At 40.5% G+C, this 72,089-nt stretch overlaps 2 protein-coding genes and 2 long non-coding RNA genes across 4 annotated transcripts; 2 read left to right on the forward strand and 2 right to left on the reverse strand.

Moving 5' to 3' along the window:
- The first annotated feature begins 8,888 nt into the window (after positions 1–8,888).
- Positions 8,889–10,025, forward strand: LOC124290836 (THAP domain-containing protein 1-like). Its single transcript, XM_046727664.1, has 3 exons — positions 8,889–9,035; positions 9,428–9,618; positions 9,857–10,025. The coding sequence occupies exons 1-3, from the start codon at positions 8,889–8,891 to the stop codon at positions 10,023–10,025; spliced, it is 507 nt and encodes a 168-aa protein (XP_046583620.1).
- A 6,177-nt stretch (positions 10,026–16,202) lies between these two features.
- Positions 16,203–20,634, forward strand: LOC124290853. The gene is made up of 4 exons (XR_006902058.1): positions 16,203–16,254; positions 17,602–17,652; positions 18,698–18,816; positions 20,575–20,634. It is a non-coding gene; the product is annotated as an uncharacterized LOC124290853 (long non-coding RNA).
- A 6,407-nt stretch (positions 20,635–27,041) lies between these two features.
- On the reverse strand, positions 27,042–27,580 carry LOC124290856. Its single transcript, XR_006902060.1, has 2 exons — positions 27,459–27,580; positions 27,042–27,281 (listed from the first exon to the last, which is right to left on the reverse strand). It is a non-coding gene; the product is annotated as an uncharacterized LOC124290856 (long non-coding RNA).
- A 5,863-nt stretch (positions 27,581–33,443) lies between these two features.
- LOC124290850 lies at positions 33,444–36,866 on the reverse strand. The gene is made up of 6 exons (XM_046727695.1): positions 36,848–36,866; positions 36,499–36,568; positions 35,947–36,047; positions 35,426–35,578; positions 34,837–34,883; positions 33,444–33,523 (listed from the first exon to the last, which is right to left on the reverse strand). The coding sequence occupies exons 2-6, from the start codon at positions 36,558–36,560 to the stop codon at positions 33,479–33,481; spliced, it is 408 nt and encodes a 135-aa protein (XP_046583651.1). The 5' UTR covers positions 36,561–36,568; positions 36,848–36,866; the 3' UTR covers positions 33,444–33,478.
- Between the last annotated feature and the right edge of the window lie 35,223 nt (positions 36,867–72,089).

Raw genomic sequence — 72,089 nt, forward strand, 5'->3', positions numbered from 1 at the left:
ATAATCCAGTGACTAACAGTATAAGCACCGATCCACGCAAATGGGACACGATGACATGTGTCAACCAAGTCAGCGAGCCTGATTAACCGCTCCGGTTAGTCAGCTCTTACGATAAATACGGGCGGCTGAATATCAATTCAAACCCGATTCTTCACGGGTACTGATTTAATGTCATTGCCTCCCGACGGCATACATCCTGACTTATTCAGCCTTGTCTAGACTTTATAACATATCGGTCTCTTTGGTACACCCGGAATGTGGCTTACAATGGCGTTAAACAAATTGAAACAAACACGATACTATGGAATCCGAGAAGGGACATTGTCGCGTTGTCGCATTGTCGCCCTTTGGAGGAATAGAAAATATTATTCAAAACGCGACATGCGACATCGCGACAATGCGACAAATGGCCGAAATGTCGCGTTGTTGCATTAATCGCGCTTTGGTTAATTTTGTATTTGAGAGGACGAGAACGCGACAATACGACAACGCGACAATGTCCTTCCAGGATTCCATACGATACCTACCATGAACATTTCATATATCTACAATAGACTACATCTTCGATATAATCTCCAGGGTATACGTTACCATCACTCCACTATACCCTGGATGCATCCACGGTTTGGCCCGATGATTTTATTATCTCCTTTGCTGGCTCCGCATTCTCACAGTAGCCAATCAGCTAAGCCGCCGTTACATCCGAGCTTGCCAGTGTCAACAAAGATAGCGGTCGCAGTCGCGAAGGTTTGTTCGCAGTGCCACTCAGATTTGTGAGGAAATAATACAAATTGACAGATCTGAACCTTTCAAAAAATATATAAAAGAACTGCTTCTATCTCTGCATCAATTGTGTTGCCAAGTTTAAACGGTTAGATAATTTAAGAAGCGAAAATTGAGTTGTGATTGGTTCGCTCAACTTCCCAGCGTAGACACCTGATTGGATAAAAAGCCAGCAAAGGGAGGTAATAAAATCATCGGACCAAGCCGTGGATGCATCCAGGGGTATGGCGGAGATTGATCGTAACGTATACCCTGGAGATTATCGAGGATGAATAGACTAGTACTGTGTGTTTCTCACCTAACACCCCGGTCGCGCCTGGCTGTCAAAAACATTCGCAAAAGTTGTGCGACCGAAGACAGTCGCAAAGAAGTCTCAAATGTGGTCGCAATGAGATCGCATAGGTCGCAATGCACTCTCAATTCGCTCGCATTGATCGTAACAGACTCCCCATTCGGTTGCATCAATGATCACAAGCACATTCACAGCGATCGCCGATGATCATAACGATCGCCACAGGACTCCCACAACTAACACTCTCAAGGTGGTCGGAAGTTGTGAGGGGTCGCAACTGGTCGTAGCACACTCGCATATGAACTCGTAAACTAGAAGCGACATAATTGAGACCCGGTTGAGATCTATGAGACCAATGAGAGCGGTCTCATAATCAGGTCGCAATAAAACTGTGGGAATTTCCTGTTATCAGTCGCAAATGATTTTGGTGTAACCGCAAGTGGCGATCAAAGGAACGACTCACCGCGACCCTCTGCATGTTCACGATCGCGATGGTCGTAACACAATCGTAGCGGGATCGCGGTTCGTTGTAAACACCACACTAAGTGGAGTACATGCTGAATTATTGCTCTTGTACGGTTATTACACCTGTACAGTTATTACCTGTACGGTTATTACACCTGTACGGTTATTACACCCTGTACAGTTATTACTTGTACAGTTATTACTTGTACAGTTATTACACATGTACGGTTATTACACCTGTACAGTTATTACACCTGTACAGGTTATTACTTGTACAGTTATTACACCTGTACGGTTATTACACCTGTACAGATTATTACACCCTGTACAGTTATTACTTGTACAGTTATTACACCTGTACGGTTATTACACCTGTACAGTTTATTACACCTGTACAGTTATTACTTGTACAGTTATTACACATGTACGGTTATTACACCTGTACGTACAGAACAAACAACAACGTACTACACCAGCCTTTGGGGTCTGTCAAATTTTAAAAAATTGGAACAACTAAACTCGCTCACTATAACGTTCAGAATTCTTTATTAACGTTATCAAAAAGTTCTTTGAGGATTAGACTCCATGTTGTGGACTGATGACAATCTAAGTATATCGATGAGTTTACACGGTGCCCAACACTCCATATTTCGGAAGAGATTTTCTGATATTTTAATATTTGAACAGGGGAATTATGTGACGAAAGAGGCTTTAGCAAGGAGGCGTGTGCAAATAAGAACATTATGCGGAAAATGTATTTTCGGGTCCGGGTTAGAATATTGGCCTTCAGTAACCCATGCTTGTCGTAAGAGGCGACTAACGGGATCGGGTGGTCAGGCTTGCTGACTTGGTTGACACATGTCATCGGTTCCCAATTGTGCACATCGATGCTCATGCTGTCGATCACTGTATTGTCTGGTCCAGACTTGATTATTTACAGACCGCCGCCATATAGCTGGAATGTTGCTCTGTGTGCTGCTCTATGTAAAGTTATTTCATCCTTGTGTTTAGCCGGTTCACATCTGGATATACACAGAGGGACAAAAGGACAATTTATCTTATATATTTATATTTATTTCCATCACATCGACATTATTCTCCATTGTTCGTCTACTTGCCAACAGGGCGCCGCCTGTACCAACCAGGAGCTGCAATAAGAAAACATATATGTGATGTACGACATTATATGCATATCATTCTTTCATGTTTAGCTACCCGTGAGTATCCGGTTGGAACCGATCTTCAGTAACCCATGCTTGTCGTAAGAGGCGACTAACGGGATCGGGTGGTCAGACTCGTTGACTTGCATGACACATGACATCGTATCCCAATTCCGTAGATCGATGCTCATGATGTTTAACCCGGATCTTCATGAAGGGGAACAACCATGGGGTACTGAAGACCAATTTGAACCCGGATCTTCATGAGGGGAGACAACCATGGGGTACGGAAGACCAATTTGAACCTGGATCTTCATGACGGGAGACAATCGTGGGGTACGGAAGACCAATTCGAACCCGGATCTTCATGAGAGGGAGACAACCGTGGGGTACGGAAGACCAATTCGAACCCGCATCTTCACGGGTCTCAAGTGACAGGGGTACAAGTCAGGTCAGTGTTCTTACCTTGGCGTACTTCGCTTTGAATTCGGCCAGTGTTATTTTACTCATCACCTGAAATTGAATCCAAACACATTGTAATCGAACATCCTAGATTGTCAAGGGCATTATATATCCATCCATTTACGAGCATCCTGCATCCATTCCCTACCACAAACATCGCAACTGCGTTAATTTGCATATCCCATCAATAAGCAAACTCATGTTCGGGGCAGAGATCTCGAGACGCAAAACATGTATAAAAATAAATAAGTAACAACTAGAGAAATAGGACCAAATTTTTAATTTCAATCACTAGTGACAATAATCGCAACGTTAATCTCGACTTGTGGTTACCGTGTATCAAGCCTTCATGACGACGAGTTCATGACGGCAAAAAGAAACAGCGAGTCAGTTTAACGTGGGAGGAAATCTGTATCTATCTATCTATCTATCCTATCTATCTATCTATCTATCTATCTATCTATCTATTAAATAACATGGCTTCTAGTATACTCACCATCTGTGTCAAACTTGCCCACAATTATTTTGACATCCTTCAAGGTGAGTGCCCCGTCTTTATCAACATCATACAGAGCAAACCGCTTTTCAGCGTGGGCGTGGTTGGTGTCTAGTTTAAAGTAGTCCTGCTTGGTGATTGAACCATCGCCTTCAACACGAATAGGTGAGTGAGGATATTGTTTTAGCAGAATTTGAGGCATTAACGCAAGAGTCACGAAGACAACACGCTATGTACATGAACGATTGGGGTTTTATCTTGGTTTCAGTTATTATTGTTTCCTGGTTAATATTCCCAGCAATATTCCATCTCAGTGGCGGAGTTCATGAGCAGACAATCCAGTGATTGATATTATGAACTAGGATTCACGTCTAGGATGCTTGGGACAAACAAGGGGACCCTGTAATGGTAGGACGTGCGTACTTGTTTCTTTGACCCGTGAAGATCCGGGTTTGGATTGGCCTTCAGTAACCCATGCTTTTGGGAAGAGGCGACTAACGGGATCGGGTGGTCAGGCTCGCTGACTTGTCATCGTATTAACACAAGTTGTTTAAGCTCTCAGCAATATCTTAGCTATATACGGCAAAGGACAGATGAAATTGGGACAGAAAGACACATGCACACCTATACACACAGACACGCGACCACTTTCACACAGACCCACGGACAGCGACACACAGACAGACGCATACCTAGAAGCACAGACACAGGTACACCTGGACACACGCACACCCGATCACACATACACACACGCACACCTTGACACATACATACACATCTAAGCACACAGACACGCACACCCAGACATACGCACACCCAAACACATGCACACCTTCACACATACACTTGCACACCCAAACACACAGACACACGCACACCTTCACATACACTTGCACACCCAAACAGACATGCACACGCACACCTTCACACACAGACACACGCACACCTTCACACACAGACACACGATAACCTTCACACACACACATACACTTGCACACCTAAACGCACAGACACACGCACACCTTCACACACATACACACGCACACCTGAACACACAGACACGCACACCTTGACACACAGACACACAAAGACAGACAGACAGACTGTTTGAACAACGTAGCACACATGTGAGACTATCACAGTTAGATGTTGTGAATGTGTGTGTACCCACCATCAAGGTCGAACTGATTGTAGTAAGCATTAAAGTTGGCCAGTGTCAAAAAGTTATTTTTGCCAGCATCGAGTTGGTGAAAGACGGTTGTAGCAATGTCGGTCTGGGAGAAGGCAACGCTGCAAGAGAATGAGTGAGTGAGTGAGTGAGTTTACTTTACGCCCCATTCAGTAGTATTCCAGCTATATGGCGGCGGTCTGTAAATAATCGAATCTGGACCAGACCATCCAGTCATCAACAGCATGAGCATCGATCTACGCAATTATGATACGATGACATGTGTCAACCAAGTCTGCGAGCCTGACCACCCGATCCCGTTAGTCGCCTCTTACGACAAGCATGGGTTATTGAAGACCAGTTCTAGCAAGATAAGGAGATATTTCAGATGATTCCAGTTAACTCGGAATCCTGATTAATATAAATCGGAATGGTACTAATGTGAAAGTTTGGCAAAATGTCAAAAGCAATGCTTATTAGTAAGAAATATCTCATACAATATCTGTGCTGGAATATTGCTACAGCGGTGAATATTACATGACTAATAGATAAATCAATCAACAACGAATCCGTCATTAACAGACATACTGTAACTACGAAGAGAAACACTTTTTAGGGATAGACAACTTCTTTATCGCAGTGGAGCTGACGTTTCGGTGTAGATCCTAACACCGATATCAAGCCAAATGACACACAACATTATGCACAAGGAGAAACATATACATGACGGCTATTTGAGTTTATACAATTGAAGAGGTTGATGTACAGTGTGCTGACAAACGAGGTTGCTGTGATAAGAAATGATTGAAGTAAGTGCCACGCATCGAACTTCGAGCCAAGTGCGTTACTTCATGTTTTTATGGTTACTTTTCTAACTTTTCAAATAACTTTATTTTATGCATTTTTATTCACAGTTACTTTTTCGTTAGTATATTTCATTTCTGTACAAACTACATTTCTTTATTCGTTAAATATGAGCATTCTAGTTTATCGTACATGACAAAACCAAGAACGTTTAAAGGGCACCGATAAATGTTCTGAAAAAACACGAAAACATTTAAACAATAGTTGAATATACGCATTTTGCAAATTATGTATATTCTTATGTAAAATTACAAGCATAGTGCTAATTATTACTAAGTTGAGAACTGAACTTTGCCATACCCCAACATAACAGCAACTGCACAGAACGACAAGCGGACCCATTGTTGATTATCTGGAATTCAGAACCAATATATACATAAACATATGGTGAGACCTCGTCAATCCAGACGGTACTGGAAGTGGAATTGTCCGGATTAACAAAGGTGCTGATTAACCCATCCTTAGTAGGTGGGGTAGTTTAATGGTTAAAGCGTTGGCCTCGTCACGCCGAAGACTCAGGTTCCTGAATCCCCACATGGGCACAATGTGTGAAGCCCATTTCTGGTGTCTCCTGCCGTGATGTTGCTGGAATATTGCTAAAAGCGGCGTAAAACCAAAACTCAGTCAGTCAGTCAGTCAGTCCTTAGTACTGTGCTATTTATCTGTGTGTTCATCAGCGTTTGTAACAGTAATCGCCCGGAAACGTGAGTGAGTGACTATGGTTTTCAGCCGCTTTTAGCAATATTCCAGCAATATCACGGCGGAGACACCATACACACATTGTACCCATGTGGGGAATCGAAAACGGACCTTCGGCGTGATGAGCAAACGCTTTAACCACTAGGCTACCCCCATCGCCCCCGCCCGGAAAAGAGGGTTTAGAATATGACGGAGTCTGACTAGAAGGGTTTTCTGTATTTGTTGCGCACAATCGACATGAACGAATTTCTCTCGATAAAAAGCTCTGTCCCTTCTGGAAGTTCATATTCCAGCAACTCCCTTTAACCTATGAAAATAAGAAATGTGATGAATTAAAATCGTTAAACGACGCATCAGCAATTTTGCAGCTTTTCGCTGCTATTATGAAAACACAAACATTTGTCGTTTTGGTTATTTTAACAAACGCCTTAACCCCCAGTACGTGTAGTATTTAAGTAAATACGAGTCAATTTGATTTGGTTGGTTGGTCTGTTGCTTAAAGCCGTCCTCAGCAATATTCCAGCTACATGGCGGCGGTCTGTAAATAATCGAGTCTTGACCAGACAATCCAGTGATCAACAGCATGTGCATCGATCTATGCAATTGGGATACGATGACACGTGTCAACCAAGTCAGCGAGACTGATCACCCGATCCCGTTCGTCGCCTTTTCCGAGAAGCGTGGGTTACTGAAGATCAATTCTAACCCGGATCTTTACGAGAAGAAACAATTTGAATTGGGCATACGAGGACAATTGTCATAGACGCAATTATTATGCGAATATAATATACCTTGTGAGAGGACAGATACTCCTGCAATGCATTCACATGAAGATATCAATAAGTCAGTTTACTTGCTGTGCAAATAGTCACATAAATAAGGCGAATGTTTGTCAACGTGAGCAAACAGATGTCGTTTTGAGTCTGAAATCATTTCGCAGGGATGACATTCGAACATTATGAAAAAATTCCATTTAAAAACAAAACAAAAACAGTCTCGATATCCTAATGAGATCTCTTATATGTAAATGACATATTCCATCCCATTGGAAATAAGGTATCATATATATATATTCGTTTAAGGAAATTATTTTATCCATGACGAGACGAGCGGGCGCTTTAACCACAAGGATACCCCATCGCCCCTTTAATACTCGAGGTAATATGAACATGCATGATAAGACATACTAATAATAAAGACGATCTTTCCCCATGGGTGTATAAGATGCATAGTCCATATGGATCCCACATACCACGTGGCTCCCTGCAATACCATGGAGACCTACCTGTTTCCCGAGTCAGATTAAATAGGACGATAACCTAGTCTCATTGTCTTTATACTGGATTACCAGGGTAGATAAGATAAAAAGACAGACCATGGTTTCATTTATTCTGCGGTTCTTTACAAAACCGTAAGCATTCGAATATGGCGGCGGTCTGTAAATAATTGTGCCTGGTCTAGATAATCCGGTGATTGACATCATGACCATCGATCTACGCAATGGACATATGAGGACAATTGTCAATCAAGTCAGAGAGTCTGACCACCCGATCCCGTTAGTGAGTGAGTGAGTATGGTTAGTCCAGCAATATTCCAGCAATATCACGGCGGGAGACATCAGAAATGGTCTTCACACATTGTACCAAGCGCATACAAAGTGGGTACCCAGTTCATCCAGACGATATGTTACTGTTCAAATCGTTCGGAACGAAAAATCTTTCGCATTTGAGATTTTCCCCATTTTGCTTGTATGAAAATAGTACGTACGAGTAACAACATGAGATTTAATTTCGGACAAAGAATGGGAGTTTTATTCTCATAGTAGAACTGTGCGAGGTAGGACAAACATTTTATACAGCGTCCGATAGAGACTACCGCTGTTACAGGTCATTGGCTCTCCCTCCCTCTGCAAGTCGTCTGCGTTCTGCTGTTTATTTTGTTGACAGTTACATAGACAGATTCTTTAATACAAATGCATAAAAATCGGTGATTTACAATGTGATTAGGTTGTCTGACAAAACATCCACTTGCACAGTTTGAGATCGATTGGGTCATAGGATGAAGAGATATTTACAAAAAAACGGGTCCACATGCATTTCATGCCAAACTATAGTACGTGTGTACAAAATGGATGACCCCCTAGCTCCCCAGAACAAAATGGATGACCCCCTAGCTCCCCAGAACAAAATGGATGACCCCCTAGCTCCCCAGAACAAAATGACCCCCCTTAAAATCATCATTCATCAAACTTCAGCATGCTGAAAGACAAAATGGGTTGGTTTCCACTCCACAGCCTTCGTGAAGTGTAACAAACTCACGAAACAGCACGGAATCACAGAAAGTAATTCATTCGAGGATATGTTTTCAGAAAGCATTGCTCAACTTCCACACGCCAAACTATCAACTCCCGATATTTGTTCATTCATCACGAATAGCGGATTCTTAATATTTATGCATGTGACCTTTGACCGATTCCAAAACGAGGTCATACCCGCAAATATGGCAGCTGATCACTGCTCTTTACCTCAGTGTACATCTGATGCGAGATACAACAATTCACTTTCGTTTCACACATTTCTGAAGGCTGAAGATGTGCGAAGGAGATGGATAATTGCCATACGTCGGGACGAAGGACCCTTCTTTACGGTAGGTTAAAATTTTCATTCAGGATTTTCAAAATTAATCTCGAGAATTTGAGTCGTCCAAACAGCAACGAATATATTACCGGAGCTGCAGTTGTCAAACAGATTATAAGACAAAAAAAATATTTTGTCTCAAACAACTACATGATAGCATTTTGCATGTCAAATTTGTTTTCAACTATAATTTCGTGTTACTAATTTACCAGGACGATTGCATACATTAGCCTTACGTTGTCCTATTTGAAACAATGGCAGATGGACCCAGGAAGAATTATTATAGAATCACTTATATACACAGCTATGTATTGTAACCATTCGAAAAAAGAGATATTTTTTAATCTAAGTGCTCAAAATCTATAATGACAGTAGACTTATTTTAATTTCACTTGTATTTAGATCACCAGGAAGAGTGTTGTTTGCTCGAAGCATTTCCGGCCTGAGGACTACAAGTACACACCGGTAAGGAGGACCCTCAAGCAAGGATTTGTGCCATCCATATTTCCTTGGAACTTGGAAAATATGAAGTCCAGAAAAGCACCAGCCATCCGTCATCCACTGATGCCAAAACAAGTAATTTCATGGGAAAGGTCAGTTTAAGAGTTAGAAACAAATTGGTAGATGTGTAAGCACTACTTCAGTTCAAAATGCTCTTTAACTAAAGATGTCTTTTTTTTTGTGGTATCCATTAATTTAAAGTATTTCCATCTAATTAAATTTCATAATCACTGATGACCCTCATACCTCATCATAATATTTAGAAATGAATAAATGTTGAAGTATACAAACATTTGATTTCCACTGAAAGTAAATTCTTTATTTTTTCAGTCCTGAAAATGCAGACTCCATGTCATATTGTGACCCTCATGCAGAAGGCGAGCACCAGTTGTCAGCTCAGACCCAGACAGATATCAGTCTGTTTGATTCACAGGTTCTTCTAAAAAGAATTCAAAAGCTTGAGGAGGAGAACGATTTGTTAAAACAACAGCTCTCTTGAGAGATTTGGACTGGAAAGATTTGCTGGAAATGATGATATGATCCAGTACTACACATCTTTTTGTAGCTATAAATTGTTCAAACAGTTCTTTGACTTTGTAAAACCAAGTGCCTCCAATATGTGCAGTATGTATTATACATGCTCAAATGCCATTTCTCTTGCAGGTAGACCAAGAAATATGGCCCTTATTGCTGAAATGTTCATGTTTTTTGTACGCCTTAGGCGTGGTTAACCAGAACAGGATCTTGCTGTTCGTTTTAACTGCCATATTTTGACTGTTAGTCGAAAAATTATCACCAGGGCAAATTTTCTATTTTGTTCTTGGATCAGTTCCTATCTGGCCTTCCAGAGTGACAGTAGACAGACACATACCTACTGAGTTTCAGATAATTTACCCATCTACAAGAGTCATTTTAGATTGTACTGAGCTCAGGATCCAAATTCCCTCAGCTTTGGTGTTAAATTCCATGTTTTACTCCCATTACAAGAGCTCTTGCACTCTGAAAGGTCTGATTGGCATGGCCCCAAATGGTGCTATTACCTTTGTATCTAATCTGTACACAGGTGTCATGTCAGATGTTGAAATAACTAAACTGTCTGGCATTCTAGATTTGCTGGAACCGGGGGACAGTGTTATGACTGATAAGGGTTTTACTATTGCCAGTATACTGAGTGAGAAAGGTGTTGGTCTGAACATTCCTCCATTTCTGTATTCCTCTGGACAGTTCACGCCTAGTGAAGTATGGGAGATACAGTCCATTGCATCCCTTAGGATTCATGTAGAAAGATTGATCAAAGGGTTAAAGAGAATCACCTGTTTGATTCTACAGTCTCTCTTGCTGAACTGGGCAGCATTAATCAGTTGTGGACTGTAGCATGCATTACATCAAGTTTTCAAGGACCTTTGATAAAAAAGAAATGAAAGAAAACTGACTGAGTTTTAATATTGATTAGCATGAAATTTGTATTGCATTTTTATGAGAACATAATATATACATCATATTTACACTAAAGGTATAACAGAGTATTTATTTACAGTGTTTGTTAGTTTTCATCAGAGTTTATAATAGATTCATGACCTATTATGAAACTATGATCATAGTAAAAACTCAAATCAAATCAATTTCTGAAAACTTCAAAATACAAATTTGTATTACATGCTCAGATCACCAGATAGCTTAGGCTATAATACCTGGGTAACCAAAGTTAGACACATCCTGTTTCAATATGGATTTGGTTATGCTTGGCTAAGCCAAGAAATTGGAAATGTGGAATATTCTGTGTATCTATTCAAGCTAAGGCTAGGTGATAACTTAAAACAGTCTTGGTTCTCATCAATTAGTGAATCTCCTAAATGAATATTTTACAAGGAGTTCAAAACTTTGTTAAATGTTGAAAGCTATTTGTGTTGTGATATCCCTGTGCATAGAAGAATTGCTATATCAAGGGTTAGATGCAGTAATTTAATACGGCTGTTGAATGTGGCAGGTATAATGGAATTGAATATAACGAAGGGCTATGTCCTTTTTGTAAAACCAGAGGTCAGCAATATATAGAAAATGAATATCATGTACTATATATTTGTAATGCCTATGATATACCTAGAAAGAAATATATAACAAAGTTCACTAAAGAACCACTTACTCATTACTCTGTCGTAACTCTTTTGCAAAGCAAAAATAATGCTGTCATATACAGTTTTGGCCTATACTTATACCATGTACATAAAACTGAACTGCAGGACATAGAGCTGCAAAGTTGTATTGCGCACCCACTAAACACAATGTCAGTCTGATTGTATTATGGGCGAGGGCCTCTTTCCTGAATATATACAGTCTGTCTGTCTGTATTACAGATAAGATTATGTTGTGGTAACAAAGTTACATTCAAATTGTTACATTGTCAAAAGATGTCATTATTGATTCTGTTGAATAATGTTACTGTTACAAAAGTTTTATGACAAATGCTCAAAACAAACTTGTTAATATAAATTAATAAATGTGATTACAGCTAAATCTGTAATATTTCATCGACTGTATATTTTTTAATACACAGATCTTTTACAATTTTATAGATATCAATGTTTTGAAATATACACAGGTAGTAAAAATGCTCAGAATTATGATATGCTGGAATTGTTAATCATTCCCTTTAAACAATGCCAGAATTTCTCACAAGCAGTGAACTAGATCAATATTGCATGGTTTTGTTTCTAAATGATTAATAATAATACACAAAGTGTTATGAACAGAGAACATGTTTGATGTATATATGAAATATATACCTCACATTATATGTTTATCAATTAAACAATGAAAGAAGTTGATCTTGTTGTGTTTTTCTGAATGCATTAAACGTGATATGATTTCATCTAGCTTGATGTTAAGAATAATGCTGTTTTTTTTGGTAATTGAAATAATCAGCGAAATGACTTCTAACATAGTAGTACAGAAACTATGAAAGAAGCTAATCAAAGAAGAATTTATCTGCCTTGTCTTTCACCCTTTGCCAGCTCTCAGGACAAAAGTCAATTCTCTCGAGATGGTGTTACCTTTCAGACCAGACAAAGAAATCACACCATTTCAAACCAGTCATTGCCAGTTGCATCTGGATCTGATGATAGTAGTTACTTTATTTAATGAATTCCTCGAAACATCGTTACTTTGCTCTTTGACAATGTTATTGTGGACCCGCTGCCGAAGCAGGTGTCTGAGAATCGTTGTTTACAATAACATTGCGAAAAATAGTTAATAAATTTAATTCTGCTGATAATATATGATAAATTGAAATTTAATAAGTGTTTTCAGACATTGTGAAATGTGATAGAATCTGTGTACTTCGGACTACTGAATAATTTGGACTTTTTAGTCGGTCCAAAGCTGGTCCGAATTAGACAGAGTGCACTGTACATGTTGCCTTAAGAGCAAGCTGGCCATTGTCCTTCAGGCTGAGGTACTGCAGATCACGGAGGTCCTTATTCCGCAGGTCTGGACACTTCACCTCCAGTAGACCAAATGGAGGGTTGGAGCTGGGGTCTAGCACCTTCCGGTCTGGAGAAGCAGCCATCCATGCTGCTCTGGGACTTATTACAATCCCACAGGGATATATATTCACGTTGCCCTCCTTTAGCTGAAATATCAACATACAATTTTAAATATAGGCACATGTGTACACTTCTTTATATTTATTATATATGTTGAGATTACTCTCCTTAATCCAAAATATTAACGTTCAATTTTAATTACATATACACATGTACATTTATTCAGTTGATCCATTTACACATATGACTTCATCAATCTGAAATGTTTACCTTCCCATATGCCTCTACTGCAAAAGGCTCATTGGCAATGCCCTCTCTCATTGCCTCTGTGAGGACGGTCCTAGAAGAAGATTTCAGTCTTTCTGCAAACTTCTCTGGTTCTGAAATTTTATTATTATTTTTTTTTAATGTAATGGATTTGGGTGCAACATTTTCTTTTAATGAAATTAATGACATAAAACTTAATGTTAATTAGGTTTATTTTCTGTTTACCTTTTTTAAGCTTTGAAATTTCTCCAAGTTTAGATGCTGTGACCCTGTGACGTCTCAGACGAACCCACTTCTTGTCCTGCGCCTGGAGTCTGGTAGCCTTCTCTATCTCCACAGCCTCATCCTGGCTGACACTGAGTGAGTCTAGCAGAGTTGTCTGACTCTCTGTCAGCACCCTGCTGTAGTTGTTCTCTCCTGTCTGCTCAGCACTAATGGGTAAATCAGGATAAAATCCATCTACAATGTTTATCAGATAATTTCCAGATAATTTCTGTTGATGGCTGATGGTACTACCCTTAGGAAACAATCCAAAATTAGTTTTTACAAAAGGTGGTGCTGGCTCATCAGTCTGTGGAACTGTTGTTAATAGTGATAGATCAGGAGGATTTAACTTCAGAGATGAAAAAATGGTTCCAATGGTGCAAGGGGGTAGACCTAATGGGGTTGTAAAGGGTTGATTTCACTGGCCTGTCCTCTCCATCACTCTTGTATCCAGAAACCTTTATCTCCGGTACTGACATACCGGATATTTTGTCTTGGCGAGGGATGTGCCATGTCTGTAGCAATATCCTGTGGGGTGGACTTCATTCCTCTCTGTTTACAGTGGGCCACCAGATATAAAACACCTGTGTAAGAAAAACATATTTTCAGGAACAACGAAATCAGATACTCAGTTTAATATATACAGACATTACTTATTATTCATTGAAATAGGCTAATGACATACCTGTCACATGACCATAACACTGGCTCTGACCTATGGCACAGCTGCAGCTGGCGCTGACCACTTTAACCACTGGACTGCTCTCTAAGGTGACCTGCATTTCATAGTACATGTACTTTAGTGGAATGAATGTACTAGGCTATCACAATTTAACATAAATGAGATATTTTACAAAATATGTGTTCCTATATTATATATACATACATAATATATATATATATATATATAATCTATATATATTCTGATATCAGACTGATAATATTTTTTTCTTGACAATACTATGAACCCAACTTACAGTTATATTATGTGGCGAGTCATTTTTCTTCATGGAACGGTAAAAACGAGCTGTTATTACGCAAGATGTGTCATCACATGATGCTGCCAAAAAAACCGATTACAGGTGAAAAAATATACAAGACAAGGGAATAATATTACACGAAATAACATCATTTGAATTTTACATAGATCTAATAACTATCTGACGGTTACGGCCTAGGTTATTGACATGATGGAACTTAGGTTAAAGTAGTTCAAAAAACAGCTTTTCAGTTGCACTTCATAATAATTAACGTATGTCCCGTAATTTTCAGCGTGAAGTCAATATGATAACATGTCAAGAGGAAAATAAGTCCTACTTCAATCATAAATCAGCAATGACATAATGACATTGACAGCCAGTAAGATCGTTACTGTACCATTTACAACATTGGAAATTGATGAATGAAACTTACTTCGCAAATTAAAAAATGAACCCTTCACTATAATATTTGAAGCCTTTGTTCAGTTGGGAAGTCCCGGCACTTCTGCTATTCATCTGTATATAAGTCTCCACGAAGGAAAATGTGAGAGACGGGAACGCCGTCAGATCGCTTCCGGATTTCGTCGCCATCACGATTCGCTGATTACGCGGGTATGACCTCGTTTTGATATTGGTCAAAGGTCACATGCATAAATATTAAGAGTGGCCTATACAACCCTTTTCCAGAATGCTGTATCCAACACTGTCCGTTCAATTTGTTTGCGCCGTTTCGTTTGCCCCCAAAAGCCTGGCGTTTTGGGTTGTTTTACCTCTTGTCTTGATCTACGCAATTTGGATACGATGACATGGGTCAAACAAGTCAGCGAACCTGACCACTCGATCCCGTTAGTCGCCTGAAGTAAGAGTGGTCAGGTTCGCTGACTTATGGGCTTAAGATCTTCTGCTGCGAACGTTTCGACAATCTAGGCCCTGGATCCTTTTTTCTTGGGCATTACCTTTGTGAAACATTATTTATCCTGTACACTTGTAAGATATATGTCAGATTGTAACCAGCTAAGAAGATTATATCAATGAGATCTAAGCAGGCTGTTAGTCGTCCATCAGCATTTAGAAAAAGCAGAAAGGATAGGCAAGCAAAGGGTGAGCCGACAGACAGCGGGAAGAGCGCAGTTCTACTATGAGAATAAAAACACCCATTCTTTGTCCGAAATTAAATCTCATGTTGTTACTCGTACGTACTATTTTCATACAAGCAAAATGGGAAAAATCTCTAATTCGAAAGATTTTTCGTTCCGAACTATTTGACCAGTAACATATCGTCTGGATGAACTGGGTACCCACTTTGTATGCGCTTGGTACAATGTGTGAAGACCATTTCTGATGTCTCCCGCCGTGATATTGCTGGAATATTGCTGGACTAACCATACTCGCTCACTCACTAACGGGATCGGGTGGTCAGACTCGCTGACTTGATTGACAATTGTCCTCATATGTCCATTGCGTAGATCGATGCTCATGATGTCAATCACTGGATTATCTAGACCAGGCACAATTATTTACAGACCACCGCCATATTCGAATGCTTACCGTTTTGTAAAGAACCGCAGATTAAATTAAGCCATGTTCTGTTTTTTTTGCTTACCTACTCTGGTAAACCAGTATAAAAGACAATGAGACTATGTTATCGTCCTATTTAATCTGGCTCGGGAAACAGGTAAGTCTCCATGGTATTGCAGGGAGCCACGTGGTATGTGGGATCCATATGGACTATGCATCTTATACACCCATGGGGAAAGATCGTCTTTTATTATTATTATCATGCATGTTCATATTACCTCGAGTATTAATGGGGCCATGGGATAGCCTTGTGGTCATAATATTCGTATGTCTTCCCTGCGAAATGATTTCAGACTCAAAACGACATCTTTTTGCTCACGTTGACAAACATTCGCCTTATTTATGTGACTATTTGCACAGCAAGTAAACTGACTTATTGATATCTTCATGTGAATGTATTGCATTGTATTGCATGCTTCTCGGAAAAGGCGACGAACGGGATCGGGTGATCAGTCTCGCTGACTTGGTTGACACGTGTCATCGTATCCCAATTGCATAGATCGATGCACATGCTGTTGCTCACTGGATTGTCTGGTCAAGACTCGATTATTTACAGAGCGCCGCCAGGTAGCTGGAATATTGCTGAGGACGGCTTTAAGCAACAGACCAACCAACCAAATCAAATTGACTCGTATTTAAATACTACACGGACTGGGGGTTAAGGCGTTTGTTAAAATAACCAAAACGACAAATGTTTGTGTTTTCATAATAGCAGCGAAAAGCTGCAAAATTGCTGATGCGTCGTTAAACAATATTCACTCATCACATATCTTATTTTCATAGGTTAGAGGGAGTTGCTGGAATATGAACTTCCAGAAGGGACAGATCTTTTTATCGAGAGAAATTCGTTAATGTGGATTGTGCGCAACAAATACAGAAAACCCGTCTAGTCCAGACTCCGTCTAATTGTAAACCCTCTTTTCCGGGCGGGGGCGATGGGGTAGCCTAGTGGTTGAAGCGTTTGCTCGTCACACCGAAGGTCCGGGTTCGATTCCCACACATGGGTACAGTGTGTGTATGGTGTCCCCGCCGTGATATTGCTGGAATATTGCTAAAAGCGGCTTAAAACCATACTCACTCACTCACGTTTCCGGGCGATTACTGTTACAAACGCTGATGAACACACAGATAAATAGGACAGTACTAAGGACTGACTGACTGACTGAGTGAGTTTTGGTTTTACGCCGCTTTTATACAATATTCCAGCAACATCACGGCAGGAGACACCAGAAATGGAGCTTCACACATTGTGCCCATGTGGGATTCGAACCCGGGTCTTCGGCGTGACGAGCCAACGCTTTAACCATTAGGCTACCCCACCGCCCCCAGTACTAAGGATGGGTTAATCAGCACCTTTGTTAATCCGGACAATTCCACTTCCAGTACCGTCTGGATTGACGAGGTCTCACCATATGTTTATGCATATATTGGTTCTGAATTCCAGATAATCAACAATGGGTCCGCTGTCGTTCTGTGCAGTTGCTGTTATGTTGGGGTATGGCAAAGTTCAGTTCTCAACTTAGTAATAATTGCCACTATGCTTGTAATTTTACATAAGAATATACATAAATTGCAAAGTGCGTATATTCAACTATTGTTTAAATGTTTTCGTGTTTGTTTTCAGAACATTTATCGGTGCCCTTTAAACGTTCTGGGTTTTGTCATGTATGATAACTAAAATGCTCAAGTTAATACGAATAAAGAAATGTAGTTTGTATAGAAATTAAATATACTAACGAAAAAAAGTAACTGTGCATAAAAAATGCATAAAATAAAATTATTTGAAAAGTTAGAAAAGTAACCATAAAAAACATGAAGTAACGCACTTGGCTCGAAGTTCGATGCGTGACACTTACTTCAATCATTTCTTATCACAGCAAGCCACATTTGCAACACACTGTACATCAACCACTTCAATTGTATAAACTCAAATAGACCTCATGTATATATTTCTCCCTGTGCATAATGTTGTGTGTCATTTGCTTGATAACGGTGTTAGGATCTGCACCGAAACGTCGCTCCACTGCGATAAAGAAGTTGTCTATCCCTTAAAAGTGTTTCTCTTCGTAGTTACAGTATGTCTGTTAATGACGGATTCGTTGTTGATTGATTTATCTATTAGTCATGTAATATTCACCGCTGTAGCAATATTCCAGCACAGATATTGTATGAGATATTTCTTACTAATAAGCATTGCTTTTGACATTTTGCCAAACTTTCACATTAGTACCATTCCGATTTATATTAATCAGGATTCCGAGTTAACTGGAATCATCTGAAATATCTCCTTATCTTGCTAGAACTGGTCTTCAATAACCCATGCTTGTCGTAAGAGGCGACTAACGGGATCGGGTGGTCAGGCTCGCAGACTTGGTTGACACATGTCATCGTATCATAATTGCGTAGATCGATGCTCATGCTGTTGATGACTGGATGGTCTGGTCCACACTCGATTATTTACAGATTTCCGCCATAGCTGGAATATTACTGCGTGGGGCGTAAAGGTAAACTCACTCACTCACTCATTCCTTCTCTTGAAGCGTTGCCTTCTCCCAGACCGACATTGCTACAACCGTCTTTCACCAAATCGATGCTGGCAAAAATAACTTTTTGACACTGGCCAACTTTAATGCTTACTACAATCAGTTCGACATTGATTGTGGGTACACAAACATTCACAACATCTAACTGTGATAGTCTCACATGTGTGATACGTTTTTCAAACAGTCTGTCTGTCTTGGTGTGTCTGTGTGTTCGGGTGTGCGTGTGTATATGTGACAAGGTGTGCGTGTGTCTGTGTGTTAAGGTGTGCAAGTGTATGTGTGTGAAGGTGTGCGTGTGTCTGTGTGTGCGTGTGTATGAAGGTGTGCATGTATCTTTGTGTGAAGGTCTGCGTGTGTGAAGGTGTGCGTGTGTCTGTGTGTTTGGGTGTGCGTGTGTATGTGAGTGAAGGTGTGCATGTGTCTGTGTAAAGGTGTGCGTGTATCTGTGTGTCTAGGTGTGCGTGTGTATGTGTGTCAAGGTGTGTATGCGCGTGTGCATGTGCGTTTGGGTGTGCGTGTGTATGTGAGTGAAGGAAGTGCATGTGTATGTGTGTGACGGGTGTGCGTGTATCTGTGTGTATGGGTGTGCGGGTGTGCATGTGTATGTGTGTGAAGGTGTACGTGTGTGGAGGTGTGCATTTGTCTGTGTGTTTGGGTGTGCGAGTGTCTGTGTGTGAAGGTGTGCGTGTGTCTGTGTTTGGGTGTGCATGTGCCTGTGTGTGAAGGTGTGGGTGTGTCAGTGAGTTTAGGTGTGCGAGTTTCTGTGTTTAGGTGTGCGTGTGTCTGGGTGTACAAGTCACTGTGTGTGAAGGTGTGCGAGTGTATGTGTGTGCGTGTGTCTGTGTGCTTGGCTGTGCGAGTGTCTGTCTGTGTGAAGGTGTGTGTGTCTGTGTGTTTAGGTGTGCGTGTGTATGTGTTTGAAGAATTGCAAGTGTCTGTGTATTTGGGTGTGGGAGTGTTTGTGTGTCAAGGTGTGCATGTGTCCAGGTGTACCTGTGTCTGTGTGTCCAGGTATGCATGTGTCCGTGTGTCTGTGTGAAAGTGGTGGCGTGTCTGTGTGTCAAAGTCTGCGTGGATTTGGGTTTGCGTGTGCATGTGTGTCAAGGTGTGCGTGTGTCTGTGTGTTTAGGTGTGCGTGTGTATGTGTGTTCGGGTGTGCGTGTGTCCAGATGTACCTGTGTCTGTGTGTCCAGGTATGCGTGTCTGTCTGTAGATGTCCGTGTGTCTGTGTGAAAGTGGTCGCGTGTCTGTGTGTATAGGTGTGCATGTGTCTTTCTGTCCCAATTTCATCTGTCCTTGCCGTATATAGCTAAGATATTTCTGAGAGCTTAAACAAAGATACAAGTTTGGTTTGGTTGTTGTTTAAAGCCGCACTCAGCAATATTCCAGGTATATGACAGCGGTCTGTAAATACTCGAATCTGGACCAGACAATACAGTGATCAACAGCAAGAGCATCGTTCTACGCAATTGGGACACAATGACATGTGTCAACCAAGTCAGCGAGCCTGACCACCCGATCCCGTTAGTCGCCTCTTCCGAAAAGCATGGGTTACTGAATGCCAATCCAAACCCGGATCTTCACGGGTCAAAGAAACAAGTACGCACGTCCTACCATCAAAGGGTCCCCCTTGTTTGTCCCAAGCATCCTAGACGTGGATTCTTGTTCTTAATATCAATCACTGGATTGTCTGCTCATGAACTCCGCCACTGAGATGGAATATTGCTGGGAATATTAACCAGGGAACAATAATAACTGAAACCAAGATAAAACCCCAATCGTTCATGTACATAACGTTTTGTCTTCGTGACTCTTGCGTTAATTCATCAAATTCTGCTAAAACAATATTCTCACTCACCTATTCCGTGTTGAAGGCGATGGTTCAATCACCAAGCAGGACTACTATAAACTAGACACCAACCACGCCCACGCTGATAAGCAGCTTTGTTCTGTATGATGTTGATAAAGACGGGCAATCACTTGAACCTGTGAAGGATGTGGGCAAATAGATGGTGAGGCAAGTTTAATAGATAGATAGATAGGATAGATAGAGTATACTAGATAGATAGATAGATTAATTAATAGATAGATAGATAGATAGATAGATAGATTGACTGACACAGACAGTGAGTAAAGCCGTGCTATTTAATGGATAGACAGATAGATAGATAGATAGATAGATAGATAGATAGATAGATAGATAGATTTCCTCCCACGTCAAACTGACTCGCTGTTTCGTTTTGTCGTCATGAACTCGTCATGAAGGCTTGATACACGGTAACCACAAGGCGAGATTAACGTTACGATTCTTGTCACTAGTGCCTATTTCACTAGTGGTTAGTTATTTATTATATAAAGGTTTTGCGTCTCGAGATCTCCCAGTCCCGAACACCAGTTTGCATATTTGATGGGATATGCAAATTAACGCAGTTGCGATGTTTGTGGTAGCCAATGGATGCAGGATGCTCGTAATTGGATGGATATATAATGCCCTTGACAATCTAGGATGTTGGATTACAATGTGTTTGGATTCAATTTCAGGTGATGGTAAAGTAACACTGTCCGAATTCGCAGCGAAGTACTCCAGGGTAAGAACGCTGAGCTGACTTGTACCCCTGTCACTTGAGACCCCTGAAGATCCGGGTTCAAATTGGTCTTCAGTACCCCATGGTTGTCTCTCCTCATGAAGATCCGGGTTCAAATTGGTCTTCAGTACCCCATGGTTGTCTCCCCTCATGAAGATCCGGGTTCAAATTGGTCTTCAGTACCCCATGGTTGTCTCCCCTCATGAAGATCCGGGTTCAAATTGGTCTTCAGTACCCCATGGTTGTCTCCCCTCATGAAGATCCAGGTTCAAATTGGTCTTCAGTACCCCATGGTTGTCTCCCCTCATGAAGATCCGGGTTCAAATTGGTCTTCAGTACCCCATGGTTGTCTCCCCTCATGAAGATCCGGGTTCAAATTGGTCTTCAGTACCCCATGGTTGTCTCCCCTCATGAAGATCCGGGTTCAAATTCAAATTGGTCTTCAGTACCCCATAGTTGTCTCCCCACATGAAGATCCGGGTTCAAATTGGTCTTCAGTACCCCATGGTTGTCTCCCCTCATGAAGATCCGGGTTCAAATTGGTCTTCAGTATCCCATGGTTGTCTACCCCCTCATGAAGATCCGTTCAAATTGGTTCAAATTGGTCTTCAGAACCCCATGGTTGTCTCCCCTCATGAAGATCCGGGTTAAACATCATGAGCATCGATCATTGGGATACGATGTCATGTGTCAAGCAAGTCTTACGACAAGCATGGGTTACTGAAGGCCAATATTCTAACCCGGACCTTCACGGGTCAACTTACATAAGAAACACACTTACATTTAAATTAGTGAGTGAGTATGGTGTTACGCCGCTTTAGCAATATTCCAGCAATATCACAGCAAGGGACACCAAAATGGACTTCTGGTGACATTGTACCCTTGTGGAGAATCGAACCGGAATCTTTGGTGTGACGGAATCTTCGGTGTGACGAGGAACGCTTTAACCACTAGACTACCCAACCGCCCCCTTTACATTTACATTCAGACTATGCAAACATGAGTGAATATATTTATGGAGTACATGCGTCATATAGACGTACTTGCATGTGAGTGTATAGAATAATTTAGGGCTTGCTAAAATAATCGATAATCAGAGATATCTTCGATAGGAAAAATATTGATTATCAATATGAAAATTGTGTAATCGATAACATCGTACATTAACTTTTTGTGATAGAAAAAAAAGCTTGCAATTTTCTCACATAATATACAAATTTAGGACGGTATTCATAGTTTGCTTCTAAATTCATGTTCAGGACACTATTTTGTTAATAATCCTTGCATAAACATGTCACAACTCACCAGTGATGTGAAATATACTCATTTCCTTCAGACAGTTTTGCATTTTGCTCAAGATTTCTGATATTTGTCGATAATCGGTCTATATTTAGTCTACTGTTATCGATCTCTATGATCGATAGCGATAACCAGCCCAAGCATAGATACTGCGATAATATTACTTGCTATAGATATTTCAGGTATATGTATGCTTTGGGAGTAGTTCCATGAGAACAAAGTGAAAGTATTTTTTAGCAAAGAGATGTGATAAATTAACACATTTTACCATGGCTACGTGAAATGCTCGAATTTGATTGGTCAATCCATAAAATCAGACGGTATCAATTTGATTGAAAATGCGTCTGATTTCACGGCGCTTCACTGCGCACGTATACAACACTGCCGCACTACTTCAGCTTGGCCACCAAACATGACTAATATCAGCACAACAGACGTGATGGAAATGCTGATGAAACATTTATTAAAACTCGAAAAATACAATTATTAGGAACCTCACTATCATAATTATTACCGTCTATTATAAAAACTTTCAAACTCAATTACAATCATTCTCTTCCCACAGAGGTTACTCCTGTCATATCTTCCTACGTAACCTCTGTTCTAATACGGCCCTTTCGTGGTGTGAGCGTTCAAGACTCGTGATTGGAGACAATCAGATTTAGTTGTGCAATCAGCGACGTTGTTTCAAAAGTGACCATTCGCATGGCCTCGGTAATTTCCGTGTACTTCGAAAAACTAAACCACTTCCTCTGCGCGATGCGCAAACGTTTCTTCTAGACAGAACTCAGTCATGTTATGGCGGATCAGTGGCGTCTCCATCGCCCTCGTTGACAACGGACAAGCTAGCCATTAAACGTCTTGTGTGTAACATCAACACAAGTCCCCGGCAGTTGGGGGATATTTGTGGCCTCACATTTTCTTGTGTTAGTCAAGTTGAATCTAAGTCGATGTAACACGTGTTCTGATTGGATAGAAAGAAGGGAGATAATTCGTGTTGCGATCTTTTGCCGCTAGGGGATCTTTACGAGAAACGGGAAATATGGGCCGTAGTAGAACAGAGGTTACGCAGGAAGATATGACAGGAGTTACCTCTGTGGGAAGAGAATGAATTACAATATACACAGCCCCAAACATAAACAAATGGTAGAATGGTAAATTCGCAAGATAACGGTCAGGGAAGTGAACACACAATTTGCCACTCATACTCCATCTTGTCCCGTTGCATCGTTCAAAATGTCAAAAATTGAACCTTGAGAATTCCGCTCTGCCACCTGCCCCGCAAGGCTGTCACTGCTATGTTCGTACACTTTGAAAAGCTTGGCCCCAAATCCAGTCCCAAATGAGAACAATGTTCCAAGGAATCCTAAGTTAGTCGCATGTACACACAAAGCAGACTGTCACTCTTTCGTCGCATGCCGGGGTGGAGGCACGTACGTGAAATCATGATCGACACTCGCCGGTCATAAAACTCAACAGTTTTTGATGAGTTACAGGTCATAGGTCGATCAGAAAAGGATGTATTCTTCGATTCTGCAGGGTTCAGGTTCGACAGTCAGTCAAGTATTTTCCACTGTCACTTCGAATTTCAACCTTTCGCAAAACGTAAACACTGGCTTGTCTGCCATTTCAAACTGTTGCGTAACTGTCTACTTCCAAGAAAATAAGTAGGTCAGACGATTCCATTATAGTGTGGCCAGGGGGTACAGTAACACGGCACACAAAACAATAGGCTGGTTTCGGTCGTGTGGAGTTATGATTATAAAACCAAGCTCTTAGGTGTTACATTATTGCATTGAATAAACAGTAGTTTGTTTTCTTTGGACAGAATACTTTGTATGTGCAATGTTAAAAAATACGAACGGAACCTACCACTCCCTTCACAGACTAGTTCAATTCGCCTCTCGTCCCATGTGGGATTACGCAGTGTCTTCCGCGGGACGAGGAAGTTCGATGTTAAATCGGTTATGGTAGAATGGAGATAAACATACTGTGTTTGGAAATTAGATGAATGTAGCATTCATCTAATTTCCAAACACAGTACGTTTATCTCCTAAATAACACACTATGTATCATCACGTGACATTACTGTTGAGATCATTCTGCGGGGGCATCCTGACCTGCACTGATTTCGGGAAGCCGAGCATCCGATATATCTGCGATCTCGTTAGAGATGAATTACAACCACAATCTGCAAGATCTCACGCACTGAGTGTTGAACTACAGGTGAATGTTTCATAATTATTACATCGTTATTAATATCTCAGAAATGTTAATTTGGTTCAAAAACATCATACTGTTCATAGCGTCATATTCCAGCCTCCATGGACAACCCAGTTTTGCGTATAATTGCACACTACCATGCGTGCTGGTACAGACACATCTGTTAACATATTACCAAGTATATAAAAAACTAACCTTGTGAATATAATTCACGACTGGAACTCTTGTAAAAGCATGGACCAGTTTCACTTCATACCAGAAAGGATATGCTTTCAGTCAGCCACGATGAATGTAACAAAGGGAGTCACTCTAAAGACGTGAAGTAAATGAATCGTGAACACTTTTGCGTGTTCGATCCCAACCTTGAGACGTTGTTATTATTATTGAATCATACACGTAGCCATAATTACCACTTTACTTACTGAAACGCAGCGAAATAGTTAATAACGTTGGTATCAGTTTTCTAGAAATATCTAATTTTTTGGTGAAGCGTGTCATAAGCCTCTGTTTAACCATTTTATCAGGTTCTGGTGACCCTACGCTTCTTTGCAAGTGGAAGTTTCCCTCAAATCACTGGCGACACAATAGGGATAGACAAATCAACAGCTTCACGAGTTGTTAGGAAGGTTTCACTTGCCACGGCGTCTCTCATTCCAAGATTTGTTACCTGGCCGTCCGAGAGTGCTTCGGGAGACATAAGAAAGGAATTCTACAGTCTATCTAGATTTCCTGGAGTCATTGGATGCATCGACGGGACACATGTTCGGATACAGGCACCATCAGACAACGAACCTGCCTATGTCAATTCTATCAATGTTCAAACGGTGTGTGACAGCCAAGATGCGTTAGTGAGACCATCGTAAGACCAGCGCATTTCATATAAATGTCTTTCCGGCATTATAATAAAGAAATGCGTTTCGAACATGACACCATTTACAATGTTGATCGAAGTAAGTGTCTTAAAACAACATCATGATGATAAGCCTTCTGCATTTGCTTTTTAAGGCCGAGCTCAGCAATTTTCTAGCTATTTCACAGTGGTTGCTATATGCACTTGGTGCAGTGATTTTGTGTATTTGTACAGGTAAATTTACTAACCTAGTGGCGAGATGACAAGGCAGCACGCATGACAGCCACGTGTTCAAGATGAGCAATGTGCGGCAACACCTTGACACTCATCATACCACTCCATACAGGATGGTGTTATTCTGCGACAGTGGATACGCATGTCGTCCGTATTTGATGACGCCGTATCTAAAGGCATCTACTCCCGAGCAAGAGCGCTTCAACTCTTCACATAAACGAACACGGTCAACTATAGAACGGGCATTTGGGTGGCTCAAGAGGCGTTTCCATGTTCTCCACGGAGAAATCAGGATGCGCCCAGAGAGAGTTTGCTCCATCGTTGGTTAGTATACTTACTACAAACAAAATTATAAAATAAAGTGAATAAAGAAATTAAATACTGATAAAATATTTGGTTTTAAAGCCTATTAATAGGCCTAGACAGCTGAAACAGTGCAGCTTTAAGAAGAATCTCATTATATTTGACGGGTGCTTGTGTCGTGTTGCACAATCTTGCGATAATTCTTCGTGAACCCATGCTGGATGTTGATGCTGAGGACGACAGTACCATAGAAGGGCAGTACACAGGTCCTGAAGATGGTCGAAGCATCCGCGATTACATCACAAGACACTATTTCACTCACTGAAATGTTCAATCTGCCAAAACTGTAATATTACACTGGAGAATGTAGCGTGACTTTATGTTCTATCTGAATAGTATATTCAACTGTGATGGTGATAACATATTTCGCAAGTGCCCACAAACTTACAATTAGAGAAAATGTTTGGACAAAATCTATTGTCTTCAAAAGAATTATCGTACTTCGAGCTTTGTTTACCCTTGTGTTATAATATAGTATAAATATATTTTCCTGTGTGTAGTGCCATTTTCACCTCAGCGGTGTCAACTCATGGTTTTACGAGGCTTTTAGCAATATTCAAGCAATATCACAGCAGGTACTCCGGAAATGGGCTTCACACATTGTACCCATGTGGGAATCAAACCCGGATCTTCGGCGTGACAAGAGGACAATTTAACCATTAAGGTACCCCCCACCGCCCCCATCCTTTAAGAACATCCGACAATCTATATTAGTAAAGTTCAGCTGACAAGATACGATGTAGTTTTTACTGCAAAATAGAGAACATAGTGTAGCAAACTATGGAAATAACTGTTGAAGGAACTGTTTTAATATTTCAAACATGGACTTGTCTTTTCAGTTATCGCTCGTCATGTGATCCAGCTCCAGTCTGAGCTTCTTGTTCATGAGTTCATAGTAGGTTGTCTGCTGCATAATTTTCTTTTTCTGCTCAACCAAGACCTCATACTGAAGTTGGATGAGGTCACCCGCTCTGATCTTCCTTTTGTGGGGACATGCCTGGAAGTATCCGTAGTCGGGATCATAGGCCTGAAGTCAAAGAATATTGTTTTGCATTATTGAATATAAGGAACATACAAGTCTCCGTATGTATGCGCTAAGTCTCTCCGCTGTATATGTGTACGTTAAATGCCACTGTAAACAACTTAAAGGGTAGGTAAATTGAGAAAACTGCTGTGATTAATAAAATTTCCAATTACGACATACTCTTCCATGGTTTTTCTTTCGTCAGGTGTAGGTGTTTCCCTTAGCTGTGAGCTGGAACAGCTGGGCACAGCGGCTTCCTGACTAGGGACATCTTCAAGAGCATGTGCCAGGAGATTTAGGGTTGAAGGGAGCCGATTATTTCTGCGACCGCAGTATCTGTATATAAAGAAAGCTAATTGCTCACTACCTATTGTCACGATAAAAAGTACATACAACATGAACATAGGCGAGAGGTATACACCAACCAACAGTTAAAGGGACACAACTCTGTTGTGTTCGAATAACATAACATAACTATTTTCAAAGATATAGTTATCCCAAATCATGACAAGTGATGAAATCTTGTACGAAAAAACCCACCGAATCTTCCGTCCCAACAGGCCAAATATTTATGATTGTGCAAATGTGTTATGTTCTTTTGAGTTTGGTACCGGAGTTATTATAACTGGCCTCATAACAAAATGAAATTATTTAATTTATAAACTAATGATACGCTAATTGTGATAAAGTTGATGGCATGATTTTTTAAAATCTTAAACCATTGCTGTTTGTGATACATTGTTTCCGGTTATTTTCGCTGTCTTCTTGAGGAACTCTCAAACAGATATGAAAGTGTTACAGAAAACTTTTAATTGAAGATGAAGAATGTTAATGATCTAATGGAGATTTGAACTTAGCGTAGATAGACACAACATGAACTGTATATTATGGTTTGGATTAGGGTAATGAGAGTTGCCCCCTTTTCGTTTCACAATGGCTGCCGTTCGGATAATGAATGAGTGATGACTTAAATTGTAACAGTGCAGTTTTATCACAAGTGGCAGTTTTACTGAATGAGGAGTAACAGAAGGTCGGTTGGTGTTTGTTGTTTGTTTTTTTAACTTATCTTGATAAATGATCATCAAATACTTGCAGTATCAATTGGCGATCGCCATGCTCAATTACATTTACAAGATCATATATTTGCTGTATGATGAAAAGGTAGTGTTAACACTTACAATATATAATGATACTTTATTGAATTCATGCGACATATCCATTGGCGTCACTAAATTATCTGATTCGATCCCCGTGGAGTCAAGTGAAACTGGGACAATCTTTATAAATATCCACTATCTTCTCACTCGTCGTTGATAGTGGGGCAATACAAGAGGTCCTCCCGGTCTTCCTCATGTCCAGCCGTCTGGTGCATATTTGTCCATTTTGTTTTGATTTCCTTTGTTGTTCTCTGGCAGACTCCGAGGGCGTTAATTTTTGCTGTGATGTCTGCCCAGATTGCTTTTCCTTCCGTGGGTAACTGTGCTGCATAGCTTGCTGTTTAATATGGAGATATGTTTCTCAACAAGCTCCGCCAGCAACTGAACTTCAGAGCTGTCGAAATTATTGTTTCTGTTACGAAATTTAGTCGGTAAAGATGCCATTTTGACAGACGACAGGAAGTAACGCGTACTTGTTTACGTTTAGGGAATTGTGGGAAATATTTAGGGGAATCCCCGAAATTAATGACAACATTAACATTAGGACGTCATTAGTGATTGATACGCTAATAAGTGTTTGATACAACCGTTTTTAATGTTGCCATTAACTAATGATACATTAAGGATTTAATGGAAAATAAATAGAGCATTTGTTCTTTGATGTGTTCCCTTATACGTTATATATCAATATGCAGGTAATACCCTTCCACAATAGGGAGACGTCACAGCTAAGGTCTCTTTTTGTGTCTTCTGAAATTATTACATTTCAAAGTTCTATACGCTGCCATATAGCTGGAATATTACGGCGTAAAACTAAACTCACTCACTTACTCACTCACTCAAAGTACTATACGCTGCCATATAGCTGGAATATTGCGGCATAAAACTAAACTCACTCACTCACTCAAAGTACTATACGCTGCCATATAGCTGGAATATTGCGGCGTAAAACTAAACTCACTCACTCACTCACTCAAAGTACTATACGAATGTTAAAGAGAGTGACTGTACTGTTTCTTTTACATGTAGACCGCTTGGTCTTGCGACAAAGCACAGAGGATTCTCCATATGAATGAAGAAGGTCCATATTGCACGTGGTGGTGGTGCGTGGTCCTGTGCTCAATGCTCAGGTCACAAATCAGTGATTGTTCAAAATTGTCTCCTGTTCAATTCAGCATGGAAAATGGGTAAAACCCGGTGGAAAAAAGTCATATGACTATATAACCTTATAGCGCCTAACAGGCAAGCTTGGGCCATCCGGGGTAATAATGTGCTGTATGTCTTGATTGTTAGAGCTATTATTAATACCTAGTGTGGAGTTTGGCGCTATATATATGGACACATTATTATTATTATTACCTCAAGGGCAAACCTAATCACAAAAATACATTTTTCCGCATAATGTTCTTATTTGCACACGCCTCCTTGCTACAAGTTTCCTTTTCGTCACATAATTCCCCTGTTCAAATATTAAAATATCAGAAAATCTCTTCCGAAATATGGAGCGTTGGGCATCGTGAAAACTCATCGATATACTTAGATTATCATCAGTCCAATACAACATGGAAGAGCTTGAAAGAACAAAGTCTAATCCTCAAAAGAACTTTTGATAACGTTAACAAAGAATTCTGAACGCTATAGTGCGAGCGGTTTCTAGTTGTTCCAATTCTTTAAACCTGACAGACCCCAAAGGCCGGTGTAGTACGTTGTTGTTTGTTCTGGTACGTACAGGTGTAATAACCAGTACAAGAGCAATAATTCAAAGCATGTACTCAACTTAGGTAGTGTTACACTCGAACTTCTGCGACTTGCCATGATCGTGCTACATGACCATCGTGATCGTGGTAACTGGCAGGGAGGGTCGCGGTGAGTCGTTCCTTTGATCGCCACTTGCGGTTTACACAAAAAATCATTTGCGACCGAATTGCGATCGAATTTGCATCGTGATAACAGAAAAATTCCCCTGTTTTATTATGACCTGATAATGAGACCGCTCCTCATTGGTCTCTTGGTAGAGATCTCAATCCGGTCTTTAATAGAGTCGCTTCTAGTTTACGAGTTCGACGAGTGCGACGACTTTGCAACCTGTAACGAACAACGAGCCCTGTGGCGATCGTTGTGATCATCCGCGATCACTGCGAGTGTTTGTGATCTTTATGCAACCGAATGGGGAGTCTGTTACGATCAATGGAGACGTAATTGAGAGTGCATTGAGACTTGTTATCTTATTGCGACCACTTTTTGAGACCTCTTTGCGACTGTTTTCGTCGCACAACCTTTGCCGAGTTTTTATAGTCAAAACACTCGCAAAACCCCTTAGGAGACCGATGGAGAGAAACTGGTGACCAAAGAGATCATGTTTGAGACCATGGAGACTGCGTTGAGACTTAATTTACAACCGTACTGCGAGTCTTAGCGAGTGATGGCGAGCAGAGGCCAATTTTCGGTCGTGTTTCAGGAGGCAATGGCATAGGAATCAGTACCCGATGATCCGGGTTAGAATTGATCTTCAACGTCCCATGCTTGTTGTAAGAGGCGACTAACGGATCGGGTGAAATTCAGGCTCCTTTGACTTGGTTGACACATGTCATTGTATCCCAATGCTCATGCTACTGATCACTGGATTGTCTGGTCCAGACTCGATTATTTACAGACCGCCGCCATATAGTTGGAATATAGCTGAGTGCAGCGTTAAACAACAAACAAACGGCATCGGCAATGTCATTCACTGTAACCATCCAATCCACATTTGTCACACATTGGAAGACATTGATAACGGTCTATGATAAAGGATCATACACAATCAGCACAGTGAAAAGGGATAGAGCAACAGTGGACGGTGACAGACAGTAAACCACCGTACCCGATGACTCGAAATACTTTCGTCTACTCTTAGACGTACTGCTCTGGTGAAAATACATTTTACCCCTGAATGTCGAAGTTTAGTAGTGAAACCATGGGGTTAAACAACATCTGGTAGTCGGGATTGGTGGGGTTTTCAGGGATTGGAGTGGCGCAAGAGGTTGGCGCAATTCCTTTATACAACGCCAATTATCTCGAAGTGGAGTGAGTGAGATTGGTTTTACGCCACTTTTAGCAATATTCCAGCAATATCGCAGAAGTGGACACCAGGGTTTCACAACATTGTGCCCATGTGAGGAATCAAACCGGAGGATTCGGCGTTACGAGCGAACTACGAGCCGAACTTTGCCCACTAGGGCTACTCCCACCCCTTCGAAGTGGAGCGAAAAGAAGTTAACTGCTGAGATATAACATGGTTGTATGATATTTCAGAATATATTTCTTGAGTTTAAAACCCAGTGAGGTCAATCAGGTGCCCTTCACGTCGAATCACGAGGGGTGCGGCAGGTTGAAAGCAGCTCTAGAACATTTCTATTTCAAGGAGTTGCAACATATCTACGGCTAAGTAGCCATCTGTGTTTTCCAACCTGCTATCATAAACAAGTTTAATCTGTAATCTACGTGCACCAATCCACCTGGTACCAAGGACCAGCGCTGATAAACGCTGCCCAGTTTGCGATCTACGTTTTCTGACAATCCCACATGAATGAGTCAACCCAACCCAGTTTGTAAACCTTTTACGCAGATGAGTAATTGGCTTGCTTAACGTTTTTCCAAATAGCTATTTTTGTATAATTTACTCCAAGGAACCGTCCATCATCTATGGCTGGTGTGTGTGAAGGAGAGAACTACATGAATCTAAATCCAACTGATCAATCCAAGAGAAGTGTGTAATGGGCAGTGTGAGAGAGAGAGAGAGAGAGAGAGAGAGAGAGAGAGAGAGAGAGAGAGAGAGAGAGAGAGAGAGAGAGAGAGAGAGAGAGAGAGAGAGAGAGAGAGAGAGAGAGAGGGAGAGAGGAGAGAGGGAGGGAGGGAGGGAGGGGAGGGAGGGAGGAAGAATCCAGTCATCAACCATCAACAGCAAGACCACCCGATCCCGTTAGTCACCTCTTACGAGTATGGGTTGCTGAAGATCAATTCTAACCCGGATCTTCACGGGTCGTGTCGTGTCGTGACGAACATATGGAAGGAATAGGGTTTTAGCAATATTCCAGCAATATTACCACAGGGACATCAGAAATGGGTTTCACAGACTGTACCCATATGGGGGTCTTTCGCGTTTTTAGCGAACTCTTCAAAAAGCTGGAATAATGCTGAGTGCTGCGTAAAACTAAACTCACTCACTCACTCTTCACGACACGTGGTTATGACGTAGAAATACTGTAAAGGAGCGTCAAACCTGACTCACATTCGAAACATGATCATCATAATCTGGCACAACTAAGGCCCGCTACTCTTGTGGGGGATCCTTACGAAGGGTAACAACTAAACGAAATTCAAACGATGAAAGTCTTATTTAACGGCAAATCTTCTCTACCTAAAGTGAACATGTTTGTGTAATTAGAGTTAGTTGTATGATGTGGAGTTAGCCGTAATGTAGTAATGTAGATATGTTGGTGCCATTAGAGTAAAGCTTATGAGGTAGAGCTACGTCCCTTAGCAGCGCAAAGATCCCCTGGTCTTGTCACTGAAATAATCTCTCGGCTATGGAACCATCGTTTTGAGAAGCGGAAATTCTCAAATCAGGTAAGAGGGGCGGTGGGGTAGCCTAGTGGTTAAAGCGTTGGCTCGTCACGCCGACGACCCGGGTTCGATTCCCCACATGGGCACAATGTGTTAAGTCCATTTCTGGTGTCCCCCGCCGTGATATTGCTGGAATATTGCTAAAAGCGGCGTAAAACTAAACTCAGTCAGTCAGTCAGTTGCTGTTTGTTGGGGCGGTGGGGTAGCCTAGTGGTTAAAGCGTTGGCTCGTCAGGCCGAAGACCCGGGTTCGTTTCCCCACATGGGTACAATGTGTTTAGCCCCTTTCTGGTGTCCCCCGCCGTGATATTGCTGGAATATTGCTAAAAGCGGCGTTAAACTAAACTCAGTCAGTCAGTCAGTCATATCAGGTAAGGAAATAACACTATAACAGAACATATATAGGTTGTTGAAGCAGCTTTATTCATGAAAGTGACATCTATTTACCAACGGAAACCGGAAGACCGAAGGCCTTATAGTAAAGCTGAAATAATAAGGATTTGTTTCGTTTAGAATTGACGTGTAAAACATACAAATTGTTGCACCTAATGTCGGTAAAACCTAGTGCCATAAATGATAAAAGATATGAACTGAGATACCAATAGGGTGAGTGAGTTTAGATTTACGCCGCACTCAGACATATTCCAGCAATATGGCGGCAGTTTGTAAATAATCGAGTCTGGACCAGACAATCCAGTGATCAACAGCATGAGCATCGATCTGCGCAATTGGGAACCGATGACATGTGGCAACCAAGTCATCGAGCCTGACCACCCGATCCCGTTAGTCCCTCTTACGACAAGCTTTGGTTACTGAAGGCCAATTCTAACCCGGACCTTCACGAGTCAGATACCAATAGGAGCAATCCTTATAACGTAGTGAAGTGAAGCAGTAGTTTTATGCAGCCTTCTACACTATGTCTTCAATGTTGGAGACTTCTCGTGTCCTCTGTCGTGATATAGCTGGAATATTACTGGAAATTGCGCAAAACCTCACTCACTCACAGGGGTAACATCTGTATCCATATATAATGTATGTATACTACCCATCAAAGGTTTAGACTCACGTTAAGCACTCATTATATGTTATGTATATATGCGGTTACATCAAAGAGGGGTGGTGGGGTAGCCTAGTGGTTAAAGCGTTGGCTCGTCACGCCGGATACCCGGGTTCGAATCTCCACATGGGTACAATTTGCAAAGCCATTTCTCGTGTCCCCCGTCGTGATGTTGCTCGAATATTGCTTAAAGCGGCGTCAAACCAGTCAGAACATCAAATATGAATTTCTCAACTAACTTAGGGGAACCATCTACAAACCTCATGCAGATGAACTGCACGAGGATCATGCATCGATTTTCTGAAAAGCATGTGCAAATATCGTGCATGTGAACAGCTGCGTTTTGGTGTTAAGAACGAAGAAGTTTTGTTAAGAATTTGCCAATTTTCACTTAGTTTCATGATTTATTAAACTCGTTTTGGTGTTAAGAACGAAGAAGTTTTGTTAAGAATTCGCCAATTTTCACTACGTTTCATGATTTATTAAACTCATGAAAATAATGTTTGCAACGTTACGAATTTATTTTACAATACATCAGTTCACGTGTAAACAGTACCTTTAACATTATGGAATATTTTGCAAAATCTAGTTTAGAACAGTTGCCTGAGGTAAGTGGCTATATTTACACTAGTGAGTCTAAACTTGTGATGGGTTGTATATGTTCAACATGTTCTGCTACAACAGCTTTCAAGAGAGACAAGAAATATAATAATAATAATCATATAAACATGCATACATACTTCGCTATATTTCTTGATAAATTCTCCCTCCGTGACCTTGCCATCGCCTGCAACAAGAATGTCAAGAATGTCAAGAAGAATGTGCACAGGAGTGGCTTGGCTGTCTTATCTGCACATTGTATTGTATTTGCCAGATAGAGATGTGTCGAAGCAAATCTGTATAATAATTGTTAATGTGAAATATCTGCAGAGCAAATGTGCTAGTGACTATACGCTGATGAAATCTGTGATCATCCGTTTTATTTAGTACAAGATATTGTATACATGCCAAAGAAAATAAAAATTACTTCTGAATGATGCATACATACTATAAGCTATATTATGTTATACTATGATCGTTCAGGAATGGGGCATTGGGGTAGCCTAGTGGTTAAGGAGTTCGCTCTTAACGCTGAGGACCCGGGTTCGATTCCCCACATGGGTACAATGTGTGAAGCCCATTTCTGGTGTCCCCCGCCGTGATATTACTGGAATATTGCTAAAAGCGGAATAAAACAAAACTCACTCACTCGTTCAGAACAAAGCCGACATAACCCGGTACATAGGAAATGTTGTCTGACGACATGCCACATGCTGTTTCAAGACATACCGTCGACGTCGAAGCTGCTAAGGATGACAGGCAATTCTGAAACGTCAACAAAGCCGTCACTGTTGGGGTCGACGAGGGCGAAGAGGGCAGCTGGTCCTTTCCCCGTGCCTCCAATTCCCTTCTGGTATTCAGGCAAGGACACCTTGCCGTCCTCTGGAATGTCAGATTGTAATGTCGTAATCTCGATAACGGACCTACCTTTAGATAGACCTATGTGCAGTCAACCGATTAGAAACTGTGACCGCCCGAACTTCTCTGGGCTCATGACTAACTTAACGAGTAACAGCGCCACAAAACAAAAGAAAACCAAGAAAGAAAAAATAGAGAGTTACACCCCTTCATTCAACGAGTTGGCTCACGAATGATTTGAATAAAGGGAGGTAACTCTCGTGCATTCTTGTTGTGGCACACCGCCCATACACAGTCTTTGAAAGAAATGCACTGGTTCTCTTCTAAGAGCTTCAACCTGTGAACAGTCATCGGAAATGTCTACGTTTACTTCCCTGTTGGTTTCTACGTACTGTTCAGATCGTCCTGGAGGACGACGGCCTTGAATTCGGGGAGGTCGAGAATCTTGTTCTTGTTAGTGTCGATAATTTGCTCGAAGATATTGGTAAAGTTTCTGCAAATGATAAAACCTTCTATATTGTCAACCTCAAACAATAAATTCTTTAATATGAGGGCACCACAGGTTACCTAGTCGTCTAAGGACAGAGAGAGTTATGCCCAGTAGCCGGTCAAAGAATCCGAAGTCGTGGGTTTATATCCCAGATCATTTCTGATGCTACCTGGTTCGTCACCTCCAGATCCATTCTCGTAAGTTACAGCAACTTGTTCACTGCCGCACACTTTTTAATCACTCTATATAACTGATAAAACGGGTACTATAATACATATATCAATTACCAAAAAAATACCTACAATTGAACTGATGTAACTGATGCTAATAATACTCACATCTATTATCAGGAAATGATACCAACAAACAGTGCACAGCGGCATATATCAAACTGTTGTTATTTTCAGTAATATATTGCAAAAATTTAACTGACGTCATGTTTAAGAGATTTTACGTTTGCTGTACGAGTTGTCCAGCACACAGACCGACGAACGCCAAGCAGATGAGAAGAAGCATGGTTGTTTCTGTGAAAAAATTAACATTGAAATATAAAAGCTACACAACATGTTAATAAAAACTACAAAACGTACAGATAAAAAACTACAAAACATGTACAAAATATAAGCTACAAAATACTTTCCATAATGACACATTGTATGTATCAGATTACCTTTTTAAAATGATGCAAGTGCAAAATTTTAACCCGTTTTAAAATGATGCAAGTGCAAAATTTGAATTTACCCCCAAATTGAAAAGGTGAAATCAAGCATTATAGCCAAACATATTGCCAATTTCAATACAACCTTCCTTATACGCGAGCCGCCTCCGTGGTGTAGTGGTTTAAGCGTCCGCCTTGAGAGCGGTATGTCGCGGGTTCGATCACCGACCGCGTCATACCAAAAGACGTTAAAATATGGTACTTGTTGGTCCCTGCCTTGCGCTCGGCATTAATGGGTACAACAAGGACTGGTCGACTCGGAGTCAGTATAGTGTGTCTGAGTGGGGGTATTCATGCTTCACTGCGGCATGGTATCTCAGTGGGCTAGCACTATAAAACCATCTTCAGTCTGGGTTAGTACAAGCAGCCGCACATACACATACACACGCATGCACGTCGTCATATGAGCGAAATATTCTCAAGTACGACGTTAAACCCAATTTCACCTCACCTCACCTCGCAGATAATGAAATAGCATAAGAACCATTTTGGGATCCCAGGGAATATGAAATGATAATAAACATTACTGACCATGTTCTCCCGGCATACCACTAAATTAATAAAAAGGCACGACAGCAAGGGAATAAATACAAGTTGATGATTTTACACATGCACCATATTTTTAAATCCATTTGTCCGATCGTCCTGAGCAAACCAACGTGAGTCGGAGAATTCTTACTGTTCAAATATCACAATGTCACGAAGAGATCTTTTCAAAAACCCAGTAGCTGAAATGGACTTCGTGCAATTCTTAGCTTAGCTTTTAAATATGTTGTGGTTTCACGTTCAGAATGCTCACGTGTTGAAAGAACAAACACTGATCCTAATTCACGTAAAAACTTGTTCTGATAACGTTCGTGAAGATTTTAAACAATTCTTAAATTTGCATTCTTCTGGGTCTGATAATGTCTATCACACCTTGTTCCTTGATGGGGCGGTGGGGTAGCCTAATGGTTAAAGCGTTGGCTCATCACGCCGAAGACCCGGGTTCGAATCACATGGGCATTTCAATGTGAAGCCCATTTCGATGTCCCCGCCGTGATGTTGCTGGAATATTGCTAAAGCGGCGTAAAACCAAACTCAGTCAGTCCCTGTTCCTTGGTGTACAAGCGCAGGTGTGATTTCTGATCGAGTGAATAACGTAATCCGTCTGTCGGGTCTGACGATTATTTAAAACAGCCGCAATATATCCAAGATATTTTATGGATTAGACTTCTTTTAAATTTCTCTCACGACGTTTCATGTAGGGCTGGGACGGTAGGAAATAATGGAATCGAGTACCCGCATGTATTTACCCGAATCGGAATCGAGTAATTGAAATGTAGGGAATAACAGCGCTTCTGTCAACTGTCTGAATATTCAATCACGAGTTTGACAGAGATTATTATAGAAAACTCGAAAAGATGGCAATTAGACATCTGCTTAACCAATATAGAGAGTAACACCATTACTTACATTCATCGTTAAAAACACAGAACTTTCCGTTCCTCCGCTGTTACTCATGCGCAGATATATTACAGTCGTTAATAATAACCTTCATTAATCGGACAATACCAATGATGTAAATGAGTGTTGCGTCAATTATGAAAGAGACAAGTTATTATCTGCCCTTTGTCATTACAGAGTTCTCTCCTTTCCGGTGCTCGATTCCAATAAATAGGACTCGATTCGATCTGTACCCGACCCGGATTCGAGTACCTGAGTACCTCCGTCCTCAGCCCTAGTTCATGATCATTTCGGGTCATTATCAGGGAACTGGCAGTTATTTAGTCCTAACTGCCAGTTCACCTGATGAAGGGACCTGGAATGGTCTCGAAACGTCGTGAGAGAAATTAAAAAAGAAGAAGTCTAATCCATAAAAATATCTTGGATATCAATGTACAACTTCTAAATGCCACTGAAAGACAGCCGTCATATAGCTGGTATATTCCTGAGTGAGGCGTTAAACAGCAAACAAAACAATTCGTGGACCAGAATTTAATACGTGCAATTGTATGTCACATAAAATCTGGCACACACGTCGCACGCTGAGACCCAAACATAACACAGTACAGAATATTATAGTACTTGACATTCTGCAGGTTAGGAGTTGGTGAAAGATAACTGTTCCCGAAAATGCTTGAAAACAATTTGTTCCCAGGTGAATAAGATAAAATAACATACGAATTACGTGTAGTTCATTCATGCAGGCCAGATATATACCACAATAACAGAGGGTTGAAGCTATTTCTTACCTTTGAATAACGATTTCACAAATGAAACAAGGCACAATGACTCAGACCTTTAAACATGTATCTGGTCACGAGACAGTCATTATCAGATTGCAAGTTGTCCTTCCCAAAGATGACGTCCACGTGACCACATGGTGCAAAAGTTGGTGAACCATGTGCAAAATTTTTCCATATTTCGTATCATATTCAAATTTCTATCACCACACGAAGGAACAGTATTTCCCAAATGTATTTGCGCTGGGGAAAGAACGTTTAATAACAATAATACGAAATGTTGGGGTACAAGGATCAACTTCTTGTGCAAAAAATGGTCTTAGAAGAGGCTAAAACATATCACCGCAACCTCTCCATGTGCTGGATTGACTACAAAAAGGCGACTCTGTCCCTCATGAATGGATTTTGAAGTCTCTTCATTGTATTGACCTACCTGAGCGACTACTTGATTTACTCAAGTCTTTAATGAGTTGCTGGTCGACTCAACTTGAGATGTACTTTTAAGGGCAGGTGCACACTTCAGAATCTATTCCAATCAGAACGGATATATTCCAGGGGCACTCCTTCAGTCCTTTGCTCAATGAAGAGTTGGGTTACCATCCCGTACCCCCTCAGCACAGATCCCAAACCCCGCTTACTCATCTTCTTAACATGGATGACATCAAGCTCCTTGCCAAAGGAGATACCAATTTGAATGCGCAGGTTCTCATGTCGAGTCCTTTTCTAATGACATTGGCAGGGCATTTGGACTCGACAAATGTAATACTCTTCATTTAAAACGTGGCTAGGTAATTAATGATGGATCGGTCAAGTTACAAGTGGGAGGTGTTATTGAGCATTCTGTGGAAGACCAAGCCGACACCTATCTTAGGATGCAAGTTCGAGACAAGCTCCAGAATGCCCAGATTCAAGACAAACTTAGGGCCGAATAAAACTCGCTTTAAAAAATCTGGAGCTCAGAGCTAAATGCTTGAAATAAGGTCAAAGCCACCAATACTTTTGTTGTGTCAGTCCTTTCCTATTCCTTTGGAGTAGTTGATTGGACAAAACAATCAATTCCAGAGGATGGGATTTGGTTAAAGTTGAGGCTATTCATGGTAGAATTTTAATGTGTACTTTTGCACGCACGCACGCACGCACGCACGCACGCACGCACGCACGCACGCACGCACACACACACACACACATATTTATTGGATGATCCTCTGGTGATGCATGTCAAGACTCATTATGAAAGCAGGGAATTCCAAAGATGTTTTAAGCGTGCCAAGGTCGTTGGACAAAATCTGAAATTTGAGGTTGAGTTTGTTAATGGCAATGTACTGCTGGACGGTACAGCGATGGGAGTAAACCAGGTGAAGTCCTTCACCAAGTCTGCCCAGAGTCGGTCACTTGTGGAGAAACATTCTGAGAAACCATTGCATCGTATGTACATGCAGTGTGTGGAAAAGAACACCAATCCAACCGACTCCTTCGCCTGGATGAAGTCGGCTCGTCTTAAATTTGGAACAGAGGGCTTTCTTTTTGTTCTCGGTGCCCTTGGTTTGGTACCTCCTGATCTCTTGGTGCAGATCAGGAGAGCGCCCAGGTTCTCCAAAGGGAGCACAGCCCTTCTGACACTCTGGGTACTGCAGAAGGCTGCAGTGTTGGAGAGCCTTCGTATTGTCCGAAAAGTTCTTGGTGGGTTCGACTAGGAAGCTTTTCCCGGATGAAGTCCCATTCGCTGTCTGGGCTGCGTGTGGAGGGTGCAAGGGCCCTAAGCTGATGATGAGCCTTACCAGCCTGACTGTGCCAGGATCACTAGGACTCTCTCTGCTGCATAATATATTTTAATCTGTAAAACATAATAATAAGTGGATTTTATGTTTTACAGATTAAGATGAAAATTGCAACAGAGAGGTTTCGGGTGATCCTGGCACAGTCCCACCAAGAACTTTCCGGAGAATATGTAGACTCACCAACACTGCAGCCTTCTGAACTATCCTGAGTTCCCGGTTGAGAAAGTGGTGTGTTTTTAAGATGGTTTGGCCAAGATATTATTGGTCCTGATCTGGGCCTTCCCCTGGGGTAGATCCCAGTATGATTGGTTTCATTATCAGAAGAAGGCTCCTCGTGGTTGGTGCTGGACCCTTGTGTACCCGGGGGTATATTTTGTCCACCAACCCGTTTGCTGTGGGTTGCGCCCCTGTGTCGGTGGAGGACGGGAGTCTGGTGGTTGAGGGCACTGGGAGCCTGGAACCGTATTCCTTTTGCCCAACACACTACTTCGCCCCTTACTTCACCTAGACGGGTGGTAGAACTGGCCCGGTTCTATCAATCGGCTGGTCACGTCGTGCCCTGTTCATGGAAACATTCCAATTTATATCAATGTACATTTATATAATGTTGATATTGAATGTTGTATTTCACAATTGAAATTATTTTATCTATTTGCCTAGAGTCCTGTGCCAGAAGGCGGAGGCTCATGGGCCAATCTGGTGATAATGACCTCCAAATGATGTATGTCTCCAACTTCTTGTCACGGGCCGAACCAGTCTGACATTGGATTGGTAGATAAATGCAGCCATTTGTGTTGTTTTCTCTGAGTATAACACCCCTGTATCCCTGGTGTCAGCATCTTGGATATCCGGTGCATATTGACACTGTCCTTGTTGACACTCCATGGTGGGTGGGGAGCAGGGTGCTGAAGCATATTCTTTCCATTATGACCACACAACTGAAAAAAGAGACGAATCGACAATGTTGATGAATCGTTGAGAACTGTTCCCTCAAATGCTGATTCCTGGGCTCGTTTCCTGGTGATAGAGGCTACTGATTTCCTTCCGATCAAACTAAATCCTTTCGCTATTTCCAAGGCTGTTTCTGGAATTTGTGGGGACGTTAAAAACGTCACCCGTCTCCGTAGTGGTTCACTTTTGGTGGAATGTGCACGGAGACAGCAATCTCTCAATCTTTTATCGATTAACATATTCGCTAATGTTGAGGTTGCTGTGTCTGTGCACAGAACTTTAAATTCCTGTCGTGGAATCATTCGCGACAGAGCTCGTTGTCTGTCTGACATGTCCCAGAAGAACATTGCTGCAGAACTACATGATCAGGGTGTGACAGCAGTCAAACGTTCCACGTTCAAAAAAGAAGGTAACATTGTGCAAACAAATACTTATCTCTTAACGTTTGCGCGTGCCTCATTGCCGCAGTCTATAAAAGCAGGGTATTTTAATATCGGGAGTGGGCGTGTATGTCCCAAGTCCACTCCGGTGTTATAAATGCCAAAAATTCGGTCATGGGTCAAAGTCTTGTCGTGGCTCTGTGATTTGTTATCGCTGTGGCGAGAGCCACGACAGCACAGAGTGTGACAAGATTTTTAAATGCGCTAACTGCCATGGCCCACATGGTGCCTCATCAAAATCATGCCCTGTGTGGCAAAAGGAGTAAACAATCATGAGATTAAAATGTGAGAAAAACATCTCTTACCTTGAGGCCAAGAAAATGAGGTTTGTACTCCAGTGACATACTCTGCTGCAGTCACTCGTTCTGTAGCAACGTCCTCTATTGCTTGTCAAACTGACTTGACTTGGGTCAGGTCAGTAAAACCTGTTTCTGCCGCTCCACAAAAGCCCCCAGCTACTGAACCTGTGTCCCCAGTCACACAGTCTACTTCTGCTTCGCAGACTGCGAGTCAGCCTGAGATACAGTCCAAAACAGTTAACAAACAGCCAGCCTCAGCCAGTTCTTCAAAACCAGAAAAGAGACACATTCCGTCCCTTTACCTCTCGACATGGAGGTCACACTGTCCTCACAGGACAAGCGGAGGAATAGCCCATCTTCCCATTCACGAGTGAGATCTCCAATTGAGCCACCATCAATTGTCTAATATAATTCAGTGGAATTGCAGAGGACTGAAGAATAACTTCAATGAAATACAATTACTCAGTCAAGATCTTCAACCGTCAGCATTATGTCTTCAAGAGACATACCTTAAAAATAATGATACCTTTAATTTAAGACGGTTTAGTGATTATCATTCCTTCTCCCCACCAGGCGATAAAGCTACTGGAGGCGCTTCTATTTTGGTACACCAGAGTATCATTCACAGTCCTGTCACTTTAAATACGGATATTCAAACTGTTGCTGTTCGTCTGACTCTGCACATTGCTCTGACATTGTGCAGCTTGTATATACCTCCCTCTTCAATTATTTAACAGATCTTCAAATCTGTATGATCAACTTCCGAAGCCATGTCTCATCATGGGCGATTTTAACGGACACAACCCGCTTTGGGGAAGTGACCATACTAATAACAAACGTCAAATCCTTGAGGAATTCATTTCTGATAATAATTTATGTATTTTAAAAGACGATTCAGCCACCTATTTACATCAATTACGGGAACATATTCTTCCCTGGATCTGTCACTTGCCGATTCCAAATTATATAATGAATTTGAATGGATGGTTCATGATAACCTATGTGGGAGTGATCACTTCTTCACCATTCTCAAAACAATTAGCCCTGGTGATGATCCACCTTCATCAAGAAGGAACATCGCCAGGGCTGATTGGTTATATGAGGCTTTGTGTGTTGAACACTTAAACCATGACGGATTTGCGAACAGCGAAGATCCTATACAATTGTTTTCTGATATTCTCAATGACATTGCTGATCAAACTATACCCAAGTCCTCTGCAATTCCACATATTCGTAAACCATGGTTTACAAATGACTTTAAACAGGCCAGAAAGAGTAGGAAGAAAGCTGAAAAGTATTTTCGCCGACATCCTACAGTCCACAATTTAGATAAAGTTAAAATTTTAAATGCCAAGGCTCGACGCACTTTTAAACAGACTAAGCGTCAGTCTTGGAGGAAGTATGTTTCCAAAATTAATTCCCCTACACCTATGTCAAAGGTGTGGAATATGATACAAAGAATTAAGGGCAAAGGTTCCAAATCTGCTGTTCACCATCTGAAGGATGGTGATAATTTATTAACTGATAAGTCTGATATTACCAATAAGATGGTGAAACTCTCGCCAAACATTCTTCTTCGTCAAATTACGTCCCAGAATTTCAACAATACCAGAAACAAAGAGGAGAAAAGAGAATACATTTTAACTCAGACAATGGCGAAGACTATAATGAATTATTTTCATTACATGAGCTACACACTGCACTTGAGCAAGCTCATAATACAGCAACAGGAGCTGATAACATACACTATCAGCTCTTGAAGCATTTACCGGAATCATGTTTGGAAACACTTCTAAATATTTCTGATTCAATATGGACTTCAGGGAATTTCCCAACTTCCTGGCGTAATGCCATTGTAGTCCCTATTCCAAAACCTGGACTGGATCATACTGATCCGTCTAATTATAGACCAATCTCTTTGACGAGTTGTGTCTGTAAAACCATGGAAAGAATAGTGAATAATAGATTAACTTGGTATCTTGAAATCAATAACCTGATATCAAATATCCAATGTGGTTTCAGGAAAAATCGCAGTACCATTGATCATTTGGTACGTTTAGAATCCTTTGTTAAAAATGCAATAGTAACTAAACAACATGCAGTATCAATTTTCTTTGATCTTGAGAAAGCTTTTGATACGACCTGGAAGCATGGCATTTTGAAGGATTTACATGACTTTGGTTTGAGGGGTCGTTTACCTCTATTTATATCACAGTTTTTAACAAACAGGCAATTTCAAGTCCGAGTGGCTTCAACCCTGTCTAACCATTATAATCAGGATCAGGGTCTCCCACAAGGCAGTATTATGTCTGTCACTTTATTTAGTATCAAGATCAACAGTTTATCCAAGGTTTTAGACGATTCAATTGATTGATCACTTTTTGTGGATGATTTTAATATTTCTTGTCGTGGTAAACATGTGCATACTATTCAGGCATTTGCAGTTGTGTTTAAATAAAATAAATAAATGGTGTCTTGAAAACGGCTTTAAATTTTCCAAGTCCAAAACTAATTGTCTACACTTTTGTAGAAAATATAAGCCGCATAAAGGCCCTGAACTATCTTTAAATGGCACTCCCATCAAAGTTGTAAAGGAGGCCAAGTTCTTGGGTCTAATTTTCGACTCCCATTTAACTTTTTTGCCGCATATTAAATCCCTTAAAGCCAAATGCCTGAAGGCCCTTGATTTGTTGAAAGTTGTTTCCAACTCAAAGTGGGGAGGGGATCAAGCTACCCTCCTCCAAATATATCGATCATTGGTCCGCTTGAAACTTGATTATGGCTCCATAGTATATGGTGGAGCCTGCAAAAGCAACCTAAAACTACTTGATTTTGTCCATCACCAAGGCCTAAGACTTTGTCTTGGGTCCTTTAGAACCTCTCCTGTTGACAGTCTCTACGTCGAGGCTGATGAGCCATCTCTTACACAACGCCGTATAAAATTGTCCTTGCAGTATATAACAAAACTATATTCTAACGAGTCTAACCCTGCATTTAACTGTGTCTTTACTCCCTTTTATGAGGATTTGTACAACAAAAAAGCCTTTTCTTGTTCAGCCTCTTGGTTTAAGAATTAAACCATTCATTTCTACTGCCGGCATTGAGCTAGACAATATATCTCCTTCCCGTCTTCTTTCTTCTCCTTCTTGGCAACTGGTGAAGCCTGAAGTTGACCTAACTCTGACAAAGTTTAAGAAATCTGAAACTAATGAATTACAATATAAACAGGAATATAATCAATTAAAAATAAATATAATACATACAAATCCTTATTTACAGATGGGTCCAAGGATGGTGGCGCGGTGGCATGTGCCACTGTCATTGGATCTAGAACAATATCTTCTCGACTACCAAATAACAGCTCTATTTTCACAGCAGAAGCTAACGCCATATTAATAGCTCTTAAATATATTCATAAACACCGTAAATTTAAACAATACATCCATCTTTTCAGATTCTCTTTCGTGTCTTCAGGCTAGTAAAAATCTTTCTTGTAAACATCCACTTTTATTAGAAATTATTGAATTATATAATGAGCTTGCTACTGGCCAATGCGACATCGTCTTTTGTTGGTTACCCAGCCACGTTGGCATTTCTGGAAACACAATGACCGATCTTGCTGCCAAGGCAGCACTCAACAAATCTGTGACACCACTTCTTATTCCATACTCTGATTACAAAGCTGACATTACAACCTACATCCGTGATCTGATGCAAAAGAAGTGGGACACCCAAGTAGGTATTAATAGATTACATGAAATAAAACCCTATATTGGTCACACCTACTTGGGTTGTCAGTCCAGATTTGAAGAGGTCATCATGCGACGATGTCGTATTGGCCACACAAGATATACTCATGAGTACCTATTAAAAGGTGAGGATGCTCCTTTTTGTATCCCTTGTGATGAGAGAATCACGGTCAAGCATGTCCTGCTTGACTTTGTTGAATATTCCATCAATATTCCATCACAACCCGGGATATCTATCTCAAATCTTGCCATAAAACCATGAAGGATCTTTTTAATAATGTCAGATTCTCATGCTGTTGATCACTTTCGATTATTGCATTTTTAAAAGAATTAAGATTTGTTAAATGCATTTTTAAATGAATTAGATTTGTTAAATTTTGTAAATAGATAAATGGTATTTTAAACATGGTAGTATACATTTGCAACTGCGATTGTTAGTGGCTGTATCCTCGAAGGGGTTAAATCATCGTAAAATTATTGTCCTCCTGAGAGGGTACGTAAGAATCCGAAAAACTTTCAAAGTTAAATTTTGCTTACCCGATTTTTAAACGTAGTATATTTGTTGCTTTAAATTTCGGCTAAACTTGTCCTACAATCGCCAGCGGCTGAAGGGATGGTATAAATCCAACTAGGGTCCATGCAGGTAGCAAAGGCACTGTAAGTCTCCATGGTCCCTAGTATGGTAATTTACCTTCAGTTGTTGGCGATCTATAGCCCAATTTTACATTGTATTGTCCAGAAATAATGTTCTACTTTTAAAGATATATGCTAGCTAGTTTTAACTCAATCTGTGATAATCTAGTGGTTTTACTGTCCGTCGTTGACAGGGTTTTATATATATATATGTATGTATTATGCATTTAGAAGTAGTTTTAGTCACGATATGGCTGGAATATTGCCGATGTGACTTTAAATCTTAACTCACTCACTCACTGCTGGGTACTTTTCCACAGATATTGTCCTGTGTTGTCTGAATATTTGTCAGCCCAGACTCTATAGGATTGAACTGCATTGAATTGATATCTGTTATTACTAAACAAAGGCCTACAGAGGGTACAGTGATAACCGTATTTGAAACAAGGATATATCATTTCACGTACTGATGAATTTCAATCGAAACAAAAAAGTAAATCGATTAAAGCGAAATTAAGATTGCGAATCCTCATAATTTTACCTTGCCAAATGAACATTCAAATTCAGGATTTTATTCAACTTAGGATAAAGTTGTTTAACAAACGATCATAGTTTGAAGTCGTTATTATTGGTTTGTATTACAAGGGTGTATCCACATTGAAAATGAAACACCGAGAACAAGTATGGATGGTCTAAGTTAACGCTCATCACGTACAGCACGTGCATTTGTTTCTCTGTTCCATCTACTGCGCTTACCCCCTTGTAATACAAACCAATACTAGCGATTTGAATCTATGATTGTTTGTTAAACAACTTTTATCCTAAGTTGAATAAAATTGTGAGATTTAAATGTTCATTTGGCAAGGTAAAATTATGAGGATTCGCAATCTTAATTTCGCTTAATTTGATTTACTTTTTTGTTTAAAGTGAAATTCATCGGTACGTTTTCACTCCAAACAGACTATAAACAGTACCAAATGTGTGGGTACATTCCCCAACATATTTATGTCCATGCCGGTTATAATGGGAACCATTACTGAAATAATCTAGTGACTGTACAGTTGCACTGGTGTCCTCCCATTACACAGACAGGAAGTTCGCAGACGCCTTAAAACAGCAACATTTACGGTTCAATGAACAGATTAGCTACTACCCGTTACATACACATTATATTGGAATAGTCCAAATAAAAACGCAAGAAGAAAACTGAAGCTATACTATTCACTTCGAAAGATGGCCGAAAAGACATTAATTTGAATTATGAATGCTGTCAAAAAAGTTGATTTTCATAAACATTTTGGGTTTAACCTTCTCGTCTAACAGGAGTTGGCTTTATCATATTGAAAACATTGTCAAAATGACATCTAAAATGATTGGAGCATTTCAGAAATTTAAAGTTCCTACTGGACAGAACAACACCAGTTTTTCTTCAGGATTCTCTCCCACCTGTAGTAGGCAACCGGACAAGCTAGGAGTTAAGAAACTCCAATAATTTTAGCATGTACAAGACTGAGATACTCAACATCATCTTTTTTCCATCAGCAGTTAAAATATGGAATAATACTCCCTTAGCTATTACAGATTGCGACATTTTAAATTTTATATCCACGTGAAAGAAGAGTGTGCACCTCAATATTATTCATATTGAATAAGGAAGTTAAATGTTTTGCACACAAGATTAAGATGCACTTAATTATGATTGATTTAGATTAAATATAAAAAATGACGCATCATGTCATCGTGGCCATGGATGTGAGAATGTTTTTCATTATTTCCTTGAATGTCCATTGTATACTAATCAAAGTAAACTGTTACAATCTTTACAAAGTATTGCTAAAATTAGAACATTGACTGGTATTAATCTTATCTTACATGGCAATGCAGGTCTCTCATCAATCTATGATTACACAATGCCATTTATCTATGTCTCTCCAGCCAAACGTTTTCTCAGTTAACTTCAGTTGTACATATCCTATTATTGGGAGAGGGCTTTTCTAAGTTGGATAAGTTGTGCCCAATCCTTTTCTTGAATGCATAAAATGTTTCAATCAATAAACTCAATCACACCTCTCAGTGACAAACCTGTCTTTATATTCGATAATAATTGATAGCAAAAAATAATTTTGAGAAGAGAAGACAGAGTATCATTTAATTACAACAAAGTTCTTTTTACACACAATCAAACTCAGTAACGAACCTGTTTCAGGCTCACCCTACTCTACTCAATGGACAGTGGACTGTTCCATTATACCTGTAGGTGTCACCCTAATTAACCTTCTAGTTCAGTGTCTGTCAATTAACTGTCTGTCAAATGGGTGTCTGTCAATTGGCAAATATGATTGTTTCTTCTGTAAATGATCCTTAATCAACACTTCAATAATCCAAACCCCAACATCCGAGTTCCACAGATTAGCATAGTCAATTATAAATTAAATTCAAGGGTTTAATTTATACGTATGGTGGACGAATAGTTTTTAGTGCTACTTTATGTTTACATTGGAAAGACATGGTCATTCACAATATGCTGGGGCGGTGGGGTAGCCTAGTTGTATAAGCGTTCGCTCGTCACGCCGAAGACCAGGTTCGATTCCCACATGGGTACAATGTATGAAGCCCATTACTGGTGTCCCCGCCGTGATATTGCTGGAATATTGCTAAAAGCGGCGTAAAACCCGACTCACTCACTTACTCACAATATGCTAGACTTGGATCTAAAATTCGCCAAGAAGCACACATTAAGATGCAAGGTTTCTCTCTGCTTGGGTCATGTTATATAAATAAATGTGTAAACGTCAGTCTTTATATTCAGTTGAATGTTTTACTATACCTATAATATTGATTCTATGAGTTTTCTCAAGTTTCTGTAGAACAACTAACTGAGATTAAGAGACTTGAAACCCACAAAGTGTGGTGATACCCGAGGAAACTGACAGTTTTCCCAAATTCTTCCTTTTGAGTAGACCCGTGAACATCCAGGTTAAAACTGTTTCCAGCAGTGTTCCAGGTATATGGCGGCTGTCTGTAAATAATCGGGTCTGGACCAGACAATCCAGTGATCAACAGCATGAGCATCGATCTACGCAACTCGGATACGATGACATGTGTCAACAAAGAGCCTGACCACCCGATCCCGTTTGTCGCCTCTTACGACAAGCAAAGTCGCCTTTTATGGCAAGCATGGGTTGCTAAGCCCTCAAATTTAGAATTTGTACATAAATTTCGTGACCGAAGCAGTTGATCTCAAAAACAGGTTTCACGAGCGGATATATGCATTTTGGTGTAGAAATTCATTCATTCATTTGTGATTCACCAGCACGTTCATTCGTCTTATATCAGATGTTTCATTTAATGAATGCATGATGAGGACCATCATAAAGGGCCAGCACCATTACAAAGGCTTGGTGTTGGGATGGTCAGTCCCTCTAGACTATATGCATTTGATTTGTCTAGGGGTTGTGAGACGGTTGCTGTTGATTTGGATAAAGGTTCAGAATCATCAATAGCATATCTGATGGACTCACAGCTTTAAAAGGATGGATTCTCAGAGAATTTGCTAGGAAACCCAGAACATTAAAAGAGATTGAAAGGTGGAAGGCTTCTGAGTTTCGTCAATTTCTTTTATATACAGTTCCGGTGGTTTTAGCAGGAGAATACCAACAGTGCTCTATCAACACTTCATGTTATTGCTTGCTGGTATGCCCATTCTTCTCACCCCATCTCTTTGCAGAACACATTGTGATTATGCTGAAAGCCTTCTTTCTTTATTTGTAATACATTGTTGGAAGTGTCTATGGCAAGGACATGCTAGTTTACAACATGCATTCAGTAGTTCATCTTGCTGAAGAAGTGCGAAAGTTTGGCTGTCTTGATAACGTATGTGCTTTCCCTTATGAAAATTATCTTGCAAGATTGAAGAGATTAGTAAGAAAACCATAATTAGGGCTCCTTGCCTCTAGGCTAGAGACCTATTGTAATCGTTCGGATTATTATATTTTACAGATTAAAATATATTATGCAGCAGAGAGCGTCCGGGTGATCTTGGCACAGTCAGGCTGGTAAGGCTCATCATCAGCTTAGGGCCCTTGCACCTCCACACGCCCAGCCCAGACAGCGAATGGGACTTCTCCCAGGAAATGCTTCCTAGTCGAACCCACCAAGAACTTTCCGGAGAATATGAAGGCTCCCCAACACTGCAGCCTTCGGCATTACCCAGAGTGTCAGAAGGGCTGTGCTCCCGATGGAGAACCCGGGCACTCTCCTGATCTTGGCTATTTTGTCAGCTGTAGAGAACGTTTCTACATGCAGTAAGGTTTGGATGCAGTACTGCATGATATTCAGTGCAGTAACACTATTTCGCACACTGGAGTATCTTTATTAATATGCACCCGCCTACAGTAAACAGGATGTAAAACAACAATTTAAATAAGCACAGGTTCTCTAATAAGCACCTTTTGTGACACATACTTTAAATTGGTACTTTTAAACAAAATATCAGTAAATTGTTTTCATTTATTTGAGTTAAAGCTTTAAAGCGCCAGACCTAAAAATAGGGGCTGAATCTGGAGGTCCGTTGAATAATAAGCACCCTGGTCCTAGTTCGAGGAAATATGATATTGGTGCATTTGGTTCGGATATCAAAAAGTATTGAAAGAAGCTTAAAAACAAATACATTAGTATAAAGTGTTCCAGTTTTGTTTTGTTTTGCAAACTACACAGCCAGGCAGTCTTTATTTAGCAGGTGCCTTACATATAAACCTTGGCAGTTACCAGCATGAAACAATGTAGCACAATCATATTAGCCTTAGCACTGACCAATTCATGGGTTTTATTTTTGTCATTGGTGTAATTTTTGTCCCCCCGCCGCAACGCGGAACGGAGGACTATGCATTCAGCGGCGTCCGTCTGCACGTACGACGTACGTCCGTACGTCCCGATTCTTGTTAACGCGATATCTCATGAACTGTTGAACCCAATGTCTTCAAATTTGCTGACAGCCTACATTGGGAGATTACGCAGACACCAGTTGATTTGGGTGACCTTCACCTTATCTTCAAGGTCACCATGACACTTTGACAGCTTTTCAAACTTATTTAAACGTGATATCTCATAAAACATTGCACCCGATGTTTTTGATTATGTTGTCAGCATACATTGGGTGATTATGCAGACACCCGTCATTTCAGGCATCTTGTATGTGACCAAAAAATAAAAAGTAGTAAATATAGATATTCCATTCTTTAGCGGCGGGGGACATAGCCATATCAATGGCAAACACTTGATATGTTTGGAAGCTCCAGCTGAATCCAACACATGATGTTTCAGACCCTAAATCATACATGAAAACAGTTTTAAATATAACATTTTGTTGTTTTATTATTTCAGGAGCAGTTTGGAAAAACATGCCAACGGCTACAAATGCTGAACTAGAGCAAGTCATGAAGGACTGGCTCCGAAATGCCAAAGATCGGCAAAGGGGGCGGAATGAAAAAGAATTAAATAGTACACTTGATTAACTTGATTTGTTGTTTATATATGTTTCTGATTGCAGAGGTCAGGAAAGAGTTAAATGTTAAAATACGGTTGTGCCAACATAAGGCCAACAAAATCACTCCGTTGGGCCAAGTATGGGCCATGGCTTTAGTACAAAGGTCAAGAAAGTGCTAAATGTTGAAACACGGTGGTGCCAACATAAGGCCAACTAAATCACTACGTTGGGCCAAGTAGGGGCCATGGTTTTAGTACAAAGGTCAAGAAAGAGTGTGACTTTCCATTCACTGGCCCAACAATGAGCCAACATGATGGGCCAACGTGGACCCGATGAGCATATCCAAGTGGGCCCAACGTCAGTTTAACAACCATGGGCCAACGAAACCGGTGATTATGGGCCAACTAGTATGGGCCAACATATCAATGAGGAATCGAACCCGGTCTTCGGCGTGATGAGCAAACGCTTTAGCCACTAGGCTACCCCACCGCCCCTTCGAAGTGGAGCGAAAAAAATATTAATTGCTGAGATATAACATGGTTATAAAGATATTTCAGAATATATTTCTTGAGGATAGAAAAAGCCAATGTGGTCAATCTAACTAACGAGGGGTGCGGCAGAACACTACTATTTCAAAGAGTTGCGCACCATATTTACCGCTAACTTACCATCTGTGTTTTCCAAATCCTGTTATCATAAACAAGTTTAATCTGTAATCTACGTGTGCACCAATCCAGCTGGTTCCAGAGATAGACGCTGCCCAGTTTGTGACCTACGTTTTCTGACAATCCCACCTGAATGAATCAACTCAACCTAGTTTGTAAACTCTTTACGCAGATGAGTAATTGGTTTACTAAACGTTTTTTCCACATAGCTTCTTTTGTATATTTTAACAACATAATTTACTCTAAGGCACCTTTCATCATCTATTGCTGGTGTGTGTGTGTGTGAGTACTTGAGTGCTGGCGTGTGTGTGTATGTGTATAGTGATTTTACGGTGGGTGCCACCATTTTGTTCTGGGGAGGTTTGGGGGTGGTCATCAACTTTGTACACATAAACCTGGGGAGGGGGTTCCTGATTTTGTACATGATAAGCAAGGGGGTCACTTACTTGGGTGTGTATGCATTCACATTGTACATGCTCCTCCACAATAATCAACCACCCACCCCCACCCGCCCTTCCCCTCAGTTGATATAGTCACGATATGGCTGAAATACTGCCGATGTGACTTAAGATCTTAACTCACTCACAGCTTAGGTCGTACAATCCCACAAGGACTGACAATTGGCGGCGTAACTTTATTTTTATTTATCTAGGCTTTTGATATTCTGCGTTGAAAAATGTTATCATTATGATATACCAAACGATGAATTCGGTTGAAAATGTGGCGTACCCGCGAATTGCCAGAAACCAGTATTTTCTTTTCAAACGATAACACATGTTTGGCTGGGTGGTCTGAAAAACAATCGTTCATCTCTTTCTTTCATAAAAGAATGTTCCAAGAGCAGTAAAGAATATCACTGACCACAAATCCTAGTCCCCCGCCTTCCTTCAACGGGAACATTATGTTTACTGTCCTCAGAACAGTACTCACCGGTTACTCCAATATTCTGGGGGGTGGTGGGTTAGCCTAGTGAGTGAGTCTAGTTTTACGCAGCACTCCTGTTATATGGCGGCGGTCTGTACAGACAATCCAGTGATCAACAGCATGAGTATCGATCTACGCTATTTTGATGCGATGACATGTGTCAATCAAGTCAGTGAGTGTGACCACCTGATCCCGTTAGTCTAACATGGATCTTCACGGATCGTGTCATGGCGAACAGATGGAAGGAGTGAGTATAGTTTTACGCCGTTTTTAACAATTTTCGAACAATATCACGACAGGGACACCAGAAATGGGCTTCACACATTGTACCCGTCTGGGGAATCGAACCCGGGTCTTCGGCTTGACGAGCGAAATCTTTTTAAAGCTGGAATATTGCTGAGTGCTGAGTAAAACTAAACTCACTCACTCACTCTTCACGGAACGTTGGTATGTCGTAGAAATACTGTTAAGGGGCGTAGAAATACTGTTAGTTGAGTTGAGTTGAGTTTTACGCCGCACTCAGCAATATTCCAGCTGTATGACGGAGAAATACTGTTAAGGAAATAATACTATAACAGAAAATATATAGGTTGTTGAGGTATCTTTATTCATAAAACTGACATCTATTTACCAACGGACGTCGGCGTACCGTAGGCCGTATTGTAAAGCTGGAATAATAAGGTTGATATTCGTTTAGAATTGACGTGTACAACATACAAATTGTTGCACGTAATGTCGGTGAAACCTAGTGCCACAAATGACAGATATTAGGGTTGGGTATTGCAGAGAATTTTCATATTGCAATATATTGCGATGCGAAAGCATGTATTGCGATATGTATTGCAATATATTGCGTGAAGTATTTTTACACACAAAACTACTTATAATCGAGAAAATGCTTGATCTATAGAGCAAATACACAGCAAAATCACTATGCTTGATTAACCTTTATTAACAACTTTTATTCGTGATTAGAAATAAAAATGTAAATAATATTTGCCACAAATGAGAAAAAGAAAATATCCGAAGATTTCCGAGTGTTACGAAGTTTTCCGAATGCAAGTCAAAATACCGGTTTTCGATCAGCGTATTGCAATAGGTATCGTTTTCATGTCTGATTATTGCGCAGCCCTAATAGATATGAACTGGGATACCCATGTGAGCAGTCCTGATAATGTAGAAGGAACCAGTACAGTTTTACTCGGACTTCTGCATTATATCATCAATGTCACTGCGTTGGAAACGTCATGGAATTCGGGCTCACTTGCACAAAGGGATCTTAGTGCTACAATGATTGTAACTCCCATTCTCCAGCATAGGCTTAAGATAGTCGTTGCGCTAAGATCGCTTTAGGCAAGTGGGCCCAGGGCGGTAGGGTAGACAAGTGTTTAACGCGTTCGCTCGTCCGTCGAAGACCCGGGTTCGATTCCCCACATGGATACAATGTGTGAAGCCCATATCAGGTGTCCTCCGCCGTGACATTGCTGGAATATTGCTAAAGGCGGCGTAAAGCAATGCTCCCTCCCTACCTCCCTACCTCACTCACTCACAGGGGTAACCCTTGTACGAAAATGTACCAACATAAAATGTATGTATTTTTAACATGTTGTGCTACAACAGCTTTCGAATAAGACAATAATAATAATAATAATAATAATCATATAAACATGAATACATACTTCTCCATAGCGCTTGATAAACTCTCCCTCCGATACCTTGCCATCGACTGCAACAATAATGTTAAGAGGTGAGGTGAGGTGAAATTGGGTTTAACGTCGTGCTTGAGAATATTTCGCTCATATGACGACGTACATGCGTGTGTATGGGTATGTGCGGCTGCTTGTACTAACCCAGACTGAAGCTGGTTTTATTGTGCTAGCCCACTGAGATACCATGCCGCAGTGAAGCATGAATACCCCACTCAGACACATTATACTGACTCCGAGCCGACCAGTCCTTGTTGTACCCATTAATGGCGAGCGCCAGGCAGGGACCAACAAGTACCATATTTTAATGTCTTTTGGTATAACGCGGTCGGGGATCGAACCCGCGACCTTCCGCTCTCCGGGCGGACGCTCTAACCACTACACCACGGAGGCGGTCAATAATGTTAAGAAGAATGTGGACACAAGTGGCGTGGTTTCCCTATCTACATAATGTACAGTATTTGCCAGAAACCAGTAGAGATGTATCGAAGCAAATCTTTTTTTTTTCTTGGAAGGTATAATAGGGCATTTTTTTATGTGTTTTACGTTGCCACCAAATTCTGAACATTTGTAGGTCGGTCGGGGGAAAAAATGAATAAAGACAAAATTATCTGAATTATGTTCTTGATTCTCATTTATTGTTATTCTTATAACAATTTCTGGGGCGGTGGGGTAGCCTAGTGGTTAAAGCGTTGGCTCGTCACGTCAAAGACCCGGGTTTCGAATCCCCACATTGGTACAATGTGTGAAGCCCATTTCTGGTGTTCCCTCGCCGTGATGTTGCTGGAATATTGCTAAAAGCGGCGTAAAACCAAACTCAGTCAGTCAGTTTAACAATTTCTCGCGTTCTTTGGACTTATGGCAGCAACTCATTAAACAGATAAAAATGCTGCAAAATGCCCATAATAGCTAATTTGAAATATCTGCTTGTAAATATTCTCTAATGAAATTTGTGATCATAAGATTTATTTGCGTCCACTTTGTGCGGGACCTGTGAACATTATTTCATATTGAAGACAAGGACCTCTTCAAATCGAATTTTCCGAATTGACGCACCTTTTAATAAAAATCACCTGTACAACATGGACACACGACTTTTTCATCACTGACTTGAAGTGCATGAAGTTTCATTAAACAAAATAAATTGTCCCAGAAAATGCACAAAACAGATTGTTGAAAAAACGTACTGCTACAAAATTCATGGCTGCAAGATGTTTCTATTTAGGCTCGTAGATTTAAAACAAAATATCTGTAACTGAATTTGTATCTAGTTGAGTTGTGGTGCAGGTGTACATGATGCAATATATTCTTGTACAACATATTGTATACATCCCAAAGAAAATCAAATTTACTTCTGAGTGGTACATGCAAAACATATGCTATGTTATGTTATAACATGGTCATTCAGGGAGAGGCAGTAGAGTAGCCTAGTGGTTAAGGCGTTCGCTCGTCAGCTGAGGACCTGGGTTCGATTCCCTACATGGGTACAATATGTGAAGTTCATTTCTGGTGTCCCCCGCCGTGATATTGTTGGAATATTGCTAAAAGCGGCGTAAACCAAACTCACTCACGCTGAAGACCAAGGTTTGATTCCCCACATGGGTACATTCCTGGTGTCCCCGACCGTGATATTGCTGGAATATTGCTAATATCACTCACTTGTTCAGGGCAAAGCCCACATGACCCGGTACATAGGAAATTCTGTCTGACGACATGCCATATGCTGTTTTAAGACATACCATTGACGTCGAATTTGCTAAGAACGGCAGGCAATTCTGGTCTGCGAATAACGCCGTCTTTGTTTGGGTCGAGAAGGGCGAAGAAGGCAGCTGCTCCTTTGCCCGAGGTTCCAGTTGCCTGCAGGTTTTCAGCCAAGGTCACCTGGCCGTCCTCTGGAATGTCAGAATGTACACTCATTCTCAATAACGGGGTGCAAATGTTGCCGCCGCCATGCCAACTTAATTAGCAAATATTATTATCAGTATGGTTGGATAATGCTACCAACCTGCCCAACATACATCCTGCATAAACGGGAACCCCAAATAATAACCCCCAAAGATTATTTGTTACAGCTAAGGTAATAGGTCAATTTGAAATGTTCGTTACAGTAGCAAAACCTTACTTTGCAGTTTAACTTAACGCAGTTTGGTATACAAATACCTGGATATATATCACCCAAATTACTTTCCATGTACCACTTGCTTGACAACGACATTAGAAGCTATGTCGAAACGTCGCCTATATAGAATAAAGAAGTTGTATATCCATAAAAATAGTCCTCATTCTGGATATAAGTACATTAGGACATTGATATTGGTCAAAAGTTTCATTTTCTGCAAATTTTTAAATCCAATCCATTCTTTTTAGATAAATGAAGTTGGTCTAATGCCATGTCGCCAGTTTTGAGGAAATTGTCAACTTGACATGTACATGTGTGTAGAACAAAACATAATCTGACCCATTCACTTTGAATGAATTCAATTAATTTTTACATTAATGGTACTTGTCATTATTTAGGGCTTAGGATATCCCTCTGCGTAACAAATCTCAATACAAAGAAAATATATATTTCATGCTTAGAAATAAGAGTGAAATGTCCGTTACTACCACCCAATTAGGGAATTATGTTCTTTTTCACATAGTTAAAGTTACATTTAGAACACAAAGTATGCCAGATGGGAAAGGAAAAATATATTCAAAGCTTGTGTGTGGGTAATGGTAACTTACTGCTTGATTTGCCAGAGAATGTAATCTCCGTTACAGAAGTGTTCGTTACCAGGGTATTCGACACTACATAGCTTTTGAAGTGCTGATACATGTTTTTTTAAATATCACGTGACTCCTATCCCATCTGGAAAGTCAAAGGGGATGTATACAATCACCAAAGACCTACAATTGAGAGTCATCTGAAATAGGAAGGAACGATGTAACGACCATTTCATTTCTAAATAAAATATTGACACCATCACTTACTGTTTAGTTATAAGTCACGTTTTTGATAAGACAGACTTATATGGTATATGACTGAACTTTCACAGGATTTCAAAGTATTTGTCACTTAATGGCGTTTTGTTTCATGTGTATCCTGCGTTCCTAACGTTTGCTTTCACACAGTTTGGTCAATGTTTGCAAGTTCAGTATGTTTTATCCTGCAATGTACTTGCTGGGGATTAGTTAGTCTACCAAGCAGGAACACAGTTACAATGTTAAGGAAACATGTACTCCCAGGCTTGGTGATAAGGGCCATTACTGCTTTCTAGGTGCGTGTTTTTATTGGCTTAGGTGGTTATCCTTTGTTATAACGAACATGTCAGTGTTAGGATTCTCTAAGAGTGTACCTATCTTGTTAGCTTTCAATTCTTGTTGAATCCCCGTTGGTTTATAGCAGCCCAGTATGTTACCATGGCAAAATAAATGATTTCACTTAAATATTACTTGATTAATCTTCCAATGATTTTGAGAGAGAGAGAGAACTGTGACCGCCCGAACTTCTCTGGGCTCATGTCTAACTCAACGAGTAACAGCGCCACAATAAAAATACCCCCAAAACTATTGAGTGTTTACCCCCCTTTTATTCAACGAGAGGGTCCCGAGTGATTTGAATAAAGGGGGGTAACTCTCAAGAACTCTTGCTTGGGTGTACCGCCTATACAAAATCTATGATAAAAATGCAACGGTTCTTTTCCAAGAGCTCCAACCTGTGGCTGTGGACAATCATCGAAAATGACTACGTTTACTTTCCAATTGGTTTCTACGTACTGTTCAGATCGTTCTGGTCGAAGAGGGCCTGGAATTCGGGGAGGTCGAGAATCTTGTTCTTGTTAGTGTCTATAGTTTGCTCGAAGATAAGGGTAAAGTTTCTGCAAATGATGAAAATCTTCTGTTGCGAACCTCAAACAATAAATTCCTTGATATGAGGGCACCGCAGGTTACCTAGTCGTCTAAGGTCAGAGAGAATTATCTAGCTGTTTTGTAAACTCCATACCCATGGTCGTACGTTACAGCAACTTGCTCACTGCCTCACACTTCTATATATAACTGATAAGACGGATAGCTATAATACACTTATCAATTTCCTTGGAATACCTACAAGCAATGTACCTAAAATAGAACTGATCTAACTGATACTAACAATACACACATTTATCATCAGGAAATGATCCTTACAAACAATGCACAGCGGCATATATTTCCTGTTATTCTAGCAATATATTTCGAAAATAGAAATTAACGTCACGTTTAAGAGATTTTACGTTCGCTTTAATCTATAAATACCCTTCTCCAGCACACAGACCGACGAACGCCAAGCAGATGAGAAGAAACATTGTTTTTTCTGTGAACAAAACAAGGAGATTACCGATCCAAAGTATATCAACCTTGTCAATTGTATATACTCACTATGCAACTATGTATATATTCTCCTTGTTTCAACTCTTTGTATCACATGCTTGATAACAGTGTTAGGACATACACCGAAACGTCGCACTCATTGCAGTAAAGAACTTGGTTTTGCTTCATATTCAAAGTTGATAGCTAAAATATAGAATATTACGGTACTTGACATTCTGGAGGCCTAGGATTTTGTAAAAGATAGCTGTTCCCAAAAATGTTTGAAAACAATTTATTCCCGGGTGAATAAGATAAAATAACATAAGAATTCGTTCATTCATGCATGCCAGATATATACCACAATAATAGAGGGTTGAAGCAATTTCTTACCTTTTGAATAACGGTTTCACAAATGAAACAAGGCAAAATAACTCAGAGCTTTTAAACATATATCTGGTCACGAGACTGTCATTATCAGATTGCAATTGGTCCCTTCCCAGAGATGACGGTGCAAAAGTTGGTGCACTTGGTGCAAAACATTTCCATATTTCGTATCATATTCAAATTTCTATCACCACAGGAACGAACAGTATTTCCCAAATGTATTAACGCTGGGGAAAGAACGTTTAATAACAATAATACGAAATGTTGGGGGTACAAGGATCAACTTCTTGTGCAAAAAATGGTTTTGGAAGAGGCTAAAACATATCACCGCAACCTATCCATGTGCTTGATTGACTACAAAAAGGCATACGACTCTCATGAATGGATTTTGAAGTCTCTTCATGGTATTGACCTACCTGAGCGACTACTTGATTTACTCAAGTCTTTAATGAGTTGCTGGTCGACTCAACTTGAGATGTACTTTTAAGGGCAGGTGCATACTTTGGGATCTATTCCAATCAGAACGGATATATTCTAGGGGCACTCCTTCAGTCCTTTGCTCAATAAAGAGGAGGGTTATCATCCCGTACCTCCTCAGCACAGATCCCAAACCCCACTTTCTCATCTCCTTAACATGGATGACATCAAGCTCCTTGCCAAAGTAGATACCAATTTGAAAGCCCAGGTTCTCCTTGTCGAGTCCTTTTCTAATGATATTGGCAGGGCATTTGGACTCGACAAATGTAATACTCTTCATTTAAAACGTGGCTAGGTAGTTCATGATGGATCGGTCAAGTTACAAGGGGGAGGTGTTATTGAGCATCCTGTGGAAGACCAAGCCTACACCTATCTTAGGATGCAAGTTCGAGACAAGCTCCAGAATGCCCAGATTCAAGATTCGAGTATATAACTCGCTTAAAAAAATCTGGAGCTCAGAGCTAAATGCTTGAAACAAGGTCAAAGCCACCAATACTTTTGCTGTGTCATTCCTTTCCTATTCCTTTGGAGTAGTTGATTGGACAAAACAATCAATTCCAGAGGATGGGATTTGGTTAAAGTGGAGGCTCTTCATGGTAGAATTTTATTGTGTACTTTTGCATATATGTATACTGGATGATCCTCTGGCGATGCATGTCAAGTCTCATGATGAAAGCAAAATCTGGAATTTAAGGTTGAGTTTGTTGATGGCAATGTACTGCTGGACGGTACAGCGATGGGAGTAAACCAGGTGAAGTCCTTCACCAAGTCTGCCCAGAGTCGGTCACTTGTGGAGAAACATTCTGGGAAACCATTGTATCGTATGTACATGCAGTGTGTGGAAAAGAACACCAATCCAACCGACTCCTTCGCCTGGATGAAGTCGGCTCGTCTTAAATTTGAAACAGAGGGCTTTCTTTTTGTTCTCGGTGCCCTTGGTTTGGTACCTCCTGATCTCTTGGTGCAGATCAGGAGAGCGCCCGGGTTCTCCAACGGGAGCACAGCCCTTCTGACACTCAGGGTAATGCAGAAGGCTGCAGTGTTGTGGAGCCTTCATATTCTCCGGAAAGTTCTTGGTGGGTTCGACTAGGAAGCATTTCCTGGGAGAAGTCCCATTCGCTGTCTGGGCTGCGTGTGGAGGGTGCAAGGGCCCTAAGCTGATGATGAGCCTTACCAGCCTGACTGTGCCAGGATCACCCGGACTCTCTCTGCTGCATAATATATCTTAATCGGTAAAACATAATAATAAGTGGATTTTATGTTTTACAGATTAAGATGAAAATTGCAACAAAGGTTTCGGGTGATCCTGGCACAGTCCCACCAAGAACTTTCCAGAGAATATGTAGACTAACCAACACTGCAGCCTTCTTAACTATCCAGAGTGTCAGAAGTGCTGTGCTCCCGGTTGTGAAAGTGGTGTGTTTTTAAGATGGTTTGGCCAAGATATTATTTGTCCGGATCTGGGCCTTCACCTGGGGCAAATCCCAGTACGATTGGTTTCATTATCGGAGGAAGGCTGACTGGGCTGCGGAGTTGAAAGATGATTTGCCCCTTGTCTGTCGGTTACCAAGTAGTAACCCAGCTTCGGGGCCCAGTCCCAACTGGGTAATGTAAGTTTAGTTCAGTGAATACAATTCACATATCTAGGCCTACCACGGAGAGGCGTACATCATCAGGCCTATTTATAATGCGCTAAACTCCACTCACTAGTTAAATGCTCATAGCACTAACAATCTGGTTATCCCGGGTAACCCTAGCTGCCTATGAGGCGCTAGAAGGTTGATAGTCACTTGACTTATCCCACCGGGTACCCATTTTCTACTGGGTACTGGCACCCGTGAAGAGCCACCTCCTCGTGGTGCGTGCTGGACCGTTGTGGACCCGGGGGTATATTTGGTCCACCAACCCGTTTGCCGTGGGTTGCTCCCCTGTGTCGGTGGAGGACGGGAGTCTGGTGGTTGAGGGCACCGGGAGCCTGGAACCGTGTACCTTTTGCCCAACAGACCACTTCGCCCCTTACTTCACCTAGACGGGTGGTAGAACTGGCCCGGTTGTATCAATCGGCTGGTCACGCCGTGCCCTGTGCATGGAAACATTCCAGTTTATATCAATGTACATTTATATAATGTTGATATTGAATGTTGTATTTCACAATTATATTATTATATCTATTTGCCTAGAGTCCTATGGCAGAAGGCGGTGGCTCATGGGCTAATCTGGTGATAATGACCTCCAAATGATGTATGATGTCTCCAACTTCTTGTCACGGGTCGAACCAGTCTGACATTGGGTTGGTAGATAAATGCAGCCATTTGTGTTGATGGGGAGCAGGGGTGGGGAGCAGGGGTGCTGAAGCATATTCTTTCCATTATGACCACACAATCGAAATAAGAGACGAATCGACAATGTTGATGAATCGTTGAGAACTGTTTCCTCAAATGCTAATTCCTGGGCTCATTTCCTGGTGATAGAGGCTACTGATTTCCTTCCGATCAAACTAAATCCTTTCGCTATTTCCAAGGCTGTTTCTGGAATTTGTGAGGACGTTAAAAACGTCACCCGTCTCCGTAGTGGTTCACTTTTGGTGGCATGTGCACGGAGGCAGCAATCTCTCAATCTTTCATCAATTTAAAACATTTGCTGATGTAATTACTGTGTCTGTGCACAAAACTTTAAATTCCTGTAGTGGAATCATTCGCGACAGAGCTCGTTGTCTGTCTGACGTGTCCGAGGAGGACATTGCTGCAGAACTACATGATCAGGGTGTGACAGCAGTCAAACGTTTCACGTTCAAGAAAGAAGGTAAAAATATGCAAACAAATACTTATCTCTTAACGTTTGTGCGTGCCTCATTGCCGCAGTCTATAAAAGCGGGGTATTTTAATATTGGAGTGGACGTGTATGTCCCCAGTCCACTCCGGTGTTAGAATTGCCAAAAATTCGGTCATGGGTCAAAGTCTTGTCGTGGCTCTGTGATTTGTCATCGCTGTGGCGAGAGCCACGACAGGACAGAGTGTGACAAGATTTTTAAATGTGCTAACTGCCATGGCCCACATGTTGCCTCATCAAAATCATGCCCTGTGTGGCAAAAGGAGTAAACAATCATGAGGCTAAAATGTGAGGAAACATCTCTTACCTTGAGGCCAAGAAACTTTTTGTAAATGAGGTTTGTACTCCAGTGACATACTCTGCTGCAATCACTCGTTCTGTAGCAACGTCCTCTATTGCTTGTCAAACTGACTTGACTTGGGTCAGGTCAGTAAAACCTGTTTCTGCCGCTCCACAAAAGGCCCCAGCTACTGACCCTGTGTCCCCAGTCACACAGTCTATTTCTGCTTCGCAGACTGTGAGTCAGTCTGAGATACAGTCCAAAACAGTTAACAAACAGCCAGCCTCAGCCAGTTCTTCAAAACCAAAAGGTAAAGAATTAAACAAAAAAGAGACACATTCCGTCCCTTTACCTTCCGAGATCTTCAACCGTCAGCATTATGTCTTCAAGAGACATACCATCTAAAACACCTGCTTCCTTTAATTTAAGACGGTTTAGTGATTATCATTCCTTCTTTCCCTTATTCAACAGATCTTCAAAATCTGTATGATCAACTTCCGAAACCATGTCTCATCATGGGCGATTTTAACGGACACAACCCGCTTTGGGGAAGTGACCATACTAATAACAAAGGTAAAATCCTTGAGGAATTAATTTCTGATAATAAATTATGTATTTTAAAAGACGATTCAGCCACCTATTTACATCCAGTTACGGGAACATATTCTTCCCTGGATCTGTCACTTGCCGATTCCAAATTATATAATGAATTTGAATGGATAGTTCATGATAACCTATGTGGGAGTGATCACTTCCTCATCATTCTCAAATCAATTAGCCCTGGTGATGATCCACCATCATCAAGAAGGAACATCGCCAGGGCTGATTGGTTATATGAGGCTTTGTGTGTTGAACACTTAAACCATGACGTATTTGCGAACAGCGAAGATCCTATACAATTGTTTTCTGATATTCTCAATGACATTGCTGATCAAACTATACCCAAGTCCTCTGCAATTCCACATATTCGTAAACCATGGTTTACAAATGACTTTAAACAGGCCAGAAAGAGTAGGAAGAAAGCTGAAAAGTATTTTCGACGACATCCTACAGTCCACAATTTACATAAAGTTAAAATTTTAAATGCCAAGGCTCGACGCACTTTTAAACTGACTAAGCATCAGTCTTGGAGGAAATATGTTTCCAAAATTAATTCCCCTACACCTATGATACAAATAATTAAGGGCAAAGGTTCCAAATCTGCTGTTCACCATCTGAAGGATGGTGATAATTTATTAACTGATAAGTCTGGTATTACCAATAAGATGGTGAAACTCTCGCCAAACATTCTTCTTCGTCAAATTAGGTCCCAGAATTTCAACAATACCAGAAACAACAGGAGAAGAAGAGAATAAATTTTAACTCAGACAATGGCGAAGACTATAATGAATTATTTTCATTACATGAGCTACACACTGCACTTTATACAGCAACAGGAGCTGATAACATACACTATCAGCTCTTCAAGCATTTACCGGAATCATGTTTGGAAACACTTCTAAATATTTCTGATTCAATATGGACTTCAGGGAATTTCCCAACTTCCTGACGTAATGCCATTGTAGTCCCTATTCCAAAACCTGGACGGGATCATACTGATCCGTCTAATTATAGAACAATCTCTTTGACGAGTTGTGTCTGTAAAACCATGGAAAGAATAGTGAGTAATAGATTAACTTGGTATCTTGAAAGCAATAACCTGATATCAAATATCCAATGTGGTTTCAGGAAAAATCGCAGTACCATTGATCATTTGGTACGTTTAGAATCCTTTGTTAAAAATGCAATAGTAACTAAACAACATGCAGTATCAATTTTCTTTGATCTTGAGAAAGCTTTTGATACGACCTGGAAGCATGGCATTTTGAAGGATTTACATGACTTTGGTTTGAGGGGTCGTCTATTTATATCACAGTTTTTAACAAACAGGCAATTTCAAGTCCGAGTGGCTTCAACCCTGTCTAACCATTATAATCAGGATCAGGGTCTCCCACAAGGCAGTATTATGTCTGTCACTTTATTTAGTATCAAGATCAACAGTTTTTCCAAGGTTTTAGACGATTCAATTGATTGATCACTTTTTGTGGATGATTTTAATATTTCTCGTCGTGGTAAACATATGCATACTATTGCACGGCATTTGCAGTTGTGTTTAAATAAAATAAATAAATGGTGTCTTGAAAACGGCTTTAAATTTTCAAAGTCCAAAACTAATTGTCTACACTTTTGTAGAAAATATAAGCCGCATAAAGGCCCTGAACTATCTTTAAATGGCACTCCCATCAAAGTTGTAAAGGAGGCCAAGTTCTTGGGTCTAATTTTCGACTCCCATTTAACCTTTTTGCCGCATATTAAATCCCTTAAAGCCAAATGCCTGAAGGCCCTTGATTTGTTGAAAGTTGTTTCCAACTCAAAGTGGGGAGGGGATCAAGCTACCTTCCTCCAAATATATCGATCATTGGTCCGTTCGAAACTTGATTATGGCTCCATAGTATATGGTGGAGCCTGCAAAAGCAACCTAAAACTACTTGATTTTGTCCATCACCAAGGCCTAAGACTTTGTCTTGGGTCCTTTAGAACCTCTCCTGTTGACAGTCTCTACGTCGAGGCTGATGAGCCATCTCTTACACAACGCCGTATAAAATTGTCCTTGCAGTATATAACAAAACTATATTCTAACGAGTCTAACCCTGCATTTTTATAACTGTCTTTACTCCCTTTTATGAGGATTTGTACAACAAAAAGCCTTCTCTTGTTCAGCCTCTTGGTTTAAGAATGAAACCATTCATTTCTGCTGCCGGCATTGAGCTAGACAATATATCTCCTTCCCGTCTTCTTTCTTCTCCTGGTGAAGCCTGAAGTTGACCTAACTCTGACAAAGTTTACGAAATCTGAAACTAATGAATTACAATATAAACAAGAATATAATCAATTAAAAATAAATATAATACATACAAATCCTTATTTACAGATGGGTCCAAGGATGGTGGCGCGTTGGCATGTGCCACTGTCATTGGATCTAGATCAATATCTTGTCGACTACCAAATAACAGCTCTAATTTCACAGCAGAAGCCAACGCCATATTAACAGCTCTTAAATATATTCATAAACACCGTAAATATAAACAATACATCCATCTTTTCTGATTCTCCTTCGTGTCTTCAGGCTAGTAAAAATCTTTCTTGTAAACATCCACTTTTATTAGAAATTATTGAATTATATAATGAGCTTGCTGCTGGCCAATGCGACATCGTCTTTTGTTTGGTAACCCAGCCACGTTGGCATTTCTGGAAACACAATGACCGATCTTGCTGCCAAGGCAGCACTCAACAAATCTGTGACACCACTTCTTATTCCATACTCTGATTACAAAGCTGACATTACAACCTACATCCGTGATCTGATGCAAAAGAAGTCGGACACCCAAGTAGGTATTAATAAATTACATGAAATAAAACCCTATATTGGTCACACCTACTTGGGTTGTCAGTCCAGATTTGAATCATGCGACGATGTCGTATTGGCCACACAAGATATACTCATAAGTACCTATTAAAAGGTGAGGATGCTCCTTTTTGTATCCCTTGTGATGAAAGAATCACGGTCAAGCATGTCCTGCTTGACTGTGTTGAATATTCCATCACAAGGGATATCTATTTCAAATCACGAACTATGAAGGATCTTTTTTAATAATGTCAGTTCTCATTTAATTATTGCATTTTGTAAAGAATTAGATTTGTTAAATGATTTGTAAATAGATAAATGGTGTTTTAAACATGGTAGTATACATTTGCAACTGCCATTGTTAGTGGCTGTATCCTCGAAGGGGGTTAAATTATCGTAAAATTATTGTCCTCCTGAGAGGGTACGTAAGTCCCAAAACTTTCAAAGTTAAATTTTTGCTTACCCGATTTTTAAACGTAGTATATTTGTTCCTTTAAATTTCGGCTAAACTTGTCCTACAATCGCCAGCGGCTGAAGGGATGGTATAAATCAAACAAAGGTCCATGCAGGTAGCAAAGGCACTGTAAGTCTCCATGGTCCCTAGTATGGTGATTTACCTTCAGTTTTGGCGATCTATAGCCCAATTTTACATTGTATTGTCCAGAAATAATGTTCTACTTTTAAAGATATATGCTAGCTAGTTTTAACTAGTGATAATCTAGTGGTTTTACTGTCGGTCGTTGACAGGGTTTTATATATTATATGTATGTATTATGCATTTAGAAGTAGTTTTAGTCACGATATGGCTGGAATATTGCCGATGTGACTTTAAATCTTAACTCACTCCCTCACTGCTGGGTACTTTTCCACGGATATTTTCCTGTGTTGTCTGAATATTTGTCAGCCCAGACTCTATAGGCTTGAACTGCATTGAATTGATATCTGTTATCACTAAACAGAGGCCTACAGAGGGTACAGTGATAACCGTATTTGAAACAAGGATATATCATTTCACGTACTGATGAATTTCACTTTAAACAAAAAAGTAAATCGATTAAAGCGAAATTAAGATTGCGAATCCTCATAATTTTACCTTGCCAAATGAACATTCAAATCTCAGAATTTTATTCAACTTAGGATAAAAGTTGTTTAACAAACGATCATAGTTTCAAGTCACTGTTATTGGTTTGTATTACAAGGGTGTATCCACATTAAATGAAACACCGAGAACAAGTATGGCTGGTCTAAGTTAACGCTCATCACGTACAGCACGTGCATTTGTTTCTCTGTTCCATCTACTGCGCTTACCCCCTTGTAATACAAACCAATACTAGCGATTTGAATCTATGATTGTTTGTTTAACAACTTTTATCCTAAGTTGAATAAAATTCTGAGATTTAAATGTTCATTTGGCAAGGTAAAATTATGAGGATTCGCAATCTTAATTTCGCTTAATTTGATTTACTTTTTTGTTTAAAGTGAAATTCATCGGTACGTTTTCACTGCAAACAGACTATAAACAGTACCAAATGTGTGGGTACATTCCCCAACATGTTTATGTCCATGCCGGTTATAATGGGAACCATTACTGAAATAATCTAGTGACTGTACAGTTGCACTGGTGTCCTCCCATTACACAGACAGGCAGTTCGCAGACGCCTTAAAACAGCAACATTTACGGTTCAATGAACAGATTAGCTACTACCCGTTACCTACACATTATATTGGAATAGTCCAAATAAAAACGCAAGAAGAAAACTGAAGCTATACTATTCACTTCGAAAGATGGCCGAAAAGACATTAATTTGAATTTTGAATGCTGCAAAAAAGGTTGATTTTCATAAACATTTTGGGTTTAACCTTCTCGTCTAACAGGAGTTGGCTTTATCATATTGAAAACATTGTTAAAATGACATCTAAAACGATTGGAGCATTTCAGAAATTTAAAGTTCCTACTAAACAGAACAACACCAGTTTTTCTTCAGGATTTTCTCCCACCTGTAGTAGGCAACCGGACAAGCTATGAGTTAAGAAACTCCAATAATTTGAGCATGTACAAGACTGAGATACTCAACATCATCTTTTTTCCATCAACAGTTAAAATATGGAATAATATTCCCTTAGCTATTACAGATTGCGACATTTTAAATCTTATATCCACGTGAAAGAAAAGTGTGCACCTCAATATTATTCATATTGAATAAGGAAGTTAAATGTTTTGCACACAAGATTAAGATGCACTTAATTATGATTTATTTAGATTAAATATAAAAAATGACGCATCATGTCATCGTGGCCATGGATGTGAGAATGTTTTTCATTATTTCCTTAAATGTCCATTGTATACTAATCAAAGTAAACTGTTACAATCTTTACAAAGAATTGTTATAATTAGAACATTGACTGGTATTAATCTTATCTTACATGGCAATGCAGGTCTCTCATTAATCTATGATTACACAATGCCATTTATCTATATCTCTCAAGCAAAACGTTTTCTCAGTTAACATCAGTTGTACATATCCTATTATTGGGAGAGGGTTTTTCTAAGTTGGATAATCCTTTTCTTGAATGCATAAAATGTTTCAATCAATAAACTCAATCAAACCTCTCAGTGACAAACCTGTCTTTATATTCGATAATAATTGATAGCAAAAATAATTTTGAGAAGAGAAGACAGAGTATCATTTAATTACAACAAAGTTCTATTTACACACAATCAAACTCAGTAACGAACCTGTTTCAGGCTCACCCTACTCTACTCACTGGACAGTGGACTGTTCCATTATACCTGTAGGTGTCACCCTAATTAACCTTCTAGTTCAGTGTCTGTCAATTAACTGTCTGTCAAATGGGTGTCTGTCAATTGGCAAATATGATTGTTTCTTCTGTAAATGATCCTTTATCAACACTTCAATAATCCAAACCCCGACATCCGAATTCCACAGAATATCATAGTCAATTACAAATTAAATTCAAGGGTTTAATTTATACGTATGGTGGACGAATAGTTTTTAGTGCTACTTTGTGTTTACATTGGAAAATCATGGTCATTCACAATATGCTGGGGCGGTGGGGTAGCCTAGTTGTATAAGCGTTCGCTCGTCACGCCGAAGACCCGGGTTCGATTCCCCACATGGGTACAATGTATGAAGCCCATTACTGGTGTCCCCCGCCGTGATATTGCTGGAATATTGCGAAAAGCGGCGTAAAACCCAACTCACTCACTTACTCACAACATGCTAGACTTGGATCTAAAATTCGCCAAGAAGCACACATTAAGATGCAAGGTTTCTCTCTGCTTGGGTCATGTTATATAAATAAATGTGTAAACGTCAGTCTTTATATTCAGTTGAATGTTTTACTATACCTATAATATTGATTCTATGAGTTTTCTCAAGTTTCTGTAGAACAACTAACTGAGATTAAGAGACTTGAAACCCACAAAGTGTGGTGATACCCGAGGAAACTGACAGTTTTCCCAAATTCTTCCTTTTGAGTAGACCCGTGAAGATCCAGGTTAGACTGTTTCCAGCAGTGTTCCAGGTATATGGCGGCTGTCTGTAAAAAATCGGGTCTGGACCAGACAATCCAGTGATCAACAGCATGAGCATCGATCTACGCAACTGGGATACGATGACATGTGTCAACAAAGAGCCTGACCACCCGATCCCGTTAGTCGCCTCTTACGACAAGCAAAGTCGCCTTTTATGGCAAGCATGGGTTGCTAAGCCCTCAAATTTGGAATTTGTACATAATTTCGTGACCGAAGCAGTTGATCTGAAAAACAGGTTTCACGAGCGGATATATGCATTTTTGTGTAGAAATTCATTCATTCATTTGTGATTCAGTAGCACGTTCATTCGTTAAGAATGTGAAATCCCGTTCTGGTTACTCTGACAAGTGCATCCAGACAGGGCTATATCTAAACCACAGGATGACAGATTCTGTCCTTATATCAGATGTTTCATTTGATGAAATGCATGATGAGGACCATCATAAAGGGCCAGCACCATTACAAAGGCTTGGTGTTGGGATGGTCAGTCCTCTAGACTATATGCATTTGATTTGTCTAGGGGTTGTTAGACGGTTGCTGTTGATTTGGATAAAGGTTCAGAATCATCAATAGCATATCTGATGGACTCACAGCTTTAAAAGGATGGATTCCCAGAGAATTTGCTAGGAAACCCAGAACATTAAAAGAGATTGAAAGGTGGAAAGCTTCTGAGTTTCGTCAATTTCTTTTATATACAGTTCCGGTGGTTTTAGCAGGGAGAATACCAACAGTGCTCTATCAACACTTCATGTTATTGCTTGCTGGTATGCACATTCTTCTCACCCCATCTCTTTGCAGAACACATTGTGATTATGCTGAAAGCCTTCTTTCTTTGTTTGTAATACATTGTTTGAAGTGTCTATGGCAAGGACATGCTAGTTTACAACATGCATTCAGTAGTTCATCTTGCTGAAGAAGTACGAAAGTTTGGCTGTCTTGATAACGTTTGTGCTTTCCCTTATGAAAATTATCTTGCAAGATTGAAGAGATTAGTAAGAAAACCATAATTAGGGCTCCTTGCCTCTAGGCTAGAGACCTATTGTAATCGTTCGGATTATTATGTTTTACAGATTAAAATATATTATGCAGCAGAGAGAGTCCGGGTGATCTTGGCACAGTCAGGCTGGTAAGGCTCATCATCAGCTAAGGGCCCTTGCACCCTCCACACGCAG

Source organism: Haliotis rubra, unplaced genomic scaffold, assembly GCF_003918875.1.
Source record: "Haliotis rubra isolate DU_JTF1 unplaced genomic scaffold, ASM391887v1 Scf476, whole genome shotgun sequence".
In the NCBI taxonomy this organism is placed as follows: domain Eukaryota; kingdom Metazoa; phylum Mollusca; class Gastropoda; order Lepetellida; family Haliotidae; genus Haliotis; species Haliotis rubra.

What these genes read in the sequence shown, in the direction of transcription:
- LOC124290836 (XM_046727664.1), top strand. Translation starts at nt 8,889, where the DNA reads ATGGCAGCTGATCACTGCTCTTTACCTCAGTGTACATCTGATGCGAGA. An exon ending in ACGAAGGACCCTTCTTTACG is followed by an intron (nt 9,036 to 9,427) that starts GTAGGTTAAAAT and finishes ACTTGTATTTAG; the next exon opens with ATCACCAGGAAGAGTGTTGT. An exon ending in CAAGTAATTTCATGGGAAAG is followed by an intron (nt 9,619 to 9,856) that starts GTCAGTTTAAGA and finishes TTATTTTTTCAG; the next exon opens with TCCTGAAAATGCAGACTCCA.
- LOC124290850 (XM_046727695.1), bottom strand. Translation starts at nt 36,560, where the DNA reads ATGCTTCTTCTCATCTGCTTGGCGTTCGTCGGTCTGTGTGCTGGACAA. An exon ending in GGACAACTCGTACAGCAAAC is followed by an intron (nt 36,048 to 36,498) that starts GTAAAATCTCTT and finishes TATCATTTGCAG; the next exon opens with AAACTTTACCAATATCTTCG. An exon ending in TAGCAGCTTCGACGTCGACG is followed by an intron (nt 34,884 to 35,425) that starts GTATGTCTTGAA and finishes TTCTTGTTGCAG; the next exon opens with GCGATGGCAAGGTCACGGAG.